The sequence below is a fragment of the Triticum aestivum genome, chromosome 7D (assembly GCF_018294505.1).
Source record: "Triticum aestivum cultivar Chinese Spring chromosome 7D, IWGSC CS RefSeq v2.1, whole genome shotgun sequence".
Classification (NCBI taxonomy): Eukaryota; Viridiplantae; Streptophyta; class Magnoliopsida; order Poales; family Poaceae; genus Triticum; species Triticum aestivum.
In genome coordinates, this window is record NC_057814.1 from 72,503,445 (window position 1) to 72,575,533 (window position 72,089).

Here is a 72,089-nt window from a genome sequence, read left to right on the forward strand (position 1 = left end):
GGCGGGACTGCCTGCTCCCTCCTCCCCGCGGCCGGCTGTGCTGACACGCAGGCTTCACCGCCCCACCGTACTCCCATCGCTGGCCTAGCCATCCCTCTACTCACCCACACCTGTTGTTATTCTCCGGCGACGGCAGACGAACTAGTAAACCCTCGTATAGTCATACTCCCCTCTGCGTGGGAAACAACTGCCGAGTCTTCCCTGCCTCTGTGTCGTTCCCTTCCTAGGCCTCGCCGTCGTCCACTGCCCTGGTGCTCCCGGCGCGGCCTGGTCAACGTGGTCAACGACCGACATGCATCTGAAGTGGACTGTACGTGGAGAGGCTGACAGCTGGGTCCACGGCTGCATGGAAGTAAATGCCTCCTTATTACGCGCAAAATAATGAATCCTCCACCTGACATCTGGGACCCACCGAAAGGGCCTCTGTATTTCATGAAAAAAACGTTACCGCCGCTGACAGCTCGGACCCACCAGCTATATCTTCGCACGCAAGGAAGTGCGTCCTTATTATGCACAAAAAAATGAATACTCCCCCTGCTAGCTAGGACCCAGTATAGTGGTCGGCTGACTTGTTGGCCTACTAAGTTGACGGGGACGGAGGGCTTTGTCAACTTAGTCAATATGCACGATTCTAGCTCCAGTGACCGTATGATGTCCATCCAACGGCCGTAGTGCTTCTTCAACCTCTGGTCTTGTTGCTCCAGCCGCCCAAAGCAGCGCCGGTTGTGCCGCATGCTCCTGCCTCCCGTGGCCGGCTGTGCTGCCGCAGAGAACTCACCGCCCCCTACTATTCCCACCGCCGGCCAGTCCCTGCAGCGACGACAGCCTCACTCCGCAGCCGAACCAGTGAACCCTCGTACTCCTCTCCGCGCGGGCTTCCACTACCGCGTCTTCCCCGGCTCCGCGTCATCCCCTTCCTAGGCCTCGCCGTCGTCCACCGCCCTGGTGCTCTCGGCGCGGCGTGGTCAACGTGGTCAAGGAACGGCTTCCATCGGAAGTGGACTGTACATGGAGAGGCTGACAGCTGGGTCCACAGCCGCAGCAAGGAAGTGCCTCCTTATTACACGGAAAATAATTATTCCTCCACCTGACAGCGGGGACCCACCAGACGAGCCACCGTACTTCGCGAAAAAAACGTTTCCCCCTGACTGCGGGGACCCACTAGCTACATCTTCGCACGCAAGGAAGTGCGTCCGGGCAAAAAAAATGATTCACCCCCTGACTGCTGGGACCCACCAGCTACATCTTCGCAGGCAAGGAAGTGCCTGACAGTCGGGACCCACCCGGTCGAAGCGTACGTAGCATTGTCATTCTGGTCGCGAACGTGTACGTACATATTGGTCGATGTAGAGGCGCGCACGTGTCGTAGTAGAGGCGTGCACGTAGCATGTACACGTACGTACAGCGGCCAGTGTGCAAGAAAGAAAATACGGCCACGTACGTACATACGGGCAGGGTCTCGAATGCCTACTCGCGCATACGTACGGCCGGGGCTCGTGTACATGGCTGGGTCGGAACGGAGAAACAGCGTCGTCGTCGTGTTCATGGGGAGCCAACCGGCTGGGTCGGAACGGAATGCGTCGTCGTGTTCATCGGGAGGGCTTGGACGGAACAGCCGATGGAAACGAGGCCTGGCGTACCGCAGAATGGAGGAAACGGCCTTGTGTTCGACCAGCCACGTTTGAAACGGGATCCTGTTCATCGGGAGGGGTTTGGCGTACCGCAAAACGGAGGAAATGGACCTCCTATGGTCGAAACGGGGGTCCTGTTGATCGGGAGGGGTGTGGCGTACCGTAAAACGGAGGAAACGGACTTGTGTTGGAGCGCTACGGTCGAAACGGGGGTCCTGTTCATTGGGAGGGGTGTGGCGTACCGCAAAACGGGACTCCACGAGACACTGTTCATCTCCATCGTCGACCCCCTCCCGCCTCCACGGGCTACTGTTCATCCACCGTCGACCTCCTCCAGCCTCCACCTGCGACTGTTCATCCACGGGCTCCTGTTCATCCAGCCTCCACCACGCGCTACTCCACCGGCTACTGTTCAACCAGCCCTCTCCACGGGCTCCTGTTCAACCACCCCTCCACGGGCTACTGTTCATCCAGCCCTCCACCATCTACTGTTCATTCTGCCCTCCACGGGGTGGTCCTGTTCATCCTGCCCTCCACGGGGTCCTGTTCATCCAGCCCCAACCGGCTCGATCGATCGGGGTCCTGTTCATCCAGAGGCAACACCACGGGGTCCTGTTCATCCACCCCCACCGGGAACTGTTCATCCAAACCCTCCCAGCAACGCTCACTGTTCATCCAGAGGCAGCATCGATCGGCTTCAGTTAGCAGCAGTAGCGAAGGAATCGCTCGATCGGGTTTAGTTAACAGCCATCGATCGATCGCTCGGGTTCAATAACGTGTAGCCTGCAGTGCAATCACTCGGGTTCAGTTAGAGCCCAACGCCTCGCTCGGGTTCAGTTAGAGCCAACGCCTCGCACACACGCGCGTACGTGTACGAGAGAAACGCGCATCGCTTGGCCCCCGACCTCCCACCGTAACCGGGAACTCCCCGAAATTTTCCTCACCCTCGCTTCTACCACGGTTTTTTCCGTCATGCACGGCCCAAAGAATGTCATGCAGCTGCGTCTCCGGCCCGCCCAGGACGAAAAGCCCATTTTCTATCATGATTTTTTTTCATAGAAGTAGGAGCCCACCACATCTATGATGATACCGGGTTTTGTCACAATTATCGTCATAGAAGTGTCATATGTATGACAGGAAAAAAAATCGTTCGGCCCAAAATGTCATGGATGTGTCTTTTTTTTTGTAGTGGTAGATGTTATATTCACGAGTAGAACACAAAGAGTTGTGGGCGATAATAGTCATACTGCTTACCAGCATGTCATACTTTGATTCGGCGGTATTGTTGGATGAAGCGGCCCAGACCGACATTACATGACTGCGTTCATGAAACTGGTTCTACCGCCGTGCTTCACACATAGGTGGCTAGTGGGTGTCTGTTTCTCCAACTTTAGTTGAATCGAGTTTGACTACGCCCGGTCCTTGTTGAAGGTTAAAACAGCACACTTGACAAAAAATCATTGTGGTTTTGATGCGTAGGTAAGAACGGTTCTTGCTAACCCCGTAGCAGCCACGTAAAACTTGCAACAACAAAGTAGAGGACGTCTAACTTGTTTTTGCAGGGCCTGTCTGTGATGTGATATGGTCAAGACGTGATGATATATAAATTGTTGTATGAGATGATCATGTTTTGTAAAAGTTATCGGCAACTGGCAGGAGCCATATGGTTGTCGCTTTATTGTATGAAATGCAATCGCCATATAATTGCTTTACTTTACCACTAAGCGGTAGCGATAGTCGTAGAAGCAATAGTTGGCGAGACGACAACGATGCTTTGATGGAGATCAAGGTGTCAAACCGGTGACGATGGTGATCATGACGGTGCTTTGGAGATGGAGATCAAAGGCACAAGATGATGATGGTCATATCATATCACTTATATTGATTGCATGTGATGTTTATCCTTTATGCATCTTATTTTGCTTAGTACGGCGGTAGCATTATAAGATGATCTCTCACTAAATTTCAAGGTACAAGTGTTCTCCCTGAGTATGCACCGTTGCGACAGTTCGTCGTGCCGAGACACCACGTGATGATCGGGTGTGATAAGCTCTATGTTCACATACAACGGGTGCAAGCCAGTTTTGCACACGCAGAATACTCGGGTTAAACTTGACGAACCTGGCATATGCAGATATGGCCTCGGAACACTGGAGACCGAAAGGTCGAGCGTGAATCATATAGAAGATATGATCAACATAGAGATGTTCACCATTGAAAACTACTCCATCTCACGTGATGATCGGACATGGTTTAGTTGATTTGGATCACGTGATCATTAGATGATTAGAGGGATGTCTATCTAAGTGGGAGTTCTTAAGTAATATGATTAATTGAACTTTAATTTATCATGAACTTAGTCCTGGTAGTATTTGCATAACTATGTTGTAGATCAATAGCTCGCGATGTAGCTCCCCGTTTATTTTTTATATGTTCCTAGAGAAAAATAAGTTGAAAGATGATAGTAGCAATGATGTGGACTTGATCCGTGATCTGAGGATTATCCTCATTACTGCACAGAAGAATTATGTCCTTGTTGCACCGCTAGGTGACAGAACTATTGCAGGAGCAGATGCAGACATTATGAACGTTTGACAAGCTCGGTATGATGACTACTTGATAGTTTAGTGCACCATGCTTTACGGCTTAGAACCGAGACTTCAAAAATGTTTTGAACGCCACGGAGCATATAAGATGTTCCAAGAGTTGAAATTGGTATTTCATACTCATGCCTGTGTCGAGAGGTATGAGACCTCTGATAGTACTTTGCCTACAAGATGGAGGAGAATAGCTCAACCAGTGAGCATGTGCTCAGATTGTCTGGGTACTACAATTGCTTGAATCAAGTGGGAGTTAATCTTCTAGATAAGATAGTAATTGACAAAGTTCTCTAGTCACTATCACCAAGTTACTAGAACTTCGTGATGAACTACAATATGCAAGGGATGACGAAAGTAATTCCCGAGCTCTTCGCGATGCTAAAATCGGTGAAGGTAGAAATCAAGAAAAAGCATCAAGTGTTGATGGTTGACAAAATCACTAGTTTCAAGTAAAAGGGCAAAGGAAAGAAAGGGAACTTCAAGAAGAATGGCAAGCAAGTTGCCACTCCCGTGAAGAAGCCCAAAGCTAGACCTAAGCCTCAAACTGAGTGCTTCTACTGCGAAGGAAATGGTCACTGAAAGCGGAACTGCCCCAAATACTTGGCCGATAAGAAGGATGGCAAAGTGAACAAAAGTATATATGATATACATGTTATTGATGTGTACTTTACTAGTGTTCATAGTAGCCCCTGGGTATTTGATACTGGTTCAGTTGCTATGATTAGTAACTCGAAACAGGAGTTACAAAATGAACAAAGACTAGTTGAGGGCAAGGTGATGATGTGTGTTGGAAGTGATTCCAAGGTTAATAAGATCACCATCGCACACTCCCTTTACCTTCGGGATTAGTGTTTAACCTAAAATAAATGTTATTTGGTGTTAGCGTTGAGCATGAATATGATTGGATCATGTTTATTGCAATACGGTTATTCATTTAAGTCAAAGAATAATTGTTGTTCTATTTACATGAATAAAACCTTCTATGGTCATACACTTAATATAAATGATTTACTGAATCTCGATCGCAGTGATACACATATTCATAATATTGAAGCCAAAAGATGCAAAGTTAATAATGATAGTGCAACTTATATGTGGCACTGTCGTTTAGGTCATATTGGTGTAAAGCGCATGAAGAAACTCCATGCTGATGGACTTTTGGAATCACTTGATTATGAATCACTTGATGCTTGCGAACCATGCCTCATGGGCAAGATGAGTAAGACTCCGTTCTCCGGAACAATGGAGCGAGCAACTAACTTATTGGAAATAATGCATACTGATGTATGCGTTTCGATGAGTGTTGAGGCTCGCGGCGGGTATCGTTATTTTCTAACTTTCACAGATGATTTGAGCAGATATGGGTATATCTACTTGATGAAACATTAGTCTGAAACATTTGAAAAGTTCAAAGAATTTCAGAGTGAAGTGGAAAATCATCGTAACAAGAAAATAAAGTTTCTACGATCTGATCGCGGAGACAAATATTTGAGTTGTGAGTTTGGTCTTCATTTAAAACACTATGGAATAGTTTCGCAACTCACGCCACCTGGAACACCACAGCGTAATGGTGTGTCCGAACATCGTAATCGTACTTTATTAGATAAGGTGCGATCTATGATGTCTCTTACCGATTTACCATTATCGTTTTGGGGTTATGCATTAGAGACAGCTGCATTCACGTTAAATAGGGCACCATCTAAATCCGTTGAGATGACACCATATGAACTGTGGTTTAGCAAGAAACCTAAGCCATCGTTTCTTAAAGTTTGGGGCTGCGATGCTTATGTGAAAAAGTTTCAACCTGATAAGCTCGAATCCAAATCAGAGAAATGTGTCTTCATAGGATACCCAAAGGAAACTGTTGGGTACACCTTCTATCACAGATCCGAAGGCAAGATATTCATTGCTAAGAATGGATCCTTTCTAAAGGAGTTTCTCTCGAAAGAAGTGAGTGGGAGGAAAGTAGAACTTGATAAGGTAATTGTACCTTCTCCCGAATTGGAAAGTAGTTCATCATAGAAATCAGTTCCAGTGATGCCTACACCAACTAAGTGAGGAACCTAATGATAATGATCATGAAACTTCGGATCAAGTTACTACCGAACCTCGTTGGTTAAACAGAATATGTTCCGCACCAGAGTGGAACGGTAATCCTATTCTGGGAGTCATGTTACTAGACCATGACGAACTTACGAACTATGAGGAAGCGATGATGAGCCCAGATTCCGCGAAATGGTTTGAGGCCATGAAATCTGAGATGGGATCCATGTATGAGAACAAAGTATGAACTTTGATTGACTTGCCCGATGATTGGTGAGCCATTGAGAATAAATGGATCTTCAAGAGGAAGACGGACGCTGATAGTAGTGTTACTATATACAAAGCTCGAATTGTCGCAAAAGGTTTTCGACAAGTTCAAGGTGTTGACTACGATGAGATTTTCTCACTCGTATCGATGCTTAGAGTCTGTCCGAATCATGTTAGCAATTGCCGCATTTTATGAAATTTGGCAAATGGATGTCAAAACTGCATTCCTTAATGGATATCTCAAAGAACAGTTGTATATGATGCAACCAGAAGGTTTTGTCGATCCTAAAGGTGCTAACAAAGTGTGCAAGCTCCAGTGATCCATTTATGGACTGGTGCAAGCATCTCGGAGTTGGAATATATGCTTTGATGAGTTGATCAAAGGATGTAGTTTTATACAGACTTGTGGTGAAGCCTGTGTTTACAAAAGGTGAGTGGGAGCACTACAGCCTTTCTAATAAGTATATGTGGATGACATATTGTTGATCAGAAATAATGTAGAATTCTCTGGAAAGCATAAAGGAGTATCTGAAAGGAGTTTTTCAAAGAAAGACCTCGGTGAAGCTGCTTACATATTGAGCATCAAGATCTATAGAGATAGATCAAGACGCTTGATAAGATATTTCAATGAATACATACCTTGACAATATTTTGAAGTAGTTCAAAATGGAACAGTCAAAGAAGGAGTTCTTGCCTGTGTTGCAAGATGTGAAGTTGAGTAAGATTCAAACCCGACCACGGCAGAAAATAGAAAGAGAATGAAAGTCATTCCCTATGCCTCAGTCATAGGTTCTATAAACTATGCTATGTTGTGTACCAGACCTATTGTGTACCTCGCCATGAGTTTGGCGAGATGGTACAATAGTGATCCAGGAGTGGATCACTGGACAGCGGTCAAAATTATCCTTAGTGGAATAAGGATATGTTTCTCGGTTATGGAGGTGATAAAGAGTTCGTCGTAAAGAGCTACGTCGATGCAAGCTTTGACACCGATATGGATGACTCTGAGTCTCAATCTAGATACATATTGAAAGTGGGAGCAATTAGCTAGAGTAGCTTCGTGCAGAGCATTGTAAACATAGAAATTTGCAAAATACATACGGCTCTGAATGTGGCAGATCCGTTGACTAAACTTATCTCACAAGCAAAACATGATCACACCTTAGTGCTCTTGGGTATTAATCACATAGTGATGTGAACTATATTATTGACTCTAGTAAACCCTTTGAGTGTTGGTCCCATGGCGATGTGAACTGTGGGTGTTAATCACATGGTGATGTGAACTATTGGTGTTAAATCACATGGCGATGTGAACTAGATTATTGACTCTAGTGCAAGTGGGAGACTGAAGGAAATATGCCCTAGAGGCAATAATAAAGTTATTATTTTATTTCCTTATATCATGATAAATGTTTATTATTCATGCTAGAATCGTATTAACCGGAAACTTGATACATGTGTGAATACATAGACAAAACAAAGTGTCCCTAGTATGCCTCTACTAGACTTGCTCGTTAATCAAAGATGCTTAAGTTTCCCGACCATTGACATGTGTTGTCATTTGATGAACGGGGTCACATCATTAGAAGAATGATGTGATGGACAAGACCCATCCGTTAGCTTAGCACTATGATCATTTAGTTTATTGCTATTGCTTTCTTCATGACTTATACATGTTCCTATGACTATGAGATTATGCAACCCCCGAATACCAGAGGAACACTTAGTGTGCTATCAAACGTCACAACGTAACTGGGTGATTATAAATATGCTCTACAGGTGTCTCCGATGGTGTTTGTTGAGTTGGCATAGATCAAGATTAGGATTTGTCACTCCGATTGTCGGAGAGGTATCTCTGGGCCCTCTCGGTAATGCACATCACTATAAGCCTCGCAAGCAATGTGACTAATGAGTTAGTTACGGGATGATACATTACGGAATGAGTAAAGAGACTTGCCGGTAACGAGATTGAACTAGGTATTGAGATACCGACGATCGAATCTCGGGCAAGTAACATACCGATGACAAAGGGAACAACGTATGTTGTTATGCGGTTTGACCGATAAAGATCTTCGTAGAATATGTGGGAGCCAATATGAGCATCTAGGTTCCACTATTGGTTATTAACCGGAGATGAGTCTCGGTCATGTCTACATAGTTCTCGAACCCGTAGGGTCCGCACGCTTAACGTTCGATGACGATCGGTATTATGAGTTTATGTGTTTTGATGTAACGAAGGTTGTTCGGAGTCCCAGATGTGATCACGGACGTGACGAGGAGTTTCGAAATGGCCGAGACATAAAGATCGATATATTGGAAGGCTATGTTTGGACACCGGAAAGGTTTCAGATGAGTTCGGGCATTTTTCGGAGTACTAGGAGGTTACCGGAACCCCCCCGGGGAGTTAATGGGCCTACATGGGCTTTAGTGGAAGAGAGGAGAGGCGGCCAAGAGGTGGGGCGCCCCCCCCCCCAAGCCCAATCCGAATTGGGAAGGGGGCCGGGCCCCCTTTCCTTCCTCTCCCCCTTCCCTTCCTTTCCCCTCCTAGTTGGACTAGGAAATTAAAGGGGGGAACCTACTCCTAGTAGGAGTAGGATTCCCCCCTTTGGGGCGCGCCATAGGAGGCCGCCCCCCCCCCCCTCCTCCACTCCTTTATATACGGGGGAGGGGCACCCCATAGAGACACAAGTTGATTGTTTAGCCGTGTGCGGTTCCCCCCTCCATAGATTTCCACCTCGATCATATCGTCGTAGTGCTTAGGTGAAGCCCTGCGCCGGTAACTTCATCATCACCGTCGCCACGCCGTCGTGCTAACGGAACTCTCCCTCGGCCTCAACTGGATCAAGAGTACGAGGGACGTCATCGAGCTGAACGTGTGCTGAACACGGAGGTGCCGTACGTTCGGTGCTAGGATCGGTCAGATCGTGAAGACGTACGACTACATCAACCGCGTTGATAAACCGCTTCCGCTTTTGGTCTATGAGGGTACGTGGACACACTCCCCCCGCTCGTTGATATGCATCTCCTAGATAGATCTTGCATGATCGTAGGAAAATTATTGAAATACTGTGTTCCCCAACAATCTACTCTTCTCTTTATCGACGACAGTTGTTGTTCTGATGTGCTAGTCCTTGGGGGCCTTAGCATGACAACTTTCCAATTGCTTACTATAACAAATATTGCCTGAATCTAGTGTAGGAGGGACGATGACTGCAGCGCGCCTTCAACTAACTTCAGTGTTTGTCTTGTGGTTTTGCTGGTTTTGCTGGTTTTGTTTTACCATTGTCGAAATGTCTTGTGCACCGGGATTCCGAGTCTGATCGGAGGGTCCCAAGATGGAGGATTGTCTCCGCGGATCGTGAGCTTGTCATGGGCTAAGTTGGGACACCCCTGCAGGGTTTAATCTTTCGAGAGCCATGCCCACGGTTATGTGGCAGATGGGAGTTTTTAATATCCGGTTGTAGTGAACTTGAAACAAACTCTTTAAAATACACCAATCGCGTGTGTAACCGTGATGGTCTCTTTTCGATGAGGTTCGGGAAGAGAACACGGTGGGGTTATGATTGAACATAAGTAGTTCAGGATCACGTCTTGATCATTACTAGTTTGCGACCGGTTACGTAGTTTCTCATCTTATTCTGATATTCGTAAGTTAGCCACCATACAAATGTTTAGTGCTTGCTGCAACTCCACCACTTAACCATGCCTACCCACTTAAGCTTTGTTAGTCTTGATACCGTGGGTGATATGATTGCTGAGTCCCCATGGCTCATAGAATACTACCAACACAGTTGCAGGTACCGATGAGTCTGATGCAGGTGATGCCACCGAGCTCAAGTGGAAATTCGACGAAGACCGTGGTCGTTACTATGTTTCCTTTCCGGACGATCAGTAGTGGTGCCCAGTAGGGTCGATCAGGACTTAGCTTGGGTGGTTGTCTTTTATTCGTTTGATTTCGTCCGTAGCCGGACTTTGTGTTCATCTTGAATGATTGTATATCTTGATGCTATTTGAGTGACATTGTGGTGATTGTAAGCTAAAGCTCGTATTCTATCTATTCAGCACGTGAGATGCGCAAAGATACAACCACTCTTGCGACCATACCAATATGCGCTTATGCCCCAAGTCGTGCCTCAACACGTGTGGAGTATAGTCGCATATTGGGCGTTACAGGTAAACTACTCACGCTTCATCAGAAGGGCAATAGAGTTGATGTAGAAGCCCTCCGTGATCGAATCCCCCTCTGGCAGGGTGCCGGAAAAGGTCCCTAGATGGTATCTCATGGGTACAGAAGGTTGCGGCGGTGGAGAAGTGTTTCGTGGGATCCTTTGGTGGTTTGGGGATATTTGGGAATATATAGGCGAAAGAATTAGGTCAGGAGGGTCACGAGGGACCCACAAGGGTGGGGGCGCGCCCTACCCCCTGGCCGCGCCCTCCGTCCTTGTGGTGGCCTTGTGGCTCCTCCGACTTCATCTCCAAGTCTCCTGGTTGTCTTCTGGTTCAAGAACAATCATCGCGAAGGTTTCATTCCGTTTGGACTCCGTTTGGTATTCGTTTTCTGCGAAACTCTAAAACAAGGGGAAAACAGGAGCTTGCACTGGGCTCTAGGTTAATGGGTTAGTCCCAAAAATAATATAAAATAGCATATTAATGCATATAAAACATCCAAAATAGATAATATAATAGCATGGAACAATCAAAAATTATAGATATGTTGGAGACGTATCAGTGGCCAGGGAGACTAGGGACCAGAGGAGGAAATCCTTCTCCCATCAAAAGAGAAGGCCAAGGAAGAAGAAGAAGAAGAAGGAGGGGGCTATCTCCCCCTCTCTCCCAGTGGCGCCGGAGTGCCGCCGGGGGAACCATCGTGACGGCGATCTACACCAACAGCTTCGCCGCAGTCATCACCAAGTTTCTCCCCCTCTATGCAGCGGTGTAACCTCTCTATTCCCGTTGCAATGTCTACTTAAACATGGTTTTTTATGCCACATATTATTATCCAATGATGTATTGCCATCCTATGATGTTTGAGTAGATCTTTTTTGTCCTACGGGTTAATTGTAGTATGGTATGATTTATATGAGTTGTATGTTAATATGGTGTTGTCCTATGGTGCTCTCCGTGTCGCGCAAGCTTGTGGGGTTACTGCTATAGGGTGTTGCAATATATTCATGATTCACTTATGATGGGTCGCGGAGGCGACATCAGCCTAAACCCGAGTAAGGGGGTTGTTGCGTATGGGAGTAAAGGGGGCTTGTTAATTAATGATATGGTTGGGTTTACCTTAATGAGCTTTAATAGTTGCGGATGCTTGTTAGAGTTCCAATCATAAGTGCATATGATCCAAGTACGAAAAGTATGTTAGCATTGAAGGAAATATGCCCTAGAGGCAATAATAGAGTTATTATTTATTTCCTTATTTCATGATAAATGTTTATTATTCATGCTAGAATTGTATTAACCGGAAACATAATACATGTGTGAATACATAGACAAACATAGTGTCACTAGTATGCCTCTACTTGACTAGCTCGTTGATCAAAGATGGTTGAGTTTCCTAGCCATAGACATGAGTTGTCATTTGATTAACGGGATCACATCATTAGGAGAATGATGTGATTGACTTGACCGATTCCGTTAACTTAGCACTTGATCGTTTAGTATGTTGCTATTGCTTTCTTCATGACTTATACATGTTCCTATGACTATGAGATTATGCAACTCCCGTTTACCGGAGGAACACTTTGTGTGCTACCAAACGTCACAGCGTAACTGGGTGATTATAAAGGTGCTCTACAGGTGTCTCCAAAGGTACTTGTTGGGTTGGCATATTTCGAGATTAGGATTTGTCACTCCAATTGTCGGAGAGGTATCTCTCGGCCCACTCGGTAATGCACATCACTATAAGCCTTGCAAGCATTGCAACTAATGAGTTAGTTGCGGGATGATGTATTACAGAACGAGTAAAGAGACTTGCCGGTAACGAGATTGAACTAGGTATTGAGATACCGACGATCGAATCTCGGGCAAGTAACATACCGATGACAAAGGGAACAACGTATGTTGTTATGCGGTTTGACCGATAAAGATGTTCATAGAATATGTGGGAGCCAATATGAGCATCCAGGTTCCGCTATTGGTTATTGACCAGAGACGTGTCTCGGTCATGTCTACATAGTTCTCGAACCCGTAGGGTCCGCACGCTTAAAGTTTGATGACGGTTATATTATGAGTTTATCGTTTTGATTACCGAAGATAGTTTAGAGTCCCGGATGTGATCACGGACATGACGAGGAGTCTCGAAATGGTCGAGACATGAAGATCGATATATTGGACAACTATATTCGGACACCGGAATGGTTCCGGGGGTTATCAGATATATACCGGAGTACTGGGGGTTACCGGAACCCCCCCCCCCCCCGGGGGCTTAATGGGCCAACATGGGCCTTAGTGGAGAAGAGGAGGGGCGGCCAGGGCAGGCCGCGCGCCCCCTCCCCCTCTAGTCTGAATTGGACAAGGGGGGCGGCGCCCCCCTTTCCTTCCTCTCTCCCTCCCTTCCCCCTTCTCCGAATCCAACAAGGAAGGGAGGGAGTCCTACTCCTGGTGGGAGTAGGACTCCTCCTGGCGCGCCTCCTCCTGGTCGGCCGCCTCTCCCCCCTTGCTCCTTTATATACGGGGGCAGGGGCACCTCATAGACACAACAATTGATATGTTGATCTCTTAGCCGTGTGCGGTGCCCCCCTCCACCATAATCCACCTTGATAATATCGTAGCGGTGCTTAGGCGAAGCCCTGCATCGGTAGAACATCATCATCGTCACCACGCCGTCGTGCTGACGGAACTCTCCCTCAAAGCTCGGCTGGATCGGAGTTCGAGGGACGTCATCGAGCTGAACGTGTGCTGAACTCGGAGGTGCCGTGCGTTCGGTACTTGATCGGCCGGATCGTGAAGACGTACGACTACATCAACCGCGTTGTACTAACGCTTCCGCTTTCGGTCTATGAAGGTACGTGGACTACACTCTCCCCTCTCATTGATATGCATCACCATGATCCTGTGTGTGCGTAGGAATTTTTTTGAAATTACTACGTTCCCCAACAAGCATATGTCTGCCACTCATTGCATATGACAAGTATCTATCATGTTGTATTCAATTGCCTATGGACAATCTTTCTCATTTTTACAAAATCTCTCTACTAAACAAATTAACCTTTATTATTCCCGCAAAGTACTCTTAGTTTTACACCTACAAATGAGTTTATTACTTCTTTCTAGATAAAGCAAACCTTGGTGTGCATAGAGTTGTATCGATGGTTGATAGAACTTGGACAGAATATAAATTATACCTTTAGCTCCTCATTGGGTTCGACCCTCTTACTCTTAGTTTTCTGCCAATGCAGAGGCCGGCAGAGGACGTCTGTCACTCCCTGCAGCCCGTTCACGCATGGGCACTGGCGGCACCGGAGCTGCCCACAACTTGTTCGACAGAATGACATAGCAAGACTCGGTATGTTCTTTTTGCTCCTCTCGGATCAACTTTGCATATGCCATGATCGATGTTCTGCATAGACTGTTAGTTCATTTTGGACATGATCAATGTTTTGAAATCATGATAATTTTAGGAGTTTATCATGTCAAACATTATCAATGATAATCATGAACCGGCTCAAATGGACTATGAGTTGAGGAATCCAACTTGTCCTATGTTTGAAGTTGGGGGGACTTCAAACCTCAATCGAAAAAAGAAGCCAAAGCGACAAAGGCAAGAGGTCTGGCATTCTCAACTTTTGAGTTTATCTTGTTGGTTAAATCTTGGTTGGCCACATCATTGGACCCCATATGTGGCATGGAGCAAAAGGGCAATAGGTATTGGGAGAAGACTTGGAAGCATTATCATGAACACAAGCAATATGTGGAGCCGCATCCTATCGTAACCAACCGCAATATGGCATCTCTCCAATATCGATGGGGACTCATTCAAGGCAAAGTGAACAAGTATGTCGGCTACTATGCACAGGTGCTTGGACTCCCTCAAAGTTGAATGGGAGTGTTAACTCATGTAAGCTAAAGTACTTCATTTTGTCATCATTTGAATTGTTTGTTTTTTGTTGCATTCTAATTGTTATACATACATTGTTTGCTAGATGGTGGTGGCAGCCACTATGTATCAAGAAACGGAGAAGAGGTCATTCGATATTAGTCATTGCTGGGTGCTATTGAATGGCAAACCAAAGTGGACACAACTTGTGGCAAATCTAAAGGCCGGAAACAGGAAGAATGATGGCTCAAACTCCCAACAATTCAATTGGGTTAGAAGAAGAAGAGGAAGAAGTTGTAGGGGAGAATGGAAGAGCCACCGTGCCAAAGGATAAATGGCAAGTGATGAGAAACAAGTGGGAGAAGGTGAGGGCCTCCCGTGATGCCGCGGCTACAAAAATGTCCTCCATATGGACATGCATTTTTTCATAAGGGAGAACAAGGAAGGAGAGAGGTAGAAGCTCATGTTGGATCCGCAAAAAGAGAGGATGGATTGGCACCGGGAGAGGGCGAGTAAGAATTACAAATTGAGAGCCAGAAGATTGAGTTGCATAAGAGAGAAGCAGCGATCAAATGGGAGCTCGAGAAGGCCCGAACATTTGGAGAAATTGAGTTTGAAAATAAGAGGTTGCAACTTGCTCGAGACGCGGAGGATGCCAAGATAATGTTGATGGGTGAAAGTGTCTTAGACGAGCATGCAAAGAAGTGGCTTGCGGGGATGAAAAAGGAGATCAATGAATGTAGGGATTATGATGCAAGGATGGCCGCGGAGTAGCTGGCATGGACGGTGTCCGGCTAGTGATCTAGCCAGCGAGTGATCTGTCGCGCTCGGGCTTGAATTTCATTTTGACTTGTCTGGATTGTTGAACTACGATTTATTTTGATTTGTCACATTTGGTGAACTGTTGAATTGTGATGAATTATTCTCTATGGTGGATGTGCATGGATTGCATGAATTTAAGGATTCATATTTGAGGTGTGTGACTGCCCGACAGGCCAAACGAGACGCCGTCTGGCCCTGTCCGCGATCGCGCCCATGGGCGTCTAGGGGGCGGATTTTGCCAAAGTCTGGCTATAAGAGCAACTCCAATGGGGCGACCCATTTCATCCGCCGCCGTCCGTTTGGGTCGGCGCGGACAAAAGAGGAGGCCCAATGCGCCGACCCAAACCCAAATCGAGTCCGCTTCGCATCCGCGCCGACGCATTTGCGGCCCAAATTTGCGCCCCAAATGCGTTGGCGCGGACGCGGAACGGACGCCACGCGCGCCTTCTCGGTGTCCGCCGCGTCCCCACCTGGCGGTCGTCTAACTGCTCGCGGCCTACCTGGTCAGCTTAATTTATGACCTAGGACCCACGCGTCAGCGACGGCAGTCGTCCTTTTTTGAGCCGACCGTGCGTCGGGGCCATCCTCATCCGCTTCCAGCCAACCACACTCGCTCCCCCGTCGCCGGCAAACCCTAGCCACCCTAGCCGTGCCAGATGGGGCTCTTCTCCGGCGCCGGCAGCAGCAAGGCCAAGGGCAAGTTCCCCGCCATTCCTTTTCCCTCGGAGTTCCTCCCGCCTTCGCCGGCGCCAGCTCGCCGGCCGAGGCAGCGCGTCAACGTGCCAGTGCACCAGGCGGAGTGGCACTGGCAGCACCGCGTGCCTCTCCCATACCCCGACGCCACCCTGCCGCACGACTGGCACCTGGATCCGGAGAGGATCCCAGTGCTGGCGGCGCGCGGTCGGCTAGGGCGCACGCGGAGGAGGTGCAGCGCCGACGGGCGCTCCAGACGCCGGAGCAGCGCCGCGACCCCGCCTACGCAACCGACTCGCCCAACTGGGCTCGCTGGTTCGCCTTCGAGCACGAGGAGGCAAGGCGACGCGGCGTTCGCGAAGTCGACCGCACTGTGCCACCGCCCCGCTCGTCGTCCGCGGGGAGGACCAGGCGGCGGAGGCCGCCTACCAGGCAGCCCTTGCGGCGGTCTACCGGGAGAGCGAGGAGAACGAGCGGCGCGGGGCGGCGCGTACGAGGCAACCATGGCGACAACGACGCCTAGGGCAGCGCGCCGCCTCGTAGTTTAGTTTGTTTTTAATTTTCTTAAATGCAAATGTGAACGCGTGGACTCTCGCCGGCCTTCGTGGTCGGCTTTAATGTTTAATTAATGTTGTTTTTATTTTAAATATCCATGCATTCTTTTTTTTCTCGCGCCGTCAAAATGGGTCGGGCCAGCGTTGGGCGCATGCACCGACCCAAACACGGAAACGAATGTTCGTGTCCGGCTGGCCAACCCAAACGGACAAAATCGCCGTCCGTTTGGATCGGCCCGTTGAAGTTGCTCTAAATGCTCTTAAGCTTGAATGCACACAACTTCATCTCATTTGTGGCGGCGGGCAATGGCGCGCCCCAACCACCAGTGCAGTTCGTACGCGAAGCACATTGTCCTTCCTAGGAAATTAAATCACCATGTGATGGGAGGGGACCAATCACATTGCCGGCCCATAAACAGGCACTCTTTCGGTGATCACTATTGTCATCCAATCCATTCAGCCACGATCCAGCACGCCACTCGCCAGCCCATGAGACACACTGCTGTAGAGCCACCGCTACCCATGCATACACGAGCGAGCCACACCGATGGAGTGATGGTGACGACGAGGCGGATGGGTTAGTACGCGATGGAGCCGACACGTATGCGCAGTCAAAATGTTGGGAGCATCTTCAGTTCGTTCTGTGTCGTCCTGTCTGTTTGATTTAACAATAGAAAGGTGTGGCTGCTCCCGGGCTTACCCACACCTCTTATCTGCATCATTCACTTCCATTGAGATATATGCAAGATATTTGCTGATGCGTCCTTTCAAATTAGGTATTTGTCTCTCATTAATTTTTTATATTTAATTGGAGGAGAGAGAAGAGGAGAAAGAAAAGAAGTGGGTTGTAGAATTACAGCCCGCTACAGCATGGGTTCCAACACTCTTTGTGAGACAAAAAGTAGGCCACATATTAAAGGTGTAGTATAGGTTGGCTATAGTTGATGGCAACTTTTATATAGCCGGCTATTGGCTATACTAACCATGCTCTAATAAGGCTCATGAATTATGTCTTGAGTTAAATTTTCTCAAGTTTGATCAAAGTTTATTAAGAAAACATTAACATCTACAACTTCATATCAACAAAATATGATTCATGATGGATCTTGTGATTATTATTTGATGCCACATATGTTGATTATTTTTCTCGATGCATTTGATTGTCTACTAAACTTAGGCAGGGAGTAAGTTTTTGGTAAAAATTATGCATGTCATCAACCAAAAAAGCACCATAAAATTACTCCAACAGAGCGAGTCTAAGTTGCCCAATAAGAGATGTGAGAGTATATATTCCCTCCATTCCAGTGAATAGGACACACACGTATTTTGAGATTTATTTAAATTATGTGGTTTAAAAATGTACCATTGAAAACTTCTTTTGAATACGGATTCGACGGTATAAATTTTGTCAAACATAACCCACATTTTATTGCTGAAATTCAAACTTGATTCTCGAAACACATGTGTGCCTTATTCACGGGAATGGAGGTAGTATGCTCACCCTTTCTTTGCGCTTTGGAGCTTTTGCAGTGAGTGTTAGTTCATATTGACAACTTCAATCTCTCCTCATTTACATTCCGCAGTATCATACTCTACATGGCAATTTTTAACAACTATTCAAAATGTTCTTGACATATGTTGCTCGCCTTCCTTCATCAATTCATATTTTTGAAATACCTGACTAAAGCATGAATTCAATATAGGTCTCGAGGTCAAGACCCAGCCAATGCATTTTTACAAATAATATGAATGGCCTACATCGATCCCTCATCTAAGGTCAGGAGGAGTCTAGACGTGATGGGGGTGATGAAATATAATGTTTGTCGGAGTAACCAATTAGAGCGTGAATTCAAGAATGTTCGAGGACCGTGTCAGCAATGCAGATGAGAGGCTATAAGGTGAGAATATGCACGAAGTATTTTCTTCAAAATCTCCACATAAAAGGAACAAAAAACCACCACGTGGCAGAGGCACCATCATTACTTGGCCCTTTTAAGCCTCCGTGTCACTGTGAGTCGATAATGGCACATTCCAAACTGCCATTAATTTCTACAGTACTTTGTCCCATAAGGGCATGGGCTATGGAGGCAGGAGGAATCTACTGCTCATGCTGGTCACGTAGACAACATATTCGTGCGCAGCTACTATCTTTTGTGGGTCTGTTCTATCTCTTTCTTCTTCTTCTGTGTTCACGTTCCGTCTCTCCCATGAAGCTACCCGCGTGGGATACAATAACTAGAACTATCATCTATGCTAACTAGACAATTTTGATCAGATGACATAAAATTAAATGAAAAAAAAGAGTGTTCAGTGTCATATTGTGACACCGTATCATAACAAACACTAGCATACTATCATGTATCAGGCACTATGGATGTGCGTAGTATCATATGCTCCCTTCGTATCATAATATAAGAGCGTCTTTGAAGGGGATACGAGTCAATGTGCGAGCGCAGGTGGCCAGCGGGCAGTAGTACAGGGCTATGCGTTGGCCATGCACTGAGAATACTATTCATGATTGATCGACACGGAAAATACGGAAAAGACAGCAGGTAGGTGATGGAATCTATTTAAAGTGGCAAGAGTGAAGCGCCGCCACAAGCATGCGAGCGCCGGCTCTATATAGACGGGCATGTGCATACCGCATACACCCCCAGGCCTCAGAAGAGAGAGCGAAGAGTGCAATTCCCTCCTGCTCCAGCACCATGCAGCAGCCTGCTACCAACATCGCTCCCCACACCCAACACCCACCACCTTCTTTGGCCCATGCTGCAGGGGCTAGATCCAGAGCTACATATTCTCTCCCCGGACACCCCGTGTTGCTCTCTCGCCATTCGTATCGGTCCCGCCATGTGGAGGCTCTAGCCGTTCATGCCACTTGCTCCCAAGGAATCTCCAACGGCAACGTCGGCCAAGATATACAACTAAGGTTCTTCTGAATTAAACTAGTTTTACATTCATTGTAGAACATTTGGATCTGGTCCAATATATTTGCGGTTTGTTCTGCAACTCACTTATTAGGACGGACAAGTTCTTCGAGCTGGAGATGACCGTCCATGACAGCGAGCTTGACCAGTATGGAGTCGTTCACAATGCCATGTATGTTGTTTACATCCACAAAGGTTGGCACCAAAATGATATCTATCTACCGCAGAGCTCGGGTCATTTACCTTTTATTATGGACATGCACAGTGTTGGTTCTTACTTTTGTTTTGGACAGGAGGTTAAACCCTCCATCGTCTCCGTATCAATTATTGATGCACACAACTACTATATCTTAATTTCCACTTTAAAATTACATGAAGCTCGAGAGGAGATGGCTGCGAGCATTGGCTTCAGCATGACCTCCATAGCACGCAGCGGCAACGCGATGGCGGTCTTGGAACTGAACATCAAGTACTTCAAGCCTCTACTGGTATGTCACGTCCGAAACCTTTAATAAGGCTTGGAATCTCAAGGTTTTTAGTATTTTCAAACCCGGAAACCTCAAGCTTTATAGAGCATTAATCATTCTCTCTTCCTATACTGATTGATGCCCAGCGAGGTGCGAAGTTTGTTGTCAAGGTGAGGCTTGTCCAGATAAAGGGCACAAGGATACTCGTCGATCACATCATCGAGACGCTGCCAAACCGTGAGGTACGCGCACAAACGATCACGATTACCACCCCTTGTACTGATCAATCATCCCACAAGCACGCGCCCGTTGATCTCCTCTGATGCATGGCATGGCAGCTTGTTTTGGAAGCGACGGCGACCGTCGTCTGCCTCAACAAGGACTACCGTCCCACCCGCGTCTTCCCGGAGATGTCGTTCAAGCTGCAGCGCTTCTTCTCGTCCCAGGATGACGAGGATGCAGACCAGCTTACCAGTTATAAAGTGTTGTCGTAAATTTCCTGTGCATGGTATTGTAGACACAAGATGTTCATCCTTGAACCTGTTAAAAATTTGTGAACGATGCTTTATAGCCTGTATAAATTACTCTACCTGATGTTGCTAAGATAGTGGCTTCAGACTATCTGATGTACTACTTTATAAAGTTTTTGTGAATAATTAATAAAATGGCTGCATGCATTGTCCAGATGAATAGGCCGGAGGTAATCCTCCTTTTGTAAAAAGTAAAAAATACTCTACCATAATATTCTTAATAAAAGTTTGGACGACTGGGCATGACCAGTAAATAAAAAATACAAAACGAAATATGTATTTGGCAATCATGTGCCCGATTGCAAAAGTGCCAACCGACCTGATCTCCGTCCGATCCGGCCTCACACGCTTCGGTCGCTCGATATGCCTCCTGCGCGATCCCGTCGTTAATTCCTTTTTTCCACTTTTCTCTCCAGGTGCGGTCTTGCTCGCTCCGCCTTTGCGCCTATGGCTTTTTCCTCCTTCCTCCTGTCGGCGTCGTGAGCTGCGCCAGGCCATCGGCCGGTATCCCCCGGCGTGACCTCCCCGATTGATGCTCCGCGGTGGCGCGATGGGAGACGTTGCGGGGTCGGCACCCCAGCGCCTGCTGCAGCCGCATGCCGCCGCCTTCCGCACCTCCCAGGCAATCGTCGTCGTCGCCGTCGGCACCCACTTCGTCGGTACACCCGCATCCCCCCTCTCTCGCGTCTCTTTCTGGGTGCCACGACGGAGCTAACTCGGAGGGCGGGTTCAGTGATCCGGTCCCTGCTGTTGATCTGGGTATGACGGCGCCTGAATCGGATTACTGAATGTGGCAACAGAACCTTTACATGTGTATACATAGGTTGAATGAACTAACAGAAACTGAGAATTGTCACATTAGTATTGATCTGATTACTGGTCCTAGCATTATTAGCTCAACAGTCTCTTGCGCCTAAGATGACGGAGTGGGATTTTGATAGTAAGTTGTTAGCTGGATGTAATTCTATCATGTGTAGACAGAAGTATAAATTTCAAAGTCCAACCAACCTTTTGCCTATTTTTCTTACTGGGCTAAATGCCATTTTCTATCTCAACGTTGGTTCTTATTTTTGTTCACCTCCATGCTGAAGCACTCAAGGCTGGGGTGATTAAGGAGGCTCAAACAATACCGTCATTCAGTAGGACAGGATGATCCAACTATTGAAGGAGAAGGATTGTGATGGCTGAAACATAAAAAAAATAAAAATCAAACAATACTATAGTCATTCAGTAACCTTCTCCTTGAATTAATGGCAAAAGCAGCATATAAGGTCTTTAGTCTGAAGGAAGAAACGAGATGGTGTAACCTAATCTAACGTGGATAGCTACTAGTACTATTCTAATTGCAACTTTATCCTTGTATGCCTCGAGAAGAAAAAGGAGAGAAAATGTTATGGAGTTGAACTCCTGTCATTACTGAATGTGGCAACACAACATTTACATGTGTATATATAGGTCGAATCAACACAGCCTTATGACCTTTGACATTGTTATTCATATGATAATCTGTCATGACATTATTAGGCCAATAGTCTCTCTCTTTCATGTTGAGTCAAGAGGCCAGCTTTGCTGACTAGTATGATCCATGCATGGATCCACACTAGTCATTCTTGATTGCACCTAGGACACCTTTTGGGCCTTAAAGAGTTATTGACTCAGAAAAAATGTTATTGCAAACAAATCCCTAGTAATTTCTAGTAATAGCACGGTAATATACGCAATGCACATTTGATAACTTACACAAAAACACTACGGTAACTTTAACCTGGGGAATAAGGTTGTTAGAAACATACCCAGGGTAAATTCTGTGTAAGTAGCATGGTAATATCTCCACCACAAACCTGATAACTTAGGTACAAACAGCATGGTAATTTTAACCATGGGAAAAAATTGTTGAAAAGATTTCCCCGGTAATTACTGACTCTTTTAATCGCTACAGTGGTCCTTCCTGATTGAAACTGATTGCATTGTTCCTATATGGTGGATGGAATTTTTTTGCAAATACAAAATAGATCGCTCCCAACCAACCCCTACCCTTTTACTCGCATGCATACCTTGGTAAAACAGGAAACACTGACTTGATAACTTGGGTGCAAACACCATGGTAACTTTGTCCAAAGAGGAGAAAATTGTTGAAAAAATATATCCCGATAACTTATAATAGAACGTTAATATAAGAATCATATACCCGATAACTTACGTAAAAACACCACGGTAATTTTGACTAAAGGGCAAAAAAGTTGTCGAAAAACATACCCGCGATAACTTAAGTGAAAATAGCATAGTTATATATGAACCGCAAAACCCGATAACTTGCGTACAAACACCGTGATAAGTTTGATTCGAGTGGATGAAGTTGTTGAAAATATACCTCAGGAACTCATGTGTAAATAGCACGGTAATAGTCTTGATTTGGGGAAGAGTAGTAAATAGCATAGAAATTACACACCACAACCTTGATAATTTAGGTCCAAACACCGCGGTAAATTTGATCTGGAGAAAAAAATTGTTGAAAAGATACCCCCGGTAACTTCTGTGTAAATAGCATAGTAATATACTCATCGCATACCTGATAACTTACATACGAATACCATGGTAATATTTGACTCGGTGGGGAAATTGTTGAAAACATACCCCCGTAAATTTTGTGTAAATAGCATGGTTACATATGCATCACAGACTTCACGTACAATCACCATGGTAATCTTGATCAAGCGAAAAAAAATGTTAGAAACAACACCCCCCCCCCCCCCCCCCGGTAACTTATATGAAAACATCATGGTAATATACGAACCGCAGACCTAAAAACAACATGGTAATATAAGAACCGCAGGCCTGATAACTTATATGAATAAAGCATGGTAATATATGAACTGCAGGGTCGGTGAATCATTTTTATGCCTTCGATAACTTATGTGGAAATAGCACTGTAACTTGCATATAATGGGCATGGTAACTTATGTAGCCTAGGCGTGATAAATTTTGGCTGAAAAAAAGTCATCGGAACATGCCAACATGGAATCTAGTTTCGAAGATCTCGTCGCGACGAATCTTTTATGTAAAAACAGTTTTTACATCGGACCGACGGTTTAAGCTACAAAACATTTAAAAAAATTAGAATAAAGAGAATCTAAAATGACATCAACTTTTTTGTCCTCTAGTGTATGCATATAATTAGAAGAAGAAATGCACGTGAAAGGAGAAAGAATGCTAATGTATGCATGTATTTAAAGTGAAGGAAGTAGAGGTGTGGCAGTTTTGCTTATATGGCACACATGTGCCAAATATCACAGTCCAATACAAAATTCAAACAGATCTGAATTTTTTTAGGCATTCAAGATGCTCATGTGCGCGAGGTTGGATGTCTAAATTTTTCATATTTTTTGCTTTTTTCACGATTTTTTTGAATGTACTGTTCACTGGGTTTTTGAATTATCGCCAGTGATTCAGCTAAGCTTCAGTGGTTGTCTTGTGTGCTTGTGTTTGATAGTAAACCTGAGCATATGTCAGGTCTTTAAAATATCAGCGGAAGCCTTGCTGGAAGCCCAAACTATCCTCTTTTCTAAAGCATGGGCCCGGCCCAAAGTTAAGCCGAAAGCCCGATCTGAGCTGCGATTTTCAATACCTTACACTGCAACTCCTGTCCAAAGCCCAAAAACCCAGCCTAAGATCTTGAAAGAGAAGCTCAGCCCGACCTACCTTACTGGCTAGAAAACAAGGCCCGAGCCCGGCCAGAATGCCAAGCCAGACCCAGGCACCCAGCACGACCCATCCATGCCCAGGTCTATTTGAGAGGGTGTGAAGCATTTCTCAGTAAGAGGGGGCAGTTGTGAGTGATTCAACTCTAACATCGAATGCCTGCTGAATGGTTTTTAGTGCCAGTCTTGTCATGATGATAGATACCACTCCCTCCGTTTCTAAATATAAGGCCTCCTTTGGTTCATAGGATAGGAAAGTCATAGGAATAGGAAAGTCACAGGAAATGAGATGACATGTATCTGAAATCCTATGAATAGGAATAGAAAAGAAGATGCCCTTGGGTTAAAAAAATGAGACCAACCCAAAGGCTAACCCTCGTTCGCATTTTTTTATAGGAGAAACTCCGCGAGCACCACTCGTCCAAGCCGGGACTTGAACTCAGGTGGGCTGGCAGCAACCTCAGCTACCCAGACCCTTAGGTTCACATTATAGGATTTTTTCCATTGAGTCTAGACTAATGTTTATTTTCCTACGAAATGTAGAGGATATGAAGAATTTCTTCATAGAAATAGGATTCTATTCCTACAAACCAAAGGGCTCTAAAGAAATCTTTCCTATACAAATCCTATCTTATGGGATTCCTACAAAATTCCTACAAACCAATGAAGGCTAAGTATTTTTAGATATTTCAATACAAACTACATGCGGACATATATAGACATATTTTAGAATATAGATTCACTTATTTTGCTTCTTTGTTGGAATCTCTAAAAAGATTTATATTTAGGAACAGATGTAGTAGTACAATGCTTTATATCCAGTGTACGGCCAAAAACAAATACTACGTATGTGCATTGCAATATAAACACGGTTGTTAACGACGAAAGCAAGCTGCTTTTCACAGGAGAAATACATCAAAGCGTGCAAAACTGAAACCAATCGCATGAAACCTCATTTATAAAGTCATTGGATTCAGCATAAAAACTGCCAAGCTACTACAAATGATGTGCAAGCGAATAGCTAGCCGAGAAAAGATTCTAGCAAACACGTATGCTCAAAGTCGTATCCCAGGCAGAGGTGCGATGGGCCTAAGGCCCTTACTGATCAGTTTGATGAGCTGCAGTTACCTTGCCAATACTATGAGCTCCCATTTAGCCTTGCTGATGTTGCTAAAAAAAAAGACCTGCTGACCGTTGCGGATTTGAAGTCCCCTCCCATTTGTTGTAGCAAGGAAATCTTCAGGACGTACTCTGTTCAGCTTCAGAAACTCTTATGGGCAGCTTCAGAAACTCCAGACGATTTGAAGTCCCCTCCCATTTGTTGGAGCAATAAATAGATAGCAAAAGAAATATTAAGACGAGAACTGAAAGATGGCACTGTCTTCTCTTCGGGCACCAAGTAGATGGATTCCTCTGAAGGCATCAAGCATAGGTTACTGTGTATTCTTTTTTGTGGAGGCAAGCATATCTCTTTTCCAAAAGCTGGTTTATGTTTTATCACCTGGAAAACTGCAGCAAACAAACAAATGAAATCGACAATCTCTCTCTTCTAAATATCTGTGTTCGATGTGTGGGACCGGTACTCCTCGACCAGCTTGCGAAAGAGAGATCCCTCAGTTTCCATGAGCTTTGTAGGTTTGTCAAACTCCACTACTTTCCCTGAAAGTGGTCATATAAAACTCATTAGTATGGGAAGATCCGCAGCACATTTGGCATTCCAAAAAGCATTCTATTTCTTATAAGTTGCCGGCAGGAGAAACGTACCGTCGCTCATTGCAAGTACCATATCACAGTCCATGACTGTTGGTATACGGTGGGCCACTGTAATAACGGTGCAATGTCTGAATTCTGTCCGGATAGTTTTCTGAAGGAGAGCGTCTGTTGCATTGTCTATAGAGGCTGTGGCTTCATCAAGAACTAAGATACGGCACCTTCTCAGAAGCGCGCGTCCCAGACAGAAGAGCTGCCTTTGGCCCATGCTCCAGTTCGACCCGTCTTCCACAACTATTATGACCAGATCTTGATCAGTACTATGAATGAGATAGTTCCAAACATCATGCTAGAAAAAGGATATAGCTAATACGCCTAGGACTATTAACAGCTTGACATATTTGAATTTCTGAGATGATTAGAGCAGAGTTTTCTGTTTACCCAATTTTTTAGTTTTAGAAAATGAACTCCAGAAACCAAAGTATATATGAAGTGATGTTTCCTACCATGTGAATCCAATCCCTGTTCCTTATCCTGGACAGCTTCAAGAAGTTGACATTTGTCAAGAACCTGCAGCATAGTAACAAATGGAGTAACCACTTCAGCGATTTCTTTTGAAATGTACATATACTATAATAAAACAAGAAACGGGGCTCGGTTGGTGGGAGGTATGGCTGTACACTCCTACCAAGATCACTCTTACCTCCCATATTTGTTGATCTGAGAATTGCCCAAGAGGATCAAGATTGTATCTTATTGTACCCTGGAAAAGTGTTGGATCTTGTGGAATGATACCCAAACGAGAACGCAGGTCATGTAAGCCTATTGTACTGATATCCACAGAGTCTATAATGATTTTCCCTTCCGCAGGTTCAACAAGGCGAAACAATGCACCAATCAACGTTGTCTTGCCGCTTCCTGTTCGACCAACTACACCAATCTTATCTCCACCCTCAAACTTGCAAGTAATTCCATGTAGTACAAGGGGGGCATCTTTCCTATACCTGATCTGTTGAATGAAAATCAATCGCATAAATTTGTTAGAAGTGTTCACAGGATTTTTACTTCGTATGGTGTACATGTAATATTTATATTTCATTACTTTCAAATCTCTAAGCTCCACATTGCCAACTTCAGGCCAATCTGGTAACGGACGATTTTCTTCAACGACTTCTGCTGCTTCACTTGGTATGTCCATGTACTGGCTCACCCGTTCCACCGAGATTATTTGGTTCGCAATGTTGCATTGGGTTTGAATAGAGGAAACAAATGACGTATTTAAAGAAAGACCATATGACAATGCCATTCCCACAAAACCTGTGCAGGTATGAAAGCAAGGAAATAACTAACTCTACTTTTTGTAATGTTAATATTCAGATATTAGTTGACAAGGGCACATAAGCATTAGGACTAGAACTGAATTTTCATAAGAGATAAAAATATATCCATAAAATCATCAGAACATGGCAAGTATAATATTCAGAACATGGTAGCCTGAGAAATGTAAGGTGTTTATTCCCCATACTCTGCCTGGCAGAACACGACAAGTATAATTTTCTCGCAATATTAAATAAATACAAAATATTCTAGAAAGCATTCAGTCAAACTTTTATAATTTAGAGTGCTCTTATATATAAAAAATATTTGGATTGGTAAGGTCAAAATACTATCATTAAATTTTCATCTATAATATTTTCATAATGTTACTCTCTTCTTGCTTTCTACAACATATACAATTATACATACAGTAAGTAACGGCTTAATAAGTTTGTTTGAGACCCATGTCATGTCTAAAACGTCATCTATTTACGAGTGGAGGGAGTATCAAGTATGTTGTCATAACAAAAGCTTGTTTAAACTCGGCCAGAAGGCAATGAAAAGGTAGCAACATTTACATGGCAGTGCATCTAACATTTGTCACTAATCAGCTGCAAGCATCGATGGCCATAGAACGAGCTAGCTACTTAATTTTGTCCAGTATTTGAAGCAACATGGTGTTTATATAACCCGCAAAAATACGTGGTGTTTATATAATTTCTTACCAGGGCTAAAAGTCCCTTGAGGAAGAAGAGCCATGACAAAGGCAGAAGAAGAAAGAACTGAGGCACTCATTATTTCCAGACGTTGAATTAACCATTCAGTTGCTGCAAAATTATAGAAATACGGACTGGCATTCTTGTCAACAAGATCCAAATTTTTCGCAAAGAAACAATCTTCTTCCTCAAAGGCCCTTATTGTTATAGCCCCTGAAATCGATTCACCTAAGTGATTTGCTAGAGCAGACTTGGTTGTACCATTGATCCGCATCAATTCCTTGGCTGAGGCTAGATAGTACCTCTACATGACCAAACATAACAGGTTTCAGTTCATGAGAACTTTGGATACAAAAAACAACAATAGCAGACAAAAACTAATCACAGGAATGATGCTTAGAAATAAAGAAACAAAGTTATACCCCATACCTGCAACCTAATTGCCAAAACTATCATTGGCACAGCTACAAACAGAACTTGCCATGTAACAACAGCCAATACCCCTAGATTGCTATATGCATTTAAGCTGGTACCAAGGCTGAGCACAAAGGCAAATGGAATATCAAGGTCAACGATACTCAAATCTGAAGAGACCTGCATTAGATGAAAGGAGAACAAGTTAATCCATCATGAGAAAACCTCTCGGTGCGATGTAACTGAATTTTTTTGTATTTGCCATAAGAATTCTTACCCGGCTAAGAACCCTTCCTAGAGGAGTAGAATCAAAAAAGGACATTGGTGCACGGAACAATGAATTGAGTAACTGGGAAAACAAGGATCTTGATGACTGCATCCCAAGAACGACGACTCCTAAAGATCTTGATAGCAAGAAAATCATTGTGCAAGCTCCGGTGATAATGTACACAGAAATTAACTTCAGCGTGCTAACATGAGGATTTTGGACATTAGCAGCCATCCATGAATTCTGTAATATTTGCCCGGCTATGAAAATTATGTGAGAAATCATACACAAGGAGAAATACAGGAAGCCTTTCTTCTGGCGCAGGTAAAGCATATAAGGCTTAACACCTGCATCCCCTGTTTCTCTTTCCTCTTGCTTGATCAGTTGATCTACCGGTGATGGCTTCACAGGCTCTATATATCTGCTTCCATGAATACCAACTGTCTCCTTGATCGATACTTCCTTGGCTCTTTGAGAATGTGAGTTGTTATTAAGATCCGAAACACCCATCGTATCTTTATGGGCATTTACAAGGTCTTTAAATTCTTCACAATCTGCCAATAGATCTTGATAAGGTGCAGGCCGGATAACCTCTCCATCTGACATTAACTGCCAAAAATCACCACTAATTTTAGATGACATCAAAAAAGCTAGAAATATCATCAACAAATAAATACAAACTAGAAAATATCATCAAAAAATAAATAAAGTATAGAAAATATCAACAAACAAATAAATATAAATTAAACAGGCACAAATATCATCAAATAGTGACTTTTCATAGTGGAGAAAGTTACCAAAATCGTGTCAAATGCAGGTAGAAAATCCACTTGGTGGGTCACCAAAAGAACAGTCTTGTCTGATAGAGCACTCATGACATATTCCTGCGAGACAGAGCTTTGTAAAACCATTCACCAAACAGTAATATAATCTGCATCTGCTGAATATGATCCTTACATTGAAGAGACTTGTGGCTGTATGGGCATCAACAGCACTGAAAGGATCATCAAGAAGATAGATGTCTGCATTTTGGTATAGTGCACGAGCAAGCTGGACGCGCTGCTTCTGACCACCACTAAGGTTTACTCCTCTCTCCCCAATTTGAGTACAATCTCCATATGGCAGCATTTCAAGGTCCTTGACCAACGAGCACCTTGCAAGTGTGTTCCGGTATCTTTCCCTGTCCATCGACGATCCAAATAGAATATTGTCTTGCACGGTTCCTGTTTGGATCCATGCGTTCTGAGAAATATATGCTATTTTCCCGGAGACTTGGATCTGAAATGGTTATGCAAAGATCAAGAATTTGATATTAAGATGTTATGAAAACATGAATTGATTAACGTACTTTATGTTGGCAAATATTGACAATCATAATTTTCATAACAACTTTGCAAATCGAACATAACAACTTTGAACATGATGCTGCTGTAAACAGGCTACCTTTCTTTTAAGCATGTCTAAATGTCTAAATTCTGAATATGGCAGCCACTTCATTAGAAGATGGTGTTAGTAAAATAACATACCGTGCCTTCAGTTTTGGGAACCTCTCCGAGTACAGCAGCCAAAAGTGTCGACTTTCCTGATCCTACCTCTCCACAAATTGCAATCTTTTCTCCAGCTTTGACTAACAGATTTATATTCTTCAGAGTTGGTTTTGATGTATTCTCATCCCACGAGAAGCTACACGAATCCATCGCTATAGGGTAATCAACGCCAACATAGTATTTCTTCCTAACTTGCCCGTTTAGCTCAGGTGCATCAAGGAAGTTTGATACCCGAGTGAAAGCAACCTTAGCCTGTATCACAACTGCAATAACATCCGGTATTGTCCTAATTGGGTCTTGCACGAGACGCAGAGTTGCCACAAAGGTAAAGACATTGCTAGCATCAAGAGGGATTTTCAAAAGATAGCATGTTACAAAGGTCGCCGCCGAAACCAAAGCAGGAGAAGACCAGAACAGGAAACCATTGTATGTCCTCCTAAGCTGGAAGGCTTGCAGCCACTTGTACTCAACCTCCCTCAACCCCTCGATGACCTTCTTGAAGTGGGCTTCCCATGCATAAAGTTTCAAGACCTTCATATGAACTAGTGACTCAGACATGGCCTTCAATCTCACATCTTGTGCTTCCATAAGTTTACTCTGGAATTTGTGTTGCAGCCTAGCCAACGGAAGGTTGCAGAGTACGGTGAGAATGATGACAACCAACGATGAAATTGTTGCAGCACCAACCGCATTGTATAGAATTGCCAGCGCAATGCAAAGCTGAACACTTGTTGTCCATGTTTGATGAAACCAGTATGGGAATTCCCCAATCCGGTAGGCATCAACGGTCACATAGTTCATAATTTCTCCAGAAGAGTGATTCACTTTCGCTGCATTTGATAGCTTCTGCTGTTTCTTATAAATAGCTGCTGACAGGAGTGACCTCACCTGCAATCCTAATCTCCGTGTGCGGAAATACCACTGTCTCTGTGATAGCGATTCACAGCATTTGCAGACAAACATTGCCGCAGCAAGCACATAGCCTTCGTATTTAAAGGTCCCTTTCCCAAGTGACACGTTGATGAATGCCTTGAGAATTACTGGGCCAGTGGATAAGGTGAGAACCTTGAGCAAAGCAAAGAAACCCGAGACCAAGACCGCACGCCTGTGACAAGAAACAATAGTCCAAAAGAATGATGGTGTGGCGTGCGACGGCGACTGCTTCTTGTCATTCAGCTTCTCCATGAACATCATGTACTGGTTCTGTGCTCGATCTGTGGCGCCTAAGAGTGTCATGTCTTTGTCCTCAAGGGGCTTCTCATAGCCCATCTTCATCAGAGCATTCAACCAAGAAAACGACATCTCGCTGAGAAAACCAGCAGTAGCAAAGGGAGTGACCTGATGGGCCTCAGAATCAGCTACCTCACCGCCTGTCTCCTCCGTGTCGAGCGGCTTGTACAAACCATTTCCAGTTCCTCCATGACCCTCTTCATCACGGCTGTGCCGAATGCCATAAAGGAGCAGGACAACCGCACCTGGCAAGGACAGAACATCCAAACAGCCCTTGACGGTGATCACCTTCTCTGCAACAATAACGATAACCGAAGAACAGCACACGAACGCCGCGTAGACGGCAAGCAAGGCCGGCCACAATCTCACGAATGCCGCCCCAAGAAACCGCGGCCTGACGCTGAAGGCGAGGCCGGCAAGGGTCAGGTTCAGTCCCTGGGACACTGCCACAAGCCACCAGTGTGGAAGGTAAACAGCAGAAGCGTCCTGACTGGAGCTACTCCCCAGCATCCACAGCCCCAGCCCGAGGTAAGCCAGACCCAGGCAGCCATTGAAAACCACGGCAGACAGGTGCAGCAGCGGGGAGCTGAGGCTGAGCGTGACGAGCTGCCGGGCGGACGCTCTGCTCTGTGGAATTTTGACAAGCAGCTGGAGGGCGAGCGCGAGCAGGAGCAGCGCCGCGACGCCGGCCGCCACCAGATGGTTCAAGCAGGTGGAGGAGTCGAGTATCTGCTTCAGAGCGCATGAGGCGGCGTCTTGGCCGGAGCATGTCGGGCTCCCGCACAAGCTCGTCGCCCATGAAGAAGCTGTTACAGAGCATGGCGTTCCCGGATTTCAGTCGGCTGCCGATCGAGTGGTGCATGAGGAGGAGGCTGAGGAGGGGATTCGTTACTTGTGAGGGGACCCATCCCCATCTGGTGGTGGTTCGAGGTGGATCAGCAGCTCCTGTTTCTGCCCTGCGCCGGCTATGGAGAGAAGAAAGCGAGTTAGGACAAGAGAACACACGCTCTGTTCCAGAAAGGAGCAGACAAAGAACAGAGTAGATATGGACTAAAAAACAGTCGTGCTGGAGCCCAAATCCGACGAATTATCCTAGGACTAGGGGAAGGGGAAGGGGAAGGGACACACGGGAGTCTCATCTCAGTGCTCGCTGGGAACACATCACGGTGTCAGCATAAAAATCCAAGGATGAGACTACCCCCACAAAGCACACACCAAAGAAGAGACAGAGCGCTATCTGGACCGAGACCCTTGTTTGCGTGGACTAAGTAAGCAAGCGATGGTGCATAGCGTTGACCTGTAGGCCGCCGGCGAGCGGTGAGTACTCCTACTCCGCCAGCGCCGCCCTCCTCGGTGCCTTGGCCGCCGGGAGCTTGCCGAACGAAGGAAGGAACGGACAGACCAGCGGTAGCTGCAGAGCAGGTCTGGGCGCATCAGAGCTCTTTTACTGCGTCGTGCTACTGCTACTACGGGCGGGGACGGCGCGTCGCTCACTGCGCCGGCGGAGGAGGAGGAGGAGGAATAACTGCGGGCTCGGTGGCCACGTGTTGCGGCGTTTCGGGGTTGGGCGGTCCTGGCCTGGACCCGGGCCCCTTCGGCATCTCTCGCCTGCTACCCTTGTCCCCCCGGCCCTTCTTGCCTGCACCAACTTTTGGCCGGGATGCATCAACTACGGTGATTCTTTTTTATAGGCTGTCAAGTATGCCCGTCGCTGGCCTTCTCGGATGTACTCCCTCCGTTCCATAATAAGATGGTGTCAAAAACGTTTTTATATTATGGGATGGAGGGAGTATATGTTTGTTGCATGACAATTCGGTTGTAGTGTCAAAAACGCTTTTATATTATGAGACGGAGGAAGTATATATTTGTTGCATGACAATTCGGTGAGGCGGTCAAAATGGGTCAGCCGGTTGGGTGCACTAGCCAGACTTGAGCGGACGCGAGCAAGCGGTGCGCCTCCAGCCGGTCCAAACGGACAAAAAACGGATCAAATCTGGGCCCATTTGGTTCGACGCGTTGGAGTTGGCCTTAGACAAAGAGATCATGATTGACTTGCCCACATGATAGACGAGATGGCTGCTACCGCACAGCGTCTTGCTTCACGGAAGATAGCCTCAGCTTTCGGACACTTGACAAAGTTTTCTTCAAAGAATTTATGCTTTTTTGTGTGTGTGATTATGTTGTTGCCTTAGCAAACTATTTTATTTTCACTGTGGCACTTGAACTTGTTGTATGGACGTGATGATTGCTTTATTTATAAAGCAGGGTTAAAAGCCTGTTTCGAGAGACATCACCGTGCGGATACTCTATGCCATTCATCGCCGTGCATCAAATGTCTACGGATCGGTTCGTACGATTGAATTTTCACAAACCCAAAGGCAAAGCTGCCCAAAGTGAAGCTAGGGAGGTTTGCGGACTCCCAGGCAGTTTTCATGTAGGCGTCCCACACCTAGACCGCACAAAAACTCTGCTTAAAACCCTGCTTTTCTCATTTTGTCCCTCCACCTTTACTTTGTATCCGCATAGTTCGAGACCGAAGTTGCTCTCTACCACCCACTCTCCGCCCAGGCCTTGTCAGACCTCAACCGCTTCAATCGGACGCCAGTCCCGACTTGCATACACCTCCCTTCCACTCCGTCAGCCGCTGCCATCAGCCTTCAGGCGCCTCCTTCTGTCCACAAAAAAGATGTTCTGATGTCCATATAAAAAAATATGGTTTGTTGTTTTTGTTTTGAAAAGGCCGAAGACCATATAGTAAGCATCACGGGTCCTTACAAACATACACATACAAAAAGATGAAATTATAATCAAATTATTGAGAGTGTCAAAGTCTTCTTCCTCCTGCATTCATCAATGGCACCATGAGCATAGCTCGATGTGGCCTCTGGGCCTTCACCTCGATGGAGCAAACTTTTACAAACACATGAGCTTGTAGAAGCAGCGGCCGGGAGATGGTTTGTTTGCCGGGAAATAAGATACTAATGCTTTTTCTTGCGAATACTCTAATATACATAATGATTTGCTCAGCGCACAAAAATACTGCTCATACAAGCATGGCTCGAAACAGGCGGATGGTAGTTGGGGGCAGTAATTGACATCTCGTCGGCCAGTCCTTAACTGGTCATAGAGGGAACTAACTTATATCAATAACATGCATATGTTAGTAGTCTATATTACTATCTTTATAGTGGGTAGTAGTATATGTGGTATCATACAAGTCTTTATTTATTTAAATGTAGATTTATTTGTTTTGGGATATATTATGTTAGATGACATATTATGTTACCACAAACACCTCTCTCCTTATTAATTACTTGTCATATCAGCAAATTTGCTTTGAAATGCATTATATTGCTAGGTAAGTTACTCCAACTACAACATGTCTTAATATCATTTAGGGACGTGGACATTTGATTCCTGGGTGTATCTACACTATATAGGGAAAATAGTAATTAAATAAAAAGTCAAAAAATCCAAAACAAAATTGAAATAAACTTGACCTTTCATTATACTTGTGAAAAAAATCCACAAAAATAAAAAACCCTTCTACTTCTTTAAAAAAAAGGCCAAACTAGTGTGAACAGTGTCCTATAATATAAAGTTTTGTATTTCTTGCCCCGAAGTTGACGATGGTTTTAATTCGAGAAAATTTATATACTAGTGCAAAAGAAAGTCAAGTTTATTCTAAAAAAATTCTAAACTATTTTGACTCTTTTTGTAATTATTGAATTTTTTCCTATATAGGGTGTAGATACAACCATGAACCAAAGTGTATTTCCATATTCTCGAAACAGACTTTCGGCCCCCTTTATAAATAAAGGCACAAACTGCCAAACCGATACAAAGTGGCGAGGAAACCCTCGAGAAAGCAGGCCAAAAGAAAAATACAACGGCATCTGAGCGAGTGGCACAAGTGCCCCTAACCCAAAGCCGCACAGGAAAATAGGAGACGCCACACCTAACAAGACACCAAAAACCATTGAACAAGAGTGAAACCGCGCCACCACGAGAAAACTACTAGACCTTGTAGCACCGAACACACCGAGCCGTCTCCGGAAGGGGCCGACTCACCGTAGAGTCCTCCCCCTCGCTCCGTGTCGTGGAGCGCCGCTCCTGCCAGGAGATCGCAAGGACCGAGAACGATAACCACAGGGACACATCTAAAAGATAGGAGACCACCCCACGCCATAGTATTGGGTGCCACATGTCAGGAACAAGGCAAGCCCGAAGCTGCTGGCAAGCTGCAACTGAAATGGATCGGGGTTCCACGACAACTCCCCCAAGAAGGTGATGAAGCGACACGCCACCATCGTCGAGTCCGAAGGACGGACAAGGGTTTTCACCCCGAAGCCCAGGCAACGTGAGGAGACCCACAACAACGCCCCCTTGAGGCAAGTGACGCCCGTAGGTGTCGTCGTCGCCGGCACCGATGCGCAGAGCTTTGGCTCGGCCCTCACAAATGCCCTACACGGTACCAAGGTTGCCGACCCAACCCGAGAGGTAAGATGTGACACCCCAAAATTTTGGCCTTGTTTTATTTATTAAAATATTGCCAGGAAATAAAACTTTTCCAATTGTCAAGTTTTACCTTTTGTGGTTTTGGATTTATGCCTCTTGTGGGAAAAACCTTCAAAGTGTATTTTTGACTTGTGTGCCCTCTTTATAAAATCAATCCTTTATCAGTGGATTTATTTGCATAATTATTTTTCATAAGTTTTAATTCTTTTAAAATGATCTTTCATAAATTTGGAGCTCCTTTTTGCACTGCAACCATTTGATAAATGCTTCTAAAAATTCCACCAAGATTTGGGGATGTCATGTGATGGTTCCACATCACTTTTGTGCAAGAATGCCTTCTGGCCATTGGAGATTTTGAGCTCTACACCAACTTTTACAATCTGGTCCAGTAAGCACTTTTGCACTACAACCCATTTAAATATTCTTCTAAAAATTCTTCCAAGTGTTTGGAGATGCCAGTGGATGCATACCATTCATCTTCAAGCAAAAACCCAGGGATGTTCTTTGGAAAATTTGAGTGGATCAGCCTCTTTTGCATTCTGGTCCAATTTGATGATTTGTACTGCAACCTTATTTTTCCTTGCTCTAGTAACCCTGAGCTTTCTCCTACTTGTAGCCCTCCCTACCAAACTCTTAAGTCCAGGAGATTGGGCTCATTGGAGATTTTGAAGTGCATGCTGTAAACCCTTTTTCTTTCTGTCCAAAACTGGAGTTTTGCAAAGCTTGCACTATCAACTTTCTGTTTTTGCCAAACTAACCTTGCCACCATCTCCTGCATCTAAAGAGACCCTGATCTGGAGATTTTGGCCACTCCAAGAGTTGCCTAAGTGCACTGGACATTATGTCGAACACCTGGTGTGCACAGTCATTTTTGGCAAGCTCTCTGGTTTTGCATTGTGGACTTGGACCCCTGACCTATCCACCTTGTCCACTGAGTGTCTTGCTACCCCCACTTCCATCCTGTGCAGTGCCAGCTCCACCCTCGAGCTCTAGAGCGCGCTGGCATTTCGTCAAGCAGGTGCCGTGCGTGCTCTGGGCGCGCCCAGAGCGCACGTTTTGCACGCGCGCGCACTACGCCGACACGCTGCACTGCCGCACTCGACGCGACCCGACCCTGGCCCCCTCTGCATCGCTGAACCGCGCACTAGCCGCCCCCTGCTCCACGGTATCTCTGGCGCCCTGCTGCGCCGCTGGCCGCGCCCTTGGCGGCACGCCGGCGTCGGCAGCAGATTCCGCCGTGGACGGCGCCGCCCAAACCACCAGCGCGCGCCAGCTGCCTCAGAGCACAGGCCGTGCTTATCCTCCCACTCGTCGGGACGCGTTCGTCGCCGCCACGATGCCCTGCAACTACAGCAACGGCTGTCGCCGGCGATCCTATCTTCTACCGCCACGGTCCGACCTCGAGCGCCTATATAAAGGTACCCCGAGCCCCTCCGAGCACTCACGCGACATCGGACACTCCCCGTAGAGCTCCCCTAGCCGTAGATTGACCGGAGAGGACCGTCCTCCTCAACTCCGGCCAGTTCGGCCGCCGCTAGGCTCCGGTGCGATTCGTCGCAACCGGCCACCCTCTCGCCCAACCAGCACCACCAGTCGCTCCCTCTGGTCCTTGCGGAGCTGCCCAGCTACCCAAGCTCGATCGGAGATCACCGGAGCACTAATAGCACTTCACCACCGTAGCTTTTCCCCGCCGCGGAGCTCGCCGCCGGCGACTCCTTCCACCTCCGCCGACCCAACAACCACCCAGAGGATCGCCTCGGTCTAGCCAACCCATCCCTGCCCGCAGATGCCCTCGAGGAGCCGCCGTTCGTCGCCGGCGACCGCCGGAGCCTCGCCACCGTTCGGGCGCAGAGAAAGGAGGGAGAAGGAGACCAGTCAAACCTGACTAGTGGGCCCTCTGGACCCACTGTCAGCGACTCGCACGTCCGCCCTCTCTCTGTTTAAGTGAAGGCGCAAAACCCCGCGTACGTCTCTCTGCTGCGAAAGCGTATTTCCCTCGAAGCGTTTTCCTTTTTCTGGTTTTATTTAAAAACAGAGTTGACCAAACTTTGACTGGCTATAACTTTTAAAATAAAACTCCAAATGAGTTGATTCTTTTTCCTACCTCTCTCAAATTTCATCTAGTTTATTTTAAGATTTATTTCAAAAATATTTGAGACAGGTTTTGGTACTGTGTTTGAAATATTTGTATTTGTGTATTTTGCAAAATAGGATTTTTGGAGGAAAAGGAAAGCTTCCAATAAGTGCATCCTTTGCATACTCTTGAAGGCAAGCATTTCTGAACTCTGGCATAATATTTTGTTGAGGTGTTTTGATGCGATCGCAACACCTTGTGACTTGGAGTATGTGGTAGTTTATGTATCGGTATAGTCTCGTGCATGAGTGCACTTTGGAGTTGTTTGTGGTCAGCAATAGATACACTACTGATTTGGATCATCCTCGTGAGCTTCTCTTGCACACCGGTAGGAAGCCGGGAAAGTCGTGGCCTTGGGTAGACACGAGCTTGTCCCTAATCCCTCGTCGAGACGAGTATGCCCGGCATAGCATGGTGAGGCTCGAGGAGTGGTGATTTATTTCACAAGTGGTAATATTGTTGGTGGATTCTTGGACCACCTGAGTCGGTTTTAGACCAAGTCTTGATCAATAGCTTCCTTTTTGTTGGTGCCACCACTTGTCCCTGCAGGGGACAGGGTATGGTTCAGTAGGTTGTCAACCCCTTTCCAAAGCACACACCGTACAGAGAGGCCATGATGAGGGTCCCATGGCCATGGATTAAAGCCTGTCATTCGGTCCGGGGGCATGGGTGTTTCGGTTGTAGCCGAAGGGGATAGCTTCCCCAGTTTGCGCGCGGTATAAATTTTGTGATCCCATGCTACGTCGAGGTTGTAGCCTCCCCACTTAGAGTTTTGCTTGGCAGGTGTCGTGGGTGATTCCAGACACTGGTGAGTTAAGCTGGTGTGTGCAGGTCAGGCGTGTTTTCAATCAAAAGACCGTAGGCGGAATTAGTCCCGAGGGACTGAGTAATCCCGTTACTCGTGGAAAAATGGTACTCCCTCTACAGAGGATATATCCTGTTGGATCATCATGTCCTTGAGTAAAGACCACAGTCTGAGTTGAGTCTGGTAACGGTATTCGAATGGAGAACGATTTAACTAGAACTCTGTAGCGGTATTCGGATGGAGATACGACTTGACTAAATTATCGGTTTTCGGATGGAGAAACGACTGTACTAAATATTGTTTATGATTATGGTACCTATGGATTATGATCTTTAATATTTTTGGACTAACCATTTATATTACGTATGTTATCGAGTATCCCTGGGATGGTCCTACCTCCTGGATATTCGCTGTGATTATTTTTCTTATAAGCCCCTTCTGTGGTGTCGCTTAGACGCCCGACTGCGGCATGCTTGTTGTTCTTTTATCTTTTATAAGCCCTTTATGTGGTGTCGCCCCGACGCCCGACTGCGGCATTATTATTTCTGCATTTTCCGCTCGAGGAGTCATTCAGACACTCGTTTGGCACCTGTATTATTTTTCCGCATTTTTCGTTCGAGGAGTCTTTCAGACACTCGTTTGGCACCGCGGTATTTTACTTTGAATTATTTTTAACCACATGTGTGCATCATGGTTTTCGTACCTTTTCGTGACAGACGTGTGATCACATAATAATCCAGAGCATGTTTTTTGGAATTTATTATACCCGTGTTCTTAATGTTTGCGAGTACATTCAAACGTACTCACTGGCTTGTCCCTGGCTATTGTCTTGGCCAGATTCCTTGCTCGGAGTTAAGCATCGCGGTGACAACCACGGAACCTACGCGTTGGCGTGTGCAGCCTCGCGAAGATAGGAGTTATCCTGGTCAGCTGTTCTTGTGGGAAGTGGAGTCCCATAGACGCAGATGTACCCAATCGCTTCCGCCCTCAACCATTTGGAACCAAATGTTGTACTCCTAGGCCTGAATGGTCTTGTACTACATATTTTTGTACTTGCTTGGATTTTCCTTGTATCAAGTTGGTGCCTCATCAGCTAACAGTAATCCTGGGGCTGGTGAGCTCACAGGCCGTATTTCTGGGAATTTATATCCTGAAAATCCGGTCGTCACATAAGAGGCCAATGCCGTCGTCAGCATAGCATCTTGATTTTACGAAGTCACCATTGGCGCCTCGCAGTCGATGAGAATGTCTTCTCCTACTGAACGAACATCGCTGGAAATCTGAAATAAATCCAGGAATAATGCAAGCACCAATGTTAAATCTGAAGTTTAAACTCTGGTGGACCGGGGATACCACTGTCCTTCTAACCATCCAACCACATATTGGTTTGCTCCAGAGTAAGAGTTTTAACCGAGACAAAAGCCACCGTTAAGACGAAACATAAATTGGATTCATGATTTTAGAGTTAAAACAAGTTAAATTACGAAGTTTGGAAAGAATGTCTTTTTGGAACACAGTACAGATGCAGGCGCTCATACATACACGCGTAAACTCACCTCTATGAACACACGCACACCATACACTTATGAGCACCTTCGAGAGACTGAGCCAAACAATGCGAGCACCAAGACCTCAAACCATGGGGGGTTGGGGATAACATTATCATCATAACCATCCAATCAAAGTGGGTTCGCTGGAAAGAATATTGTTGATATCAGTTTGTTCGTCCTTTCCACGTTCGAAAAATGGTAAGTGTGGAATCTGATGCTTGAAGCGTGAAGAAGCGTGACAAGAAGGAGATGGGCGACTCGGGCGACTGCGACGCCCCGCGCGGCGACTCGCCCGGCCCGCCTGCCTCGCCGCCGTCCGCCCTCCTGGCCGAGGCCTCCGGCGACCCCGCCGCCCCCCCTCCCCGTCTGCTCCTTCCCCCCGTCCCCTGGACCCCCTGGTCGGGTAGTCTGGGCGGACCTGGCGGAAGACGATGACCGTGCCGCGGGCCGGCCGGTGGAGTGCTGCGACCGCGTCCCCCCGTCCGCCCCGACTCGCCCGCCGTTGCCCCGCTCCGCTGGCGGCCTTACTCCCGGGGATGGGAGTTCGGCTGCCCGGGTGCGGGCTCGGCCCCTCCGCCGGCGGCCGCGTTCCCCTCCGGTGGCCGCGGGGAAAGGCGACGCCTTTGGCGCGGGGGCTGGCCGTCGCCGTCGCCGCTCCTACGGTTGGGGTGTGGCCGGCCGGGCGGAGCTCGGCCCTGCCCAAGCGTCCTGGAGGCCCTCCGGTAGGCTCGCCCCGGCTCGTCCGGCTGCTACGCCGCCGTCGAGGGTCGCCGGCACCCCATTGCTCTCCCAGCGCTCCCCTTTCCGCCCCTTCATTGCATTTTTCGGTTCGTCCCGACTCTGCTGCACACCCTCTCTCCGCCGTCTCGACACGCCATGCACTCCGAGCCGGTCATCCGCCGCGCTCTCCTCGCCGGCGGCGGCCGGAGGAACCCTAGCCGGGCGCGGGGTTTCCGCCTCTGGACTGGGCCTGCCCGTATCGGGCCCGGGGCGACTTTTGGGCCTGCTTCCCACCCCCCCCCCCCCAGGTGGCCGGCCCATCTGGGCGGCCTGTGGTGTGTGGGCCAGCCCAGCCCCTTGGCCGCGGCGTCTCGTCCTCGGCCCAGCTCCCCCCGCTCGGGGGCGGATTTGGCTTCCACGAGGGTTTCCCCTCCAGCCGCAATCCACCCCCGCCCCCGTCCCGGTCGCCCGCTCCCTCGCTCCCCTCCTCCCAACCCCGTCGCCGCCGGCACCACCCACTCCCCCTGCGACGCCGCCGCCCCTCCCCATGGCCCGCGACTGGGGCGATGGTGCCGGGCGCCCCAAGCGGCCCCTGGATGAGCCCCGGCAGGCTGGCCGTGCCTCGCCTGAGGGCCAGCGCCGCGAGGCCGACCTCCGCCGCCAGCTGGCCTCCCGCGACGCCCGCCACTCTCCTGCTCGCGCGGCTCGCCGCTCCCCCTCCCGTGACTCCCGCCGCTCCCCTCCCCGCGACTCCCGACGCTCGCCGCCGCGGGACTCGCGGTGCTCGCCGGCCCGCGCGGATGGCCGCCTCTCTCCGGTGCGGGCGGATGGCCGGCGCTCCCCCTCTCGGGAGAGCCGCCGCGACCGCTCCCGCTCCCCCTCCCCCGCGCGTCACCACGGTCGCTCTCCGTCGCCCTCTCGGCCCCTGCCCAACGACGCCATCACCACTCGCCGATACCAGCCCCCCAAAAACCACCGAGCTTGCCTCCAGGCAATGGTGGCTCCGGGGCTCGCGGGCGCCAAGGTGCCAAGAAGAAGAAGAAGAGGGGTCCCGCCCGACCCCTCTCTGCCGCAGCTCAGACACCCGCGTCCTCGACCGCGCCCAACTCCGGTGCTCCCCGCGATCCACCTCCGTGCTTCAATTGTGGACTTGTCGGCCACTACCAGGTCGAGTGACCCAACCTGCCGATGTGCTACCTCTGCAAGGAGTCGGGCCACCCCGCGGCTCTATGTCCGGACCGCCCAGTGACGGAGGAGCTCATGATGTACGACCACGGCATTGAGGGTCCCGACTTCTTCCACATCGAGGTGGAGGACGTCCCCCCTCCGTCTCCGTCGCTCCTGGCGGTCGTGACCATTGTGGGGGCCGGGGTCGCTTCGCCGGAGATGATCGAGGCGGAACTCAACCACCTCTGCCGTCGCGTCTGGGATTGGCAGGTGACCCCGACCTCGGACAGCTCCTTCACCGTGGTCTTCCCCGATGCCCTAAGCCTGGGCCTCTGCACCCGTAGCGACGACATCACCCTCGCCCTCAACAAGCTCATCGTCAACATCTCTGAGCCCCTGATGGACCCTAAGGCAGTTGTCGTGCTGGACACTGCATGGATCCTCATAGCTGGCCTCCCCGACATCGCCCGCTCTGAGAAGGTGATCCGCAGTATGTCCAAGATCCTGGGCAAGGTGGTGGTGGTGGATGAGCTCTCCCTCCGCAAAGAGGAGGAGGTCTGTGTCAAGGTCAAGTGCCTCGACTCCTCCACTCTCCGTGCCACCGTCTGGGTTTTCTTCAACGACCAGGGATTCGACCTCAAGATCTACCCCGAGCCTCCCAACCACATCGGCCGCCCTCGACACCTTGCTGATGGCCACTTTGATGGGGCGGCGCGGACAACCGCGACGACTCCCACTACCGCCGTCTGCGCCCCTCCCGTCACGAGGACCCGGAGGACGACGATGAGCGCTCTGGCCACAGTCGCTCCCCCTCGCGAGATCCATCTGACCCCCCTCCGGGGCGCGGGGGTGCGGTTGCGGGTCGGTCGCGTGGGTTGGCCTCCTTCGCCAAGGTCTCCCCCGCCGCGCTGCCTGTCTCCTCTCCCTCCTCTTCGGCCGAGCTCAGCGACATCTCTAGCGTCAGCCTCCTCGTCCTCCCGGCATCTTCGCCGCGTTCGCCCTGCTCCTTCTCCGTGGCCGTCCCGCCACCTCCGTCCCCGGCGGTGCCATCTCCGCTGCTGACGGACTCGCCGACGTCGGTGCCTCCCCCCTTCGGGTCTCCCCCGGCGGACCCCCCTGGGGAGGCCGCGCCGCCATCCCCCGCCTCTCCCCCGGCTCCTGCTCCCATCCTGGAGGACGACGCGCCGGCCCCAGACCCGCCCTCTCCTGCCCGGGCGGTGTCTGGTGCCCTGCTGGAGCCTCCGGTGCCTGCGTCCCCGACTCGTCTGCTCCTCGTGGCCACCAACACGGTGGTCACCCCCGTCGCCCCCACCCACCTCGGTCGGTGTCGTACGCCCGTCGGGCTCGGGCTTCGTCAACTCTGGTGACTGCCTCCCGCCACAGTGCCTGTCTCGACGGGGACCGCCCGGTCGGCTTCCCGGCGCCGTCCATCTCCGAGCGGGCTGAGATCCGGGCTGCGGCCCGGATCTCGAGACAGGTGCGATCGACATCCCCTCCAGTTCTTCCAGTTGTTCGTTCTCTACGCTCGAAGCGATCCCGCTCGGCCGTCTTGCCAAGGTGGCCCTAGACTCGGCTGTAGTTTAACTACAAAAAAAAAGACACATCCGTGACATTTTGGGCCGAACGAAATTTTTTCCTGTCATACTTATGACACTTCTATGACGATAATTGTGACAAAACCCGGTATCATCATAGATGTGGTGGGGTCCTACTTCTATGACATAAAATCATGACAGAAAATGGGCTTTTCGTCCTGGGCGGGCCGGAGACGCAGCTACATGACATTCTTTCGGCCGTCCATGACGGAAAAAACCGTGGTAGAAGCAAGGGCGAGGAAAATATCGGGGTGTTCCCGGTTATATACGGTGGGTGGTCGGGGCCGAGCGATGCGTGTTTCTCTCGTACACGCACGCGCGTGGGTGCGAGGCGTTGGGCTCTAACTGAACCCGAGCCGTTGGGCTCTAACTGAACCCGAGTGATTGCATTGCAGGCTACGCGTTACTGAACCCGAGCGATCGATCGATGGCTGTTAACTGAACCCGATCGAGCGATTCCTTCGCTACTGCTGCTAACTGAAGCCGATCGATGCTACCTATGGATGAACAGTGAGCGTTGCTGGGGGGTTTGGATGAACAGTTCCCGGTGGGGGTGGATGAACAGGACCCCGTGGTGTTGCCTCCGGATGAACAGGACCCTGATCGATCGAGCCGGTTGGGGCTGGATGAACAGGACCCCGTGGAGGGCAGGATGAACAGGACCACCCCGTGGAGGGCAGAATGAACAGTAGACGGTGGAGGGCTGGATGAACAGTAGCCCGTGGAGGGGTGGTTGAACAGGAGCCCGTGGAGAGGGCTGGTTGAACAGTAGCTGGTGGAGTAGCGCGTGGTGGAGGCTGGATGAACAGGAGCCCGTGGATGAACAGTCGCAGGTGGAGGCTGGAGGAAGTCGACGGTGGATGAACAGTAGCCCGTGGAGGCTGGAGGGGGTCGACGGTGGAGATGAACAGTATCCCGTGGAGTCCCGTTTTGCGGTACGCCACACCCCTCCCGATGAACAGGACCCCCGTTTCGACCGTAGCGCTCCAACACAAGTCCGTTTCCTCCGTTTTGCGGTACGCCACACCCCTCCCGATCAACAGGACCCCCGTTTCGACCGTAGGAGGTCCGTTTCCTCCGTTTTGCGGTACGCCAGACCCCTCCCGATGAACAGGATCCCGTTTCAAACGTGGCCGGTCGAACACAAGGCCGTTTCCTCCGTTCTGCGGTACGCCAGGCCTCGTTTCCATCGGCTGTTCCGTCCAAGCCCTCCCGATGAACACGACGACGCATTCCGTTCCGACCCAGCCGGTTGGCTCCCCATGAACACGACGACGACGCTGTTTCTCCGTTCCGACCCAGCCATGTACACGAGCCCTGGCCGTACGTATGCGCGAGTAGGCGTTCGAGACCCTGCCCGTATGTATGTACGTGGCCGTATTTTCTTTCTTGCACACTGGCCGCTGTACGTACGTGTACATGCTACGTGCGCGCCTCTACTACGACACGTGCGCGCCTCTACATCGACCAGTATGTACGTACACGTTCACGACCAGAATGACAATGCTACGTACGCTTCGACTAGGTGGGTCCCGACTGTTAGGCACTTCCTTGCCTGCGAAGATGTAGCTGGTGGGTCCCAGCAGTCAGGGGGCGAATCTTTTTTTTGCTCGGACGCACTTCCTTGCATGCGAAGATGTAGCTGGTGGGTCCCCGCAGTCAGGGGGAAACGTTTTTTCGCGAAATACGGTGGCCCGTCCGGTGGGTCCCCGCTGTCAGCTGGAGGAATAATTATTTTGCGCGTAATAAGGAGGCACTTCCTTGCTGCGGCTGTGGACCCAGCTGTCAGCCTCTCCATGTACAGTCCACGTCCGATGGAAGCCGTTCCTTGACCACGTTGACCACGCCGCGCCGAGAGCACCAGGGCGGTGGACGACGGCGAGGCCTAGGAAGGGGATGACGCGGAGCCGGGGAAGACGCGGAAGTGGAAGCCTGCGCGGAGAGGAGTACGAGGGTTCATTGGTTCGGCTGCGGTGTGAGGCTACCGTCGCCGCAGGGCCTGGCCAGCGGTGGGAATAGTAGGGGGCGGTGAGTTCTCCGCGGCAGCACAGCCGGCCACGGGAGGCAGGAGCATGCGGCACGACCGGCGCTGCTTTGGGCGGCTGGAGCAACAAGACCAGAGGTTGAAGAAGCACTACGGCCGTTGGATGGACATCATACGGTCACTGGAGCTAGAATCGTGCATATTGACTAAGTTGACAAAGCCCTCCGTCCCCGTCAACTTAGTAGGCCCACAAGTCAGCCTGCCACTATACTGGGTCCCAGCTAGCAGGGGGAGTATTCATTTTTTTGTGCGTAATAAGGACGCACTTCCTTGCGTGCGAAGATATAGCTGGTGGGTCCGAGCTGTCAGCGGCGGTAACGTTTTTTTCGCGAAATACAGAGGCCCTTTCGGTGGGTCCCAGATGTCAGGTGGAGGAATCATTATTTTGCGCGTAATAAGGAGGCATTTCCTTGCGTGCGGCCGTGGACCCAGCTGTCAGCCTCTCCACGTACAGTCCACTTCAGATGCATGTCGGTCGTTGACCACGTTGACCAGGCCGCGCCGGGAGCACCAGGGCGGTGGACGACGGCGAGGCCTAGGAAGGGAACGACACGGAGGCAGGGAAGACTCGGCAGTTGTTTCCCACGCGGAGGGGAGTACGACTATACGAGGGTTTACTGGTTCGTCTGCCGTCGCCGGAGAATAACAACAGGTGTGGGTGAGTAGAGGGATGGCTAGGCCAGCGATGGGAGTACGGTGGGGCGGTGAAGCCTGCGCGGCAGCACAGCCGGCCGCGGGGAGGAGGGAGCAGGCAGTCCCGCCGGCGCTTGTTTGAGCGGCTGGAGCAGGAAGAGCAGAGATTGAAGAAGCACGACGGCCGTTGGATGGACATCCAACAGTCACTGCTTGTGCGTCAACCTTTTTTTAGGAAAGCCTCAAATCTGTGGAAAACAGCATACAACCCATCTGCCATTATTTCTAATAATTTACAGCCCATTTGCTAATTCTGAAGGTTTTTTTGGAGCCCATATTCTTTTTGTTAGCATTACAGCCCATATTGTGGCCACGGTTAAAAAATTATACGAAATGTTGCATATTTCGGTGCGGTCCGAACTGTTTTTAATCCCGAAATTTCGAGTCACATTCAAACTGATTTTAAAAATAAATGTATATCAATATAAAATCCAACAAATTGTCCACGCATAAAAATTAATGCAATTTAAAATCTTGAAATGAAAAAAAGAAATTTGAAAGTAATTGCCGGTTTGATGTGTTTTAAAAATGTACAACCCATTTCTCATTACTGATAGGCCATTTTCTCGTCCAGCCGAATGAAGCTCTCCTCGTCTTGAAAGATTTGCAGCCCAATAGGCCTGACAAAGCGACTTACTTGGCAAATCACAAAAAACTGGGCTAGCCATTTTCAGAAAGAAAAAAAACTACTGGGCTGGTCTGTGGTAAACATAAAAGAGAAGGTTGTCTAGACATGCCAGAGTGCCCCGCACAGCCCAGTTGACACCCTGCTTCCGTCTCAAAAACAAATTAGATAAATGCCACAACAAATATGGCGATTCATAAAAATGCCACTGCAATTTCCAAACTTTGAAAAATGCCACTGCAATTTTTGCAAACTTTGGAAAACGCCACTGCAATTTGCAAACTTTGAAAAACGCCACTCCAGACTTCGAAAAATGCCACTGGGGATGGCATGAAATGGCATTTTTCAAAGTTTGGAAATTGCAATGGCATTTCTTAGAAACACCAGATTTGGAGTGGCATTTATCAAATTAACCCAAAACAAAAATAACTGGGCGAGCTGCTGGGTCCCTGATGTCAGCCGCTCGTTGTGCAACTCTCTCGTTTATTGACTACGTTGACAATGGCATGGGACCCAGATGTCAGAAATCCATTACGAGGAGCCATTTTTTTATTGGATTGAAATAAGGAGGCACTTTGCTTGCGTACTGCCATGACCTTGGCGGGTCCCTGCTGTCATCCTCTCCACGTACAATCATCTCCTGGTTGTGTACGCGTCAACTTGGTAGGCCCACAAGTCAGCCTCTAAACCCGTGGAGGACAAATACAACCCATTTAAAAAAATAACAGCCCATTCCATATGTTCAAACGGAAAGTTCAACATTCAGAGCAAAGTAACAGGTCTGATCCACATATAGAGTACTGAACTTCCACGTTGACAACCATCATAGCCAAGTTAACTATCTACTTCCACTAATACTCTAGTAGCGTACAAGTACTAACTTACTCTTAGCTAACTAGACGATGCCGGCCGCCATCTGCGGTACACGCTAAACGCCGGCACCGGCGTCCTCCGCCTCGCCTCGGACTTGCCAGAGGTGCGATAGGGCGCGTTGCTCGCGCGCGTTGGCCCTTTCCATGCCGGCGTGGTCCACCGAAGCTTCGGCTTCTAAGCGGGAAACCCACTTGACGAGCTGGTAGTAAAAATCGGCGTCGCGAACGCGTGCGTGCCCGACAGCCTCCAGGGCTATTTGCCGGGCGCCGGCCTCCACGTAGTCGGCCCACGTGCGGGCGCTCTGCTCGCGACTCAGAGCGTCGGTGCGCTGCTGCTCCATGTCCCGCTGGCGGCGCAAATCGGCGATACGCTGCTCATCCGCCAAGCGGTCGCGCTCCAACAACTCCTGCTCCTCCGCCAGGCGGTCGCGCTCCAACAAGTCCTCGATCTCCGCATTGCCATCTAAAGACCGATAGAATGCCTCCTCCCTCCGTCTGCCTTCCGGTGAAAAACCGAACACTAGTTCCGGCGGTGACCGCCTCCGGCCACGCCTATCGCGGACGGGCGGGGGCATGGCGGACGTGGCGAGAGCGAGGATAAGTGGCGAGCAACGTCGGGCCGGTGGGGGCTTATGAGGATAGGGCGAGTTGGGTCACGGTGCCACCATAGAAGGCCGAGAAACAGTACTTATAAGCGGAAGGTAGCGCGACGGTCATCGGAATTCAATGCATAATGAAGCAGGCATGGCTTAGCGCGCCAGCTTGCCGTGGAAAACTAGAGAAACTGAAATTCTGACAGTGCCGTCCCGTCCCGTCCGTGCTGGGTCGCACGCCGGCATTACGGTCAAACGAGTGCACTCGAATCATCTCCCTCCTTGTCAATAATGATTCCACGGATTTAAAAGGCCCGCAACAATTAAAGCGCATCTTTTTTCGCATCAGTTAGCTGCCTTAATTACGGCCGGCTGCATGCGGGCACTCAAAATCGCTCGCAGCCAGTACGCGGAGCAGCATGCAACGAGTCGCAGCCGAGGGCATTAATTGATGAACTTTAGCTGGGAGATAAGGCATTTGCGAACGTTTTTGCTAGCAGTTTCTTCAGATTCGCATGGCATTTTCTTCAGAGCAGCTTGTCAGTTTCTTCAGAGGTAGGCATTTTTATTCAAAAAACTGCCACTTCGGATCTTGCGTCGCAACTAAAACAGCCAGGAGCGCATTAGTAGGCTAGCTAGTGATCGATCGGTAACTTGTAAACACTGAGCGAACAGATATAAGGAACTGTTAATGCATCTCAATGATTCACAGATCATATACAAATATGTAGCTCCAAAAGCAAAGATCAGCCACAACTAAAACCAACTAGTACGATTCCCATACATAAGATCAACATGTTAATGCATCTCAATGATTCACAGATCATATACAAATATGTAGCTCCAAAAGCAAAGATCTAGAAAAAACATATGTTCTTCCTACTAACATGGATGCTTCTCTTGGCCAACATTCAGTACAGACTGAATGACAAATTTGTTTGTGAAGTCTACAATTCCTCTTGCAAACGTAAGTGGTTTCACCAACAGCTGGAACCATGGGAATGAACCACACATGATGGAGGAACATCCACTGCAATATGATTTGGTCTTCTCTTGATCACACGGCGAGACTATTTTCGGAATACAAACTTTAACTTAGGCAAAATGATGCCCATTGTATAATCAGACCAAAGCAATGAAGCACCTAGTGTTGGCCAATAAATAGTACAGTACTACTTTTCTGCAGTCCATGAAGTGACTATCCAATCTTTCTGTGTCTATTTTCAAATGGCACTGCATGCAGTGACTATACTATTCTCTTGTGCAGTTCAACCAAAATTGCGGTCACTTTGTGTGTTTGCTAAATAGCAACGGGCAGACATCTCTGTCTGCACAAATATCAAGCAGCTAGTAAACATATACCCCACCTTGTATTTTCGGTTTAAACATGTCTCTTCCGCTTAGATCTGTCATGTTTTGCACTGGACAATTTGATACAGTCATGTTTTGCCCTGGACAATTTCATACTGAATTGATTTGCTTGTTCAGAGCAGAAATATAGCGCCTATTCTTCATCAGACCAAGGATATCCATGTTCGCAGTGATGGAAGAGGTGAAATCGATACAACCGAAATTGAGCATCCAGTCATTGAATCATGTCCTGCACCTCCAATGTAGGTCCACCCTGCCAATAAATTCACATGCAAACCACTAGTATTACTATCTAATGACAGTACAAAAAGAGTAGCAAGATAGTAGCAAACCATGTACCTTCTTAATGAACAGCTCATAGTGCCACCAATTGGATATAAAGGTTTGGGAGAAAACATGCTCCTAATGTTGAACCAGTTGGACTTTTTGTGCAGTTCCACTAAACTCGAGCATCCCTGTTTGCATAGATATTGAAAGTGTGATTACTATAAAAGTGGCACTAGTTGAAGCATAGACTCACAAATATAAGCATTCCAATTTCTTAATGGGAAAAGGTAGCAAGACTGTTTCTAACCACCTTTTTGAAGGAATAAATAAGGCAACAGAGGCTGATGTCAGAAAGGCATATATAGTTCTTTCTGAAAGAATGATCGATTCCTGACCTTTCCTCTTCTTTTAAGCATATTTTGTGCAGTTCAACTAAAATAAAATGCCATCACCGCCTTGACAATTCAGTGACACTGTACAAAAGGAAATGACTTAACATTACATCATGATGTCAGGTATGTAGTCGACAGGCATTAGAGACAAACTTACAGACCTCCTCCGATAACATAATGAACATTAATTTTAACAAAGGTGTGACTAGCTTTACCGGGATAATTTGAGTGAACTCTACACCCTCTGTTCCTTAATATAAGAGGTTTTTGCGGTTCAGTTTAAAGTACCCAAACGTCTACTAGTATTTAGAAAAACAGGTAGTAGTTTTCTTGAGCACATATCTGGGAAAGCTTGCCACCCTTTATTTATGTCCATACGCTAATGCAACACCATTCGAAATTTCGAATACTACAAATATACACTAATCCAGTGGCTAGTGCAACAGTAGAGTAGTTATTTTATTACAGGGTACAGTACAATGGTTTTACTGAACAGATTTCAATAAACTCTGGCACTGGAAGATTTCTATAAGAATTAACAATACAAAATGTAAAGGTAACACGTTTCAGCATTGGTATACTAGCTGTGCATGAGCATTAAACCAAATACAAAAGTCTGAAGGTAACTAGCATTATTAACTAATGACAGTATAAAAAAATTGCAAACCATGTACCTCCAAGGTAAATATCATTTCGAACTCGGGGGGACCTTAAAAATTGCTATCCCAATCTTGATAATCGATCAAACATAAAAACTTGATCGAACGAATCAAGAGAACAGCCGGAGGAGGAGGTGCCCACTCTTAACCTTTCCTCTTGTCTTCATAATTTTTTGTGCAGTTTAACCAAAATAAAATGACATCAGCGCCTTGGCATTTTGGTGACACTGTACAAAAAAATTAACTTATCTCATGAAAGTGAGGTATGTAATCTATAAGCATTAACAGTGCAAAAATCTGAAGGTAGTAACAAGTTTCATCGTTGGTATACTGGCTGTGCAACATCATTAGAATGCCTTAGTTGAAAAATCTTTAATACATCCACAATCAACAGCTAACCCTGAAATAATCCAGTGACATTAAATGGCATTGCTTAAATTTATCGGTGGCATTAGACTGAGTGCGGCATTAGTTAAATGTGGCATCACTTTAGCAGTAGCATTGCTTGACTTGACTGCTGGCGTTATACTAACAGCAAAAAAGTTAGACTAAGAGCATGCGAGGCCCATTCGGACAGTGGGCGCACCAGTACGATGTACCTCCACGGACGCATAGAGTGGTGAGGGAGGTATGGTTGCCCAGAGCAACAAATATCCAGGCAGCATATGTGGATTACGTCCCATTTTTGTTATGTTTAGCCACCTTTTTCCTATGTGAGGACAACAAACCGATCGACCTGGTCATTCTCTATTGCGTTGTCATGCCTTTCTACCCTTCTTCAACCAAGAGACACGAGACTCGTTCCTTAGCTACTGATTTTCCCCTTCTCAACCTAGATGCGGGTTCGATGCCTACTCTCTTGGACAGTACAGTCTCCCTTCCTTTCCTTATTCAACCCAGACATGGATTAGTCTGCATGAAGTAGGGTTTCCTTTAATAGTGCAAATTAAGGTTTTCGTCTGCGTGACCAGCAGAGCAGAGGATAGCAAATTGGGAAGATGGTGGAGTGGAAAAAGATCCACATGCAGCGACATGGCAGATGGGGCAATAGAACAAGGGTATGGTTCGAAAAGAGGTAGCATACCTGAGGGTCGGCGGGAAGTGGCTTCGCTCGTGGTCATCGTCCTCCACACGCACTACGACAGCGAGCTTGGGGACGGAGGCCATCCCGCGCGGGCGCTAGGTCTGAGAGGACGGCCTTGTCGTCAGTGCGTGACCTCGCTCGCCGACGACGAGTGCGTCAACACTGCACGTCCTTTTCTTCCCCGGCGGATCTGTGACCACCGGTGAGGAGGGAGAGAGAGGCCGTCTTTTTTAGATCTGGAGAGAGGGTGATAGTGTGAGAAGCAAGTGGGCAGCCCTTAGCAAGAAAGCTCTGAAGCTCCAGCCTATATATCTTTTTATACTACTAGTACTAGAGGTGGAGTAGTGGTAGAGTAGTTTATATTTTCTCTGCAAACAGTACCAGTTAGTCGTGCTTCAAAACTGAACGGCACGCCATTAAAAAAATAAAGTCGAGAAATAATGCGGCACCTCGGGCCAACGCGGCCAGATCGCATTTTGCACGAGAAATTACACACGATGTTTCGTTGACATGTGGTCCCGTTCCAACATGTCAGTGAGACGACGGCGAGTCCTTTTGTACAATTTCCGAAAGGACGTGTAGGCCGGGGCGCCTCTTCGTGTACCGTGGCAAACTGGCAACCGTCCACCGACTCTTCGCCTTTCCCTCTCGATTTGGAACTGCTGTCGCACGCTCTTCCTCCCTCCTCCATTTGCCTTCACCCTTCCTTCTGCCATTGTTCGATCGTCTTCTCCATGGAGGGAACAAGCCGGAAACGACCCCGTTATTCTTGCCCCGATCTGAAAGATGACGTGGTGGGGGAACTCATTGATCGGTGCGACGTCATCACCTCGGCTAGCATGGCAGGTTCGTTCAAGACCATTCTCGACTCAACTAATAACATCATTACAAGGAACCCAAGGGTCCAGGAGCGGTTTGATCTCCCTTATCTTCTTCGCTATAAGCCTGTTCGCATGGGCGCGGACGACGGAGGCCTCGCCTTGTGCAAGTTGATGCCGCTTGATAATGATACGTGTGATGTCAAGATGCCATCGCTTAAGGGTAAGTCCTGGGCTGGCGCAAATGGAGATTGGGTTGTTTATATTGGGTACAATTGCGAGTGGGAACTTGTGAATGTGTACACTCGTCAGCGGATTCCACTTCCAAAAATCTCCGAGTGCCCTGAGGTTGAGCACACAGATGATCTACGTACGTTCAAATACGATCATGGTGACTGTCGTCTACTGAAGATAGCAATTTTTCGAGTTCCCAACCGCTCTTGGAATTACAAGAACTATCAAGTTGTTGCTATCTTCGACAAGCTTGTTGCCGTCCTTCGTGGTTCGACTGGATGGATATTGCTCAAAAATCAGTTTCTATACACGGATGTGTACTGTGATGCAATTGAATACGAGGATCTTGTGTTTGCTGCCACCACTCGTGGCACTGTTTTTGCATGGGATCCTCGTAGTTTCGGTACGTTTGTCTTCCACCGTAATTATAATTGTTTCATCCACATGCATGCGGGTTAGCAAGTTTCCCTTTACTAATTAACCTTCTTCTTGTGTTTCCAAGGTCCTGTGAACATTCCACCACCTATACTTGAAAAAATTTATAAGCAAGGGGGAGATGACGATGGTGATGATCACGAGCATGAGGAGGAGCGGAACTTATATACTCAGTGGCGCCTGGCAACTAATTCCGATGGATCACCTCTTCTTGTCTGTATACAGTGCACTCAGACTGTTACTACTGAGGAAGCAGGTGTTGTCTCCCATGGTCGCCCTCTCCTGACCTATTCCAACACCCGTTGCATGGTATTCAGGACAGATACTAGTGTGCTAGCGCCAACACCTTCTCCCTGGTTCAGTATTGATAGTCTTGGAGCAAACTCGCTCTTCCTTGGACCAAACTATCCAATGATGGTGAAAGGCGATCCAGCTGCTGTTGACACAACGTTACTACCATTTATGAGAAGCAACTGTATCTATACCTCAGACATTTCGGTGGTTCCCTACCCTGGTCCTGATATATGCCGCTTCAGCCTGGATGATCAGTCCTGCGTTGCTCTCGATATTGACAATAGCTGGCCCTTCCCAGAGCACCTATGGTTCAAAGCAAGCGTTTCCAACGCCGAGGATTGGTTGAGTTGAAGTTCATTTCATTGCTTGTTATTTGTTGTGTGATGAAAACTTTAGTATTTGCTAGAATGTTTTGTTGGAAATAATCTATAATCCAACATGTATCCTCGTTGTCGTTGTGTGTTGATGACTTGTTGTATTTAATAAATGGTACATTTCAGTTGCAAATGCATGTCATAGACTCAATTTATGAATGGTTTTCGAGTCACTTCTTGGAGTGTGAGTACCGTAGTAGTATAGCCAGCATCCGGTTAGTATATGAAGTTGCCACATCACATAGACCCAACCTAATATTGGAGTATGCTAGTCCTCCACCGGCGCGGCGCTTCAAATGGCGGAGGAAGTGAGAGGTCGCGTCACCTTGTGTCCAGATCTGAGATGCCACGTGTACCAGATGAATGACTCCAAGTTCGACCATCGTGATGCTAGGTGCGAGCCCAAGAACACTGTTGGAGAGACCCCCCTCATAATTTTCCTACATTGGTCGTTTGATTCATAGGATAGAATGCTATAGGATTTTTTTCTATGTAATCATGTTTTAATTGGCAACCTAGCATCCACTCCAACTTTGGCTATATTTATTAACCATGCTCTAAAAAGGTGGACCAACTTTGGCTATAGTAGTACTGTACTAGGTTAGTAGGTGACCTTGCGCTTGGCTCTTCTCCTCTTCCGGAAGTCGAACAATAATTATGGTACTACAGTAATACTTTTGGCAATCTGACACCAAATGAACTGCTGCACGTCCACCGCTTGTAAGCAAAAGTTTCTCCTCGTGCTGCGAGCCACCGTGCACGCGTTGGCGAGGGAGAAGGCGTAGTAAGCAAGCTTCTCGTCGTTCTGCGAGTTGACGGGACACATCAAAGTTATTTATTAGTACTCTCTTCAAAAAGGGCCGACCATGTCCATGGCTACCATCCCGTGCTCTGTCATTGAGTACGTGCACTATTCACGTGCCATCGAGGAGAAAAAATATTGCGTAGTACTAGGTGCCATCGAAGTGCACGACTCACTTACGCACTGCATATCTCCATTTTCTTGCATGACACACCACCTTGATGCTAGATTTCCCGCGTCGTTAGAAATAATCTCCATTGCATATCTCCATTTTGTTGGAAATAATCTATAATCCAACATGTATCCTCGTTGTCGTTGTGTGTTGATGACTTGTTGTATTTAATGAATGGTACATTTCAGTTGCGAATGCATGTCATAGACTCAATTTATGAATGGTTTTCGAGTCACTTCTTGGAGTGTGAGTACCGTAGTAGTATAGCCAGCATCCGGTTAGTATATGAAGTTGCCACATCACATAGAGCCAACCTAATATTGGAGTATGCTAGCCCTCCACCGGCGCGCCGCTTCAAATGGCGGAGGAAGTGAGAGGTCGCGTCACCTTGTGTCCAGATCTGAGATGCCACGTGTACCAGATGAATGACTCCAAGTTCGACCACCGTGATGCTAGGTGCGAGCCAAGGAACACTGTTGGAGAGACCCCCCTCATAATTTTCCTACATTGGTCGTTTGATTCATAGGATAGAATGCTATAGGATTTTTTCCTATGTAATCATGTTTTAATTGGCAATCTAGCATCCACTCCAACTTTTGTTTCACTTCCTTTGTTCCTACGAAGAGAGTACTTGCTCTAAATGATGTGCCGCTGCAAGAGCCGCCTATATTAATTAACCATGCTCTAAAAAGGTGGACCAGCTTTGGCTATAGTAGTACTGTACTAGGTTAGTAGGTGACCTTGCGCTTGGCTCTTCTCCTCTTCCGGAAGTCGAACAATAATTATGGTACTACAGTAATACTTTTGGCAATCTGACACCAAATGAACTGCTGCACGTCCACCGCTTGTAAGCAAAAGTTTCTCCTCGTGCTGCGAGCCACCGTGCACGCGTTGGCGAGGGAGAAGGCGTAGTAAGCAAGCTTCTCGTCGTTCTGCGAGTTGACGGGACACATCAAAGTTATTTATTAGTACTCTCTTCAAAAAGGGCCGACCATGTCCATGGCTACCATCCCGTGCTCTGTCATTGAGTACGTGCACTATTCACGTGCCATCGAGGAGAAAAAATATTGCGTAGTACTAGGTGCCATCGAAGTGCACGACTCACTTACGCACTGCATATCTCCATTTTCTTGCATGACACGCCACCTTGATGCTAGAGTTCATTTGGTGTCACGCCACCTTACTCATTAAGTCGCCGGAGTTGGTTCCTCGGGCACCGAGCCTCTTAACGACGACATACGAACGGACGGCATGAATGCGGGCAGCTGGCGCCGGCTGGGAACGCACCGCGCGACGGCGCGAGGGACGAGGGTTTTGGTGTGCCAGGGTAGTCAGCTGCGGTCGTGGCAACGTTGGAGATGCCCTTTGCTCACATGCGATCCCCGCATGTCATTGAAAAAGCAAGACGACCCGGCATGGTCTCAGGTCCAGAGGATGCAGTTGGCCGCGCTACACCACTCCGCGGACGCGTCGCGGCGCCCCGTGCATCCTCGACGAGCCGGGTGTTGGGGTGTGTTTGGATTGTGGCCAAAGTGCACCTTACCAAAATTTTGGTCATGACCCAAAGATTGGTCTTTGTTTGGATGGTTGCCATTTTTTTGGCATGCCAATGAACTCTAGCCAACTCTAGTTCATTTTTCTTGCCAATGTCGGCCAAATCATGGGCAACCAATACCTCAACCAAAATTTTGGTCATGACCCAAAGATTGGTCTTTGTTTGGATGGTTGCCATTTCTTTGGCATGCCAATGAACTCTAGCCAACTCTAGTTCATTTTTCTTGCCAATGTCGGCCAAATCATGGGCAACCAATACCTCAACCAAAATTTTGGCTACCCAATGCTTTGATGGGGCAACCTTGGGCACAAACCAAACATACCGTTGGTCGTGCCACAGCACTAACGCCACCCTCGGCACACTGAAACCGACCGTGTCTAGCGACGATATGAGCGTGTCGCTCACCGCGGTCGCCGTGTCCAGAGGCGGTGCTGGAGCTGCGCCCCGTTGTTGGCCCCAACGACCCACATGAACGGTTGTCGGTGGCGAGGAGGTCGTGGGCCAGCTCCTCCATTGGACTAGTCTGCGCTACGTCGTCCCGACGGGTGTGCCCCACATGTCGGTTTCCCTGTTTTCCCGGCCATATTCGAGCGTCAGTGCTCCGCGTTGCGCATTAGGCCTTTCACTATGTAGGCCAAGCGAGACAACTTATTGTTTATTTGAGCCGTTCAAGTATAATCATGTGGCGTTTGCTTATTTCTCATTCCTCTCCAACCCTCTTCTCCATCGATCATGTCGCCCTCCAGTCGAGTCCATCCTCCCGCATGCCTCATTTGAACATTCCGCCGAGTATCATTCGCATGTACCCACCCTAGTCCTCTTTCAATAGATCTCCGGACCCCGAGATGAAATCGAGAGGGAACGAGTGGGGGCACGTGATACCTAAGGCGGATTCAAAATTTTGAACCGGTGATCATAGCATCCGCAAATCATATATAAAGGGTATTCAATGTTCGTTTCGTTTTTGAACGTACAATATACTCCCCCTATCCTTTCTAGTTTACATATAAGTTTTATGTGTAGTCAAAGTATCTCTACTTTGATCAAAAAGGTATCAACATTCAACAACGCCCAATCAATATTGTTAGATTCGTACGTACTCCTAGATTTGTACTCGAGATGGTTTCCAATTTGACTATTGACAAGATTAATAGTACATGAGATGTATAATGTGAAAATTATATCATTGGAAACTCCTTTCACATACGAATTTGACCGTATGCTTTGTGTAAGTTGCATGTCATATATTATTACTCTAACATTTGGTCAAAGTTAGCCTCGAAAAACGCATTAGACCCTGTATGCTTTGTGTAAGTTGCATGTCATATATTATTACTCTAACATTTGTGTAAGTTGCATGTCATATATTATTACTCTAACATTTGGTCAAAGTAGTATAGTGGAAGTGGATCCTCTGACGTAGGTATCCCTGCCTTACCCTCCCTTTCGGTCACTTACTGGCGGACCCCATGCTTGCTAGGCCCCGCATGTCAGTTACTCAATGGGTTCGGCCACGTCAGGGGATCCTCATCCGTAGTATACTCCCTCTGTTTTTATTTACTCCGCATAAAACGGAGGGAGTGGTGGTATAATAAATGACGCGGGCGGGGGAGGGGGAGGGACGTCGGTTTGCTCTCAACTGCGGTCCCACAAGCGAGCGAAAACGCAAGACGAAGCGCGTTCCATTCGGTGAGCGACGTGGAGGGTCCAGCGTGCCGGGCTGCAACGCGAACGCGACAAGAGCGATGTACAGTCAAAACCGATTGACCGGTCGTCACCGGAACCACTATTCACACCAGAACCTTCGCTGCTCGGCCTACGCCAGCCACTGCCCTAAAACCACACCAAATCTCCAGCCCATTCCCCCACCTTTCGATCCCCTAGCCCGCATCAAGCGTCCCCTAGTTCGCCGGAAAGCCATGGTGCGCCGCAAGATCACTTACTACAAGATGCTGACGCCGGAGCGCCGCGCAGAAATCGCGGCGGCGGTCGGCGCCACAGACCTCCGTTCCCAAGCTCGCTTTGCGGCGGGCCAATCCCCGAGTTCTCTGGAGCCAAGCTACGAGGAGGAGGAAGCCGATCCAATGTTCATGGCGGAGGTCGCGGCGCAGAAGGCCCCCGATGGGTATGAGACGATGGACGTCGACTTCGTGCCGGCGTCCGAGTCCCCCATGGTGCAGGCGGACCAGCGGTTCAACATGGCGATACTAAAGGAGGACCGGGAGGCAGAGGCTCAACTCGACGCGGAGCGCGCGCATGCCGCTGCCATCGAGGCTCTCCTGCAGGCGGAACCGGATGTCGTGGATGTGAACCGGGCGGCGGAGGCTCAACTTGAGGCGGAGCGCGCGGATGCCGCTGCCATCGAGGCCCTCCTGCAGGCGGAACCGGACGTCCTGGACTTGAACCGGGCGGCAGAGGCTCGACTCGACGCAGAGCGCGCGGATGCCGCTCTCATCGACGCCCTCCTGCAGGCGGAACCGGACGTCCTGGACTTGAACCGGGCGGCGGAGGCTCGACTCGACGCGGAGCGCGCGGATGCCGCTGCCATCGAGGCCCTCCTGCAGGCGGAACCGGACGTCCTCGACTTGAACCGGGCTGTGCTCTCGTCCGTGCAGAGCGCCCGCACGCTCCGCTTGAACGAGTAGCTGGAGGCCGAGGACAACCACGGTGCGGAGACACACGTCGGCAGCGACGGCTGGTTCGCGCCGGCAGCCAAAGACGACGAGGCCGTCTCTTTCCGCGAGCAGTGATAGTTTTTCTTTATGTTGTTGTTTTTATGGATCTTTTGCTGTGTAAAAACATATATTTGTTATGCAAGTCGCCTGACTTGGGTCAGTCTACCATTTCAGGCGGTTGGATGAATATCCTACGTCTCCTAACCCTTCTTTCCTTCTTCCTCACCTCTTCTTCTTCCCCAACAGACCACCGCACGGGCCGTACGGATACTCCCCAACATGCGGTTGGATAAACATACTCTATGAACGAAAATTATGTGTCAGCGATAGGATGGCTGAGTTTGGTTTGTTCACATGCGACAGCACGTGTCAGTGAGGGTGCGTTCCCTTGGTTGGGTTTGCGGCGTGCAGGAGCGACTGTGTGAGGGTGCGGTGCGACCGCGGCGTGCAGGAGCGACCGTGTGAGGGTGCGGTGCGACCGCGACAGCCGTGCGCAAGTGTACCTCCTTCTCATTTTGAAAACTTTAGGCAAGCTTGGCAAAAATGTGTGGCGAAGTTTGGCAATGCAAGGCCTAGACCCAAACAGGATAAGTACGTACGTACTAGGAGTACTAGTGTTAAAAAAGAAAGGCGGGGTTTTCCTTCGCGGGATTTAATCGATACAAATCCTCGTTTCACGTGTCAATTAATGCGTATTTTTTTCTCCAAAGACCAAAGAGCTAACCATCTCACTCCTCATCGCTTGATTAATGCAGCGCCATGCAAACCAACCTTCTCACTTCCGCATGCATGCAGGGGATATTAATGTCCTTGGTTGCTAACCCCATCAATTTTGCCTCGATTAGTGTTAGTGGCCCTTTGCAAATTGTAATTTTGATATACTGGCCTTGTGTACAAAAAAATGGAGGTAGTAACTATATTTGACTTCCTTCCCCATTGCGGTGACGTCGACGATATCTTTTTTTTGGTGGTTTGGCGAAGTGCGTTCGACGGAGAACACCATTGAGGGAGACCACGGTAAGTCGTTCGCAAGTGCCGCCTGCAAGCCGAGACAACCGCCTTATTTGCATCCAGGAAGTCCTTTACTAGTACTACTAGGAGTACTAGTGCGGTGAGATGGTTTCTCGAAGAAGACGATGGAGAAGCGGAGTCAGCGAAGAGTGAAATGATGGTTGCTTCGTCCGTGCTTTTGTGATTTGACGCCTCACTGCTTTGTGATTTGTGATAGAAGGGACAGGGGAGTAGACTCTGTGCTCTATACTGTACTACATGCGTCCAAGCATGGGAGAAAGAGGAGAGACGTTGCATTTTTCTATTCCTTCAATCAATCAATCAGGGAGCTTCGGTTCCATCTTTTTGGCTTTGGCAACACCGTCCACAATGGTTCCCACGATGCCAAAAGCTATTTTCACATTTGGCTACACATTGTGGATGCCCTTAACCGTACCACTTGGTTTTGCTCCTGTGTGCTATCTATACAAATCTCAATTATATTGATCTAAAAAATTATAGAATCAAGATTAGTAAAAAGGAGGTGATTTTGCCGCGCGGATGGCGGGGGAGGTTTCTTATTTGAGCAATGCTACATCCACGTAATGGTTTACGTAAAGTTACGAACTGATGTGATGTGGGACTATTTGATTGGATTAAAGGAGAGGATTAGGCCCACCCCACCTGAAAATCAGGGGGGCATATATAGATTAGATGGAAAGTATACGTAGCAGCTACGTAGCCCTTTGTAAGTCTAGGATTAGGCTTCTTATTTTCGGAGGACGTTGTCCTGGCGGTTTGCTAACATGCGGTCCCACGTGTCAGTGCTTTACCAAGCCGATCCGCGTCCCACATGAGGCAGAACAACGGCAGAAGCAACACGTGGTTAAGTTGAAGAAGATGAGGGAGAAGCGGATTCAGCAACGAGTGAAATGATGGTTGCTTCGTCCCTCCAACTTAACTGCGGGAAAGGTGCAGCTTTGTGATTTGACGCCTCATTGCTCATTACTACGCCGGCGCCATGACTGGGGTGCTTCACCCCGGCTGCTCTGCACTGTATTCCGGTATGGCACGTGGACCCGGTAGCTTGATGTCCCACATGTCGGCGAAAGGGACTAGAAGATTTATGAAAGCGAGCGCTCCACTCTTACGACGGAGGAGTAGACGACACGACGGCCCAGTGAACTGTCACTTGTAGTACTGTATAGTACTATAGTTTTGCTGTTTCGCACGATCCATCGATACAAACCCGATTAAACAGGAAAGGGCGGGATTTTTCCCGCGCGGTAGATGATACTGGCCATACATTTCAAAGGCAATTTTAATGTATGCAAACTGAATAATTATAAGTAACAATATGATATCTAGTAAAACTAAAAACACATATGATTTATTGTGTTAGAGTGTAGTAGTAGTGCTGTATTGCATAGTTGTTAGATGTAACATGCGAGAACGTGTAGAGATGTAGTTTTGGAGGGCCTACAGAGAGAAAAGCGTAATACGGTCACCGAACTTCAGAATAAGCTGATTACGGTCACTATATACGTTTTGCGGTGATTATACGGTCACTTGCTCACAGTTCAGCATCGGATTGCACTCTGTTGACCGGCCAAATAGTCTGCGTGGCGCCATGTTGACTAGTTAAATTGACCACGTTCCTTGTGGGTCCCACCTGTCAGTTCGCATAGGCAAAAGGTCAGATAAACACAAATTTACGCAGGCGCGACAAGGCTCCAACCCGTGCGCGGGAATCACCTGGTTGTGTATGTGTCTGTCAGGGCCTGATGTGTGCGCATGCACGTGTAGGTTGAGCACTTGAGCGTGAGAGTGTGTGTTGGTCGTGTGGTGTACTGGTGTGTGCATGCATGCGTGCGTGTGTGCGTGTGAGTGTTGCGTGCGTGCGTGTGAGTGTTGCGTGCGTGCGTGGCTGCGTGTGTACGTGTGAGTGTTGCGTGCGTGCGTGGGTGCATGTGTTTGTGTGAGTGTTGCGTGGATGCAGTTCGTGTGCATGCGTGCGTGTGTGTATAATCACCACACCAGCTCCTGTGTGTTAAAACAGACGGCTCAGCATACCAATACAAGGCCACCTTGTCCGCTGTGCCCGCGGTCATGACTTCGAACCACCGTCCAAATATTTTTTTGTCGTTTGTTTTCATTCTTACTAGCAAGATGCCCGTGCGTTGCACGTAACATCAAGATGCATTTGTATGACTTGTTTATCTTGTGAGAGAAAAGGATGAACGAGGGAAGGCCTTATTTGCAAATGTGGAGAGGTGTGTGGGTACCTTTTTGCAAAATTGCCATAGTTTCTTTCCTATCCGTCAGATATAAATCGGACGGCCTATATTGCAGGATGGCAGGCACACCATCATCACCAACTCTGTTTTTTATAAGAGTGTATTTTATGTATTTTATAAGAGTGTAGATGTAGAGTAGATACAAGTCGACAGGTGGGCACGATGGTAGTGAGATAATGTGATGCAACACTAGAGGTGCCACGTGGAGCGTTTAACTGGTCAACTAGTCATGTCATGAGCAAATACAGAGTTGTACGGTGAGCCCGTGACTGTATAATAACCACTAAACGTAAATGGTGACCGTAATGAGTGGATTCTGAAGTCCAATGTACGTATCGTGCTTTCGCTTCAAATACAATGATCGTCATTGCATATATCGCGAGAGAAAGATGAAACATGCGTGAATTTTCTGGGGGCTTACTTTTAGAGGACCTGGAGATAGTTTTGTGTGCATACGTGAAAGGGGCGTACAGGGGGGGTATGCGATGGAGAGAGAGATGCTCTTCGTTTCTCTTTATTATGACTAACTTTGTATATAGTATAAAAATATACAAATTCACAGTGCGGAATAAATATCATTGTGGGCACCATGCAATGCAAATTAGCGTTCGTACTCCTCCATATAACTTTGTAATGTTGTATATATGTAGAAACTCTAAAATAATTTTTTGGCCACACTTTATTCAAAAGGAATGTTGTATGCGAAATAAACGTGAAGAGAGGGCTTTTTAGATCAATGGGGTACGTGATGTAACATGTGTGAATGTGTAGTTGATGCATTTGGCGGGGCCTAGAGAGGTATGTGTGTGTATTACGTATTCGAGAGAGGCATGGATAGAGGGGCCGACGGGGGGGGGCGTGGGAGAGATAGCACGAGAAATGAGAGTGGTCTAGAGAGAGAGAGACGAATATGACGTCACGACAAGAGATTCCATTCCCTTGAGTGTGTATATGCAAGGGGGGAGGGAATAGAGGCACCAGGAGAAATTTTCTGTGTGTGTGGTGTTTGTGTTGGTATGTGTGGGTGTGAGAAGATAATGAGACGTGGGGGCAGAGGGTGTGTCACCGCGTGAGGTCCGGTGGGTCGAGGTGAGGCCCTTCGTTCGGTTCCGTCCTGCGCCACATTGGTCGGCCCGTGACGCATTTAGGAAGACCCATGGATGACTAGTCGTACAAGACAAAGATAGCAGAATTGTGAAGGACTCTGTGTCCACTGACAAAGCCGGCTAGGATTTGTAACCCTAGGTTCTCGGACTAAGGTAACCCCTTTATCTCTGATATTACTATTCATCCAACCTAACTTTAAGGGGCATCCTACAGAATGCTCTGCTAGAATCATACTCGTCGATTAGGAAGAGAGGTGTGAGACAATGCGTGAGAGACAGGCGTAAAGATAATGTGCGTACATGAGACACGTAGGCAGGTCCATGTATATAGAAAGGGTCGATGAGGATTGTGCGTGTGTATGTTTGCGAGAGGAAGAGTGCTTGTGATAAAGGTTAGTGAAAACAGTTGTAAATGGTTACGAGAGGGAGGGAGGGTTATATCTAGAGCATGTGTGCGAGAAAGACACCTCGGGAGAGAGTGTGTGAGCATGTGTGAGAGACCACCGATGGAGAGTGAAACTACACGTAAAAGACTGCTCTACACATTGATTAAAGATATAAATTGTATCCAAATATTAGGATGGGATCATGATATTTGCAATTCGCGTAAGGAGCGGTCATTGATCCATCAGACATCTAGATTCTATCGAATTTGAGCATGTCTATGTTATTATTCGACACAATTGATCCACATAGTTAGTATTTTGAACTCCAGACAATGCATCGCTTTAGCAATCGAATATAAACGTGAGTATAGTTCATGTTGTGTGTGTAAAGCACATTATACATACGAAAGTTACACAATGGACATTATAAATAGCTACCTATGAACTAGCATACATTTGAATTCAACTTAAGGTGGTTTAAAAAAATCGAATTCAACATGAAGTCCATTCAATTATTTGAATTTGATATCATGGCATTTGTAAACCATACCTAAATTATGGGGGCACCAATCTTTGCTCTGATTTTGTACATAATAGCATATGTAGTCGTGTACAAAATAGATTCAAATTTAGCTCCTCCATTCCAAAATAATCGTAGTTATAGGATTTTCAAGTGTCAAAATTTCAAAAAGAAGCGGATAATTTAATGAGGTTTTCAAACATACAAGGTCAAATATAACGTTGTCTATTTAGGTCAATCCTCATAGTTCAAGAGTACTCTAAACGTGAATGCTTGTGTTTCAAAATTTCGAACGAAGCGCCAAAAGAGCCTCTACTCGCCCGAAACCGCGTGAGACCAATGTTTGGTAGTACAAGGAAATTACTTTTCTAATAACTCCGACCCGTGAAACCTACCGGCCCGACGTCCAAAGGTCTAAACCGGGGTAGGTTTGTAGCTTCATCTAGACGCCACGCAACCGCATCCGAAAAACATTCATACACAATGGCCGCCTAAGCACACATGCGCGCGGCCGAAATCGCTCCCGCCCACTATTTGGGACACCTGGGATTACCATCCTACCCCCGACCCGCAGTAGGTCCGAAATTTAAGAGGGGGGCAAAGTTTGTACTTTCCCCAAATTTCAAACAAGCGCGTCCCATCTTCTGTTCAAAAAAGCCAAAAACAAGCGCGTCCCAGACCGAAACATGGTTCCCCCCCACCCGTCCGATTCCCCATTCGTACTCCGTGGGCGCCAAAACTACCTCTCCACCAGCCGCGAAACCCCGGCGTCCTCCGTCCGCCACCCCATCCCACCCATCAACCGCCGCCCTCCTCCATCACGCCGGAGCCGATACCCCGACGTCGTCGTCCACCGCAACCTCAACCGCAACGCCCTCCACGGCTAGTAGTTGAAGCCGAGGCCGAGCCGTCCGTACCCGAGCCAGTTCAACCACGCCGTCCTGCGCCTCACCGCTGCCGCTCCAACTTCGCCACCCTCCACCGCACCGGAGCTGTTCCTGCTACGCCGTCCTTCGCCGCCTCGGATCTGCTTCCCCTCCGCCGACATACGGCCACGGCAACACAGTCAACAATTTGGCCATGGGTTCGTCCAAGCCTGCACCCTCCAGAACATCGGTTTCCCCGGTAAAAAGAAGAAGATCGGCGCGACATGTGGAGGTGACCACACCGGCAACCGAAAAAGGTACTCCTCTTCCCTTATTCGTGCAAATCTTACGTCTCTGCTTGCACGGTATTCATCCCACAGAAGACACTAGTTGACCGCTTCTTCTTGATACTAGATGTTCCTAGTAACTCGCGATGCACAAGGTTTCTCCTCATATACTATTTCACCTTAGCTAGAGGTCCGTCGCCCCCCTGAATTTCAATTTCTGGCCAGTTGATTCCCAATTAACGGAAGCATTCCCCGGCGTAACAGGCGCTAGTACGCCTATTACGCCGGGGAAGCAGCGCCTTGGTGTTTATCTTAGGGGCGTGTGCGGCCTAGAGCTACTGGCGCCCGATCTGGAGGTCGGCCGGGATTAAAGGGATGGCCTGGGGGCGCTGCCAAGCACGGCGGTGGTGTGAGGTCGATGGGAGGGCGGGGCGGCGGAGGCAGGGGTCTGGGCCGGTGGTCGCTGGCGGTTCGAGAAAGATCGTCAACAGTGACTGGCGGGAGGTAGACGAAGGCCATCTGCCCGTTCCTTATAGATCAGACGGTTCATTAAAAAAATCGACTGACCTATTTATTTTCAGTCGACTGTTATCTTAGATATGACCACATGTGGTGGTGTGCTGGAGGAGTACCTGCATTTCCTGTGCTCATATATTACAAAATCATACGGAGTAGAATCTAATTTTGTTTGCCATGCAATGTTGTAGAGCTATCATATGTCTCCTGTCATTTATTTTTCAGCCACCTGCTATCTGCTACTTTTACAGTGCACTAGTTCTGCACACACTTCACCCTTACTCTCACTATTGTGTTTTTATGCAAGGGTATTTCAGACTCTGCTGCCATGAGAGAAGCCAAAAAGAAAAGAGAGAAGTCGCTCCAGCTTCGTATGCGGGTAGGCAAGACACGTTACAGCGCTATAAAGGGTGCAGTGTCAGCAGATGGAGACGGTAAACGTAGCTCTGGAGTTGATGACCTCGCTCGCAATGAACCACCATCCCAGGTGCTTGCTTTAACTTCGCGGTGTCATATGTGGTTGCATGTTCCATATGGTGTCTAGCTTATATTCGAAAGGCCGAAGTCGGTAAGATAAGGAAGGATAATTGTTTTTACATGAACCACCATCCCGTGAGCACCAGAAGAAAAATAGCTAGTTAGGGCACTGGCCGAGCCAGTGACAAGCCCAGCAAAGATAGGCATCACCTGGAAGCCAACTAAAAAGCTGTGATGGTGGTGAAGCAGCCCGCCTCCCACCAGGCTCTCAGGTCCTAGATGATCATGCTCACCACTCCAGCCGGATGTCTAGCTTGTATTGCTTCCAATTTGGTTAAATTGCATCTGCTTAGCTTACACATTATACCTTTGAATAAGACATGCCTTTCTGTTTTTGGTACATACTAATACATATGTGTATTAACCATGTTCTTACATCAAACTAATGTTCTTGTGTATCCCTCATCAATCACTTATGACGAGGCAGGCAGGCAAGGGGACTACTCCTCATTTAAAGAATGCAGCGTCAGCCTCCCGACATGATTCTCAAGAAACAGAAATGCTAGATGAAGATAGTGAACGTAGCTCTGTAGTTGATTACAGCATTTCCCCTACACTAGCATCGCAGGTGCCTGCTCTAACTTGGCAGCGTGATATGTGGTTGCATGTTGCATATGGTGTCTAGATTGTAATTCTTCCAATCTAGTTAAACTGCATGTGCTAGTCTGCTTAGCTTATACATTATACCTGTTAATGTGACATGCCTTCCTGTATTTAGTACATAGTACATCTGTCTATTAAGCATGTCCTTACATAAAACTATTGTTTTTTTGTATCCCGCATCAATCAACATGACGAGACACCTTTAGTATATGCAGTGCGATATTAGTTGCATCTTTCATATGATTTATAGCATGCGCTGCTTCTAATTTGTTGAAATTCCATTTATGATGGGACACTTTTAACTTGGCAGAGTCATATTGGTTGTATCTTTCATGTGGTGTCTAGCTTGCATTGCTTCTTATTTTTTGGAATGGTTTCTGCTTAGTTTACACAAACAGTTGCAGAGGAAAGCCCGCAAGGACCAAAAAGTACCTGAACCAAATGCTATGGAAATCTTCAAGGACTGTCACACCAGCAAGAAGAAGGGCATGACTACACCAGTCAAAGCCGCTGTTGTAAGTCCTTAATCCTCATGCCTTTTAACTACTACTTACTCTGACTTGTGCCTTGAATTGCATGGTTTTCAGCCCATGTCAATTACTCTTTTCAATTTTATACACAATTGTCTTAGCGTATCATTGCACCTTACAAGGTTTAAAAGAGAGGAGTGATGTTCCTTTGATCTTGACCCGTAATCTAGTTCCGTGCTGGACTTGCCCACACAACGTTACAATTGCATGTTTGTTTGTTCTCAGTTGTTTTGTGATATGAATGATGTCATACTATGCTTACCGTATTATAAACTTCGTCTCTTTATCCTTAGCCCTCAATACAATGTGAAGAAATAGATAATACATTAGCGATGGTACATGGTCATATGTTTGGAACATGGTTTTATTATGTACTTTGCAATAAAATACAACTAATATTTTACATGGGTTCACCAGAATAAGTTATGTATATAGACCAAAGCTATTTTGTTTGGTTTTGCTGCCTCCTTAATATCTTCTATTCTGGTACTACTAATGTAAAACCTCAACTTTTCAGCGAGCTATGGAAAAATGGTGGAACCGCCACCTTCTGAAGGTGGCGGGGCAACTATAACCGCAATGTCAGCTCTTGCTGCAGTGGGTCAGTACCTGTCCACTAACAGTGCCAAAAGCACGTTCCTGCGTAATACTGGGTTGGTTGTTAAGGCAATATCGTCCAAACTACCTCATGATCAAGATATGCAAGCTCAAAGCAATGTTGTATCTGCGCTCCAGACACAAGTCCATTCCCTAACAGAGACCCTTTGTGAAACAAGGAGAAACATTGCTCAATGTCGTCAAGATATGCATGGTTTTGAAACCAGACTATCAGACATTTGCTATGTTGTTCAGGAGCCTAGGGGAAATGAAGGTGAGGGTTATGGTGCTCCATCGGACAATACAGCATGAAAACGTAACAGTCGGGTCAAATGAACTGAGCTTCTGAACTTCTGGTGGGTCATTTATCTGCTAGACTGTTAAGTTTTATGCCAACCTTCCTTTTGTTATATAGTTGTAATTTGTTTTGGTGCGATACAAAATTTATTCTTAACGTGCAGCCACCGGCTGAAGAAAACAGCAAGCCATTTTTGTATAGTGTAGGGTGTTCCCTATATTTGCACTGGTGGCGATCTTTGATGCCGAGTGGATGTAATCTGTGTAATCGCCTTAATAGCCTAGCGTTAGTTTCGGCCTTATTTATTTCCTAGTCTTCTTTTTCCCTGGTTTGCTAGTGGCCGCAACTACCATGGGCCATATACGGGCCGTAGGATCCATGGGTCTCCTACGGGCCGTCGATAAATGGGCCTGTAATCGGTGGGCCTCGGGCTGTCGGATAAATGGGTCTACATGGGCCGTAATCGGGCGTAATTGGTATCGGCCTAGCACGGTAACAGGCCGTTAACAGGCCGTAGGACAGCAATGGCTTAATTCTGTCACAGGCATAACGGGTCGTTAATGGGCCAGAATATAGGACGGGCTGGAAACGGCGCAACGGGTTAACAGGCCAGAAACGGGCCGACTCTTGCCATGGGCCGAATTTGGCCCATTAGGGTAACAGGCCAGTAACGGGCCGACTCTTGCCATGGGCTGAATTTGGCCCATTAGGGGAACAGGCCAGTAACGGGCCGACTCTTGCCATGGGCTGAATTTGGCCCATTAGGGGAACAGGCCAGTAACGGGCCGGAAGTAATCGAGGGCCGAAAAGGAGCCCAAGAACGTATGGGTCGTCAATACGCCGAAAGCTAACACAGGCTGGAAACGGCCCATGTAAATCACGGGCCGTTAACGGGTATAAAGAAAAATTACTGCTCATTATGGGCTAGAGTCACCGTGGGCCTGTAAAGGGCCGAAAGATACAAAGGCCTCATATGGGCCAAAAGACATCGTGGGCCATACATGGGCCGAAAGTGAAATGGGCTGGTGTTATATTCGACGGCCCACATGACGTTGTTGGGCCGATTTCCTTTAGGGCCTAACGGGCCGTGAGTTAACGGGCCGTAAAATGGGCTATTTGCGAAGAGACCGTTAACAGGCTTTTCATGGGCCAGCCCGTTAACTTTTGACCAAGTCAAACGGGCCGGCTTTGTAAGCTAAATGGGCCAGTGGTGGGCCGTGGCACATGTCGACATATCATAGGCGCCTATCTGACCCACTGACGAGCTGACACGTGTTTCGTCCGGCCAATAAGAATTTTACACGTGGAAATTTCCCATTGGTCGGGGCTGTTAACGGGTTATCGGATCCAAAACCCGACCCGATAGCTTAACGGCGTTCCGTTACGGTGGATGCCAGGTGTCGGTCACCCTTGACGAAAGCACTTCTGTGACGCGCGATTTATCGTCATGGAAGTGGACACTTCCGTGATGATAATTTTGGTAATGTCATGGAACACTTCTACGACAGCACAGGTATGACTATCTTGATTCTGTCATAAAATCGTCATGGATGTACATGCATGACAAAAAACGCGACCTACTGTGACAAACACGTATCATCACGGAAGTGTATTTTTTTACTAGTGTTTTCAGGGGGGAAGTTGGTCCCCCCTTAGAGCATATTGCGGCTATCCAGGCCCGCGAGATTCTTGACGGGAAACTCGCCGAGACCCGGGCCCGTATCCTCCGCACACCGGCGCCCCAGCCTCCCGCAGGGATGCCAGCCGAGGAAATCCGTGGCCGCACCCGCTCCCGCACTGCCGCTCTTAGAGCCCGCAGCGCTTCCACCGTCCTGGGGTCAAGCAGCCCCTCAATGGCGGTTTAGATGCACGCCCTCTTCTAGAACATCCGCGGCTTCAGCCATGACGGTCGCCGCCGCCAACTAGTTGAGTACATCCGCGACGAACACATCGACATCATTGCCATTCAAGAAACCATGCGCACGGAGTTCTGTCTCCCCGAACTTGACGGCCTTAGCTCCCACCTGTTTGCCTGCATTGGCTCCCTTCTAGTGGGAACAATGGCCACTCGGGTGGCATCCTGTTAGGTGTGAAGGATGCAATCTTTGAGGTGGGCGGTATGGACCGGGGCGAGTTCTTCGTTAGTATGGAGATCTTCGAGCGGACGCTAAACTTTAAGTGGGAGGTCATCATTGTATACGGACCGGCAGACCACCACCGCTCCCCGACCTTCCTGGCTGAGCTGCATCGGAAGATCTCTGCTTCCTCCCTCCCAGTGGTCGTGGGAGGGGACTTTAACCTCATCCGCTCCCCGGATGAGAAGAACAATGACCGGGTTAACCGCCCCCGGATGCAGATGTTCAATGACTGCATCGCGGAGCTTGGCCTCCATGAGCTTGAGCGAACGGGGGCCCGGTTCACCTGGACTAACCGCCAGGCGAACCCGACGCAGTCCGTTCCGGACCGCGTCCTAGTCTCTCCGGAGTGGGAACTCCGATGTCCCCTGGCCTCACTGCAGGCTATCACCCGGATTTGTTCCGATCATGTCCCCCTCCTCCTCTCCTCCGCAGATGAACGCCCCCATCCCTCCTTGGTTCCGGTTTGAGCTCTTCTGGCTCAACCAGGCCGAATTCCGC

General features: G+C 48.0%; 2 protein-coding genes across 5 annotated transcripts; one reads left to right on the forward strand and one right to left on the reverse strand.

Annotated features, from left to right (window-relative positions):
* Positions 1–19,289: 19,289 nt before the first annotated feature.
* Positions 19,290–20,732, forward strand: LOC123169456 (acyl-acyl carrier protein thioesterase TE3, chloroplastic-like). The gene is made up of 5 exons (XM_044587339.1): positions 19,290–19,577; positions 19,670–19,770; positions 19,954–20,063; positions 20,189–20,284; positions 20,381–20,732. The coding sequence occupies exons 1-5, from the start codon at positions 19,354–19,356 to the stop codon at positions 20,534–20,536; spliced, it is 687 nt and encodes a 228-aa protein (XP_044443274.1). The 5' UTR covers positions 19,290–19,353; the 3' UTR covers positions 20,537–20,732.
* Positions 20,733–25,201: 4,469 nt separating this feature from the next.
* LOC123165727 (ABC transporter C family member 10) lies at positions 25,202–33,109 on the reverse strand. Of its 4 annotated transcripts, XM_044583440.1 has the most exons (14): positions 32,770–33,109; positions 32,365–32,437; positions 30,222–32,278; positions 29,653–29,973; positions 29,493–29,579; positions 28,705–29,304; positions 28,443–28,607; positions 28,023–28,317; positions 27,083–27,297; positions 26,684–26,989; positions 26,487–26,550; positions 26,035–26,274; positions 25,772–25,929; positions 25,202–25,683 (listed from the first exon to the last, which is right to left on the reverse strand). In XM_044583440.1, the coding sequence occupies exons 2-13, from the start codon at positions 32,384–32,386 to the stop codon at positions 25,820–25,822; spliced, it is 4,482 nt and encodes a 1,493-aa protein (XP_044439375.1). In that variant the 5' UTR covers positions 32,387–32,437; positions 32,770–33,109; the 3' UTR covers positions 25,202–25,683; positions 25,772–25,819. The 4 variants fall into 4 exon arrangements, with proteins under 4 accessions (XP_044439375.1, XP_044439372.1, XP_044439373.1 ...); XM_044583437.1 differs by having other exon boundaries at positions 25,202–25,929; XM_044583438.1 differs by lacking the exon at positions 32,770–33,109 and adding an exon at positions 32,601–32,644 and having other exon boundaries at positions 25,202–25,929.
* Positions 33,110–72,089: the final 38,980 nt, after the last annotated feature.

Coding starts and splice junctions, on each gene's coding strand:
- LOC123169456 (XM_044587339.1), top strand. CDS start 19,354: ATGCAGCAGCCTGCTACCAACATCGCTCCCCACACCCAACACCCACCA. Junction 19,578..19,669: donor GGCCAAGATATACAACTAAG/GTTCTTCTGAAT, acceptor CTCACTTATTAG/GACGGACAAGTTCTTCGAGC. Junction 20,285..20,380: donor AGACGCTGCCAAACCGTGAG/GTACGCGCACAA, acceptor ATGGCATGGCAG/CTTGTTTTGGAAGCGACGGC.
- LOC123165727 (XM_044583440.1), bottom strand. CDS start 32,386: ATGGGGATGGGTCCCCTCACAA. Junction 27,298..28,022: donor TCAAGGGACTTTTAGCCCTG/GTAAGAAATTAT, acceptor ATACCTGCACAG/GTTTTGTGGGAATGGCATTG. Junction 26,275..26,486: donor ACAGGGATTGGATTCACATG/GTAGGAAACATC, acceptor TGGTCATAATAG/TTGTGGAAGACGGGTCGAAC.